We start from the raw sequence: 72,089 nt of genomic DNA on the forward strand, positions 1-72,089 counted from the left end.
TGTCTGAACCCACTCAGCTATAACTCTGTGGCGATTAAATAAGACAGCGAGAGCCTCTCCAGGTTTTCCGTATCTGGAACTGTCTGCTAAGTAATGATAGATAATGGTGAGACTTCAGAAGTTAATCTTGATATAGTGTGTGTGTCAAGATTGTGTGCTAGTGGGTTGGAATAAACTTTTGAACCTGCTTTGTCTTGGTCGAGAGGAGGAGATTCCTTCTATAACCAATGACGTCATATTTTGTATATAAACTGTTGTTCGTGGTTCTATGGCAGCGCGCTCCGAGAATAAATACTATTATCTAATTTTGATAAGACTGGTCTCTGTCTATTTTATGCAAATAAGAATCTTACAAATTCTTATAAATAGACTGAGTGATTTTAATTGAATTAATTAATGAACACATATAGGAATTATGAAATTCCGTTGACAACAGTGTAGCCAGTTTTAGAGTTTGGACTCAGTTTACTCTGGCATAGATCCCATACAGGAATGTAATCCCAGGAGAAAAGCAAGAGTTCAGGTAAGCAGTAATCCAGCCAAGTCATTATCGTGTATTGCGAAGGCATGCAGCCATCTGAAAGGCCTTGTGGTTGAGGACTCCTGATCTCTCTGTTGCTGAGGGGAACCAGGGGGACATGGAGTGTCTGGCGCACGGCTACACCCCGTTGCTTGGTACGCAGGTCCATGGACCTCTGTCCTGGGGTGACCATGTTGTCTCTCACCAGAGCAGCCCACCCAGGCTCACCCTCCGTGTCTGGATGGCCTCTCGCTCCCTGGTCAGCAGCCTCCTAATCTCATGCCGGGTCAGATGGTACAGTGATCCCCCCTAGGGTGGCTGCCATCACACTGTGAGTACGGACATTCACCAATGCACAGTCTGCACACAGGCCCTCAAACATCACCCTTTCCATATAGTGCTGCAAGCTGGGCAACACCATTGCTGTGGGGGGGGGGGGGGGTGTTTTAATTTTGGCCTGAGATAATGAAAGTAGGCACTGTGTAGAATGGTGATCAAGTATGGAGAGAATTGATTATCTACCAAATATGGGTCCATATTGTGAATTCCCTAAAAATGACTTACCTTCTTGGTGGAGGGTGAATGCATCAGTGAAATGGTGCCACTGTGTTAACTGAAGTGGCTCAGCCTTCTGTGATGTCACAAAGGATAACTAATGTCATAATGTCATAATCTCAGTTGATATTCACGTAATAATAAGGAATTTCCCTCAACCACGCCCACACCCACCACGCCCAAATTGGGGAAAATCAGCATTCTTAATTAACCCCCATTGTAAAAGAGACATTGTAAAAGAGACAAACTTAGTTTGTTATACGAAAATAAGAAAACATCCCAAAAAGCTGCTCTGTTGTTCAATGTACATATAGCCAGGACAAAAATCCCGACCTAAGGTTTGCGATACTACCAGGTAAGGAAATAGAGCCTGCAAGAAGAGTCTTGTGGCTTCAGGCTATTCGATGTGGAAAATGTGGAGATGCGGTGTCCAAGTAGGCTACACGTAACTATGTGTGTGGAAAACATTTTATCACAGGTAAAACGTTTAACTTGTTTAGCAAAGTCCGTTTGTAACTCTTATTTGTGTTGCTGGTCTTGGTTTGATTAACGTTCCAGTTGGTAGCTAGCACTCACTCAAGTGTCTGCTACTGTAGCATCATCATGAAAAGGGGCATGAGGGAAGCAATTTGTAAGTTTTGAGAACGCTAGGGAGCAGCACAAAAAAACGAGAATGTTCCTCCCCCTCATTGTGAGCAAGACAAAGGAGATGATCGTGGACTACAGGAAAGGGAGGGCCGAAAAGGCACCCATTAACATTTACAGGGCTGTAGTGGAGCGGGCCAAGAGTTATACGTTCCTTGGTGTCCACATCACCAACGAACTATCATGGTCCAAACACACCAAGACAGTCAGGAGACTGAAAAGATTTGGCATAGGTCCCCAGATCCTCAAAAAGTTCTACAGCTGCATCATTGAGAGCATCCTGACCAGTTGCATCACCGCCTGGTATGGCAACTGCTCGGCATCTGACCGTAAGGTGCTACAGAGGGTAGTGCGTATGGCCCAATACATCACTAGGACCAAGCTTCCTGCCATCCAGGACCTATATACTAGGTGGTGTCAGAGGAAGGCCACTCGCTGTTTATTATCTATGCATAGTCATTTTATCCCCGCACATTGACTCGGTACCGGTACCCCCGTTATGTAATTTTATTGTGTTCGTTTATTTAGTAAATATTTTCTTAACTCTATTTCCTGAACTGCATTGTTGGTTAAGAGCTTGTAAGTAAGCATTTCACTGTTGTATTCAGCGCATGTGACAATTCAAATTTTACATGAATTGATTTGATTTACAACTTGTTTGAATGGAATCTGGCATATTGGCAGTTATTTAGAAAAATGAATGGAACCATTAATCTAAAACTGTCTGGCTAGCTAACTAATAAACATACAGTGCAGATAATCTGCATTGTTTTGTACAATATTTTATCACAGCACTGGCAAACCATGGTTGACCTTACCAAAATGGTAAGAATTTGCACTCAGGCCACTAGATGCATAGTATTAAGAATTAGAATGGACATGAACCTTCTTATGATGGTATAAAAGATCAGAATCTTTTATACCATCATAAGAAGGTTCATGTCCATTCTAATTCTTAATACTATGCATCTAGTGGCCTGAGTGCAAATTCTTCAATTGCTTATAATGCACATACAGGACCCAGTAATGGAAGATCTAATCTCTCAATGTTCTACCTTCTTAATGTTCATCTAGAAGTGCACCAAATTCATGCATTTAGATGTTAATGCCCCCGGATCCCCCTACTGGCTTTGGGCTAAGCCCCATGTCTTCAAATCCAAGATTTGCTCCTGCGAGGAGATGGAACTTGATTACATATTGAGAGAATGAGAAGAATAAATCATTATTCATTCAATCCAGGACATGCTTTTGCTTGATTCAATTCATAATTTATGATCAACCAAAGTATTACAAAATGTTAGTTTCCATCAAAATACCTCACTATTGCTGACAACAAAATTATCCAGTACAGTGCTGACAATTCTTACCCCAAATAGCTCATATCATGCAAAATGTATTTATTTGTGCATCACGACGGCTTTGTATATGGTCTGGAACGCGCTCTAAATTGAATTCATTCTCAGCAGGAGCACACAATAATATGTGATTGTGAACCGAATGTCAGGGCATTCCAACATGTGGGCATTCTTGCATCTGCAAGAACTACCCCCCTCGAGTATTCCATTGGTTCCTGCAGGAATGCCCTCCCTCGAGTATCCCATTGGTTCCTGCAGGAATGCCCTCCCTTGAGCATCCCATTAGTTCCTTCCTCGAGCAAGCAATCTTCATGTTTGTGTGACACCTTTGATATTCTGGATTCCCCCTGATTGTGTATGTGATTAAAATGTTGATCAAAAGCTAAATAGATCTATTGTCAGAATTTTTGGAGTGGTGAAGGACACTGTCTACCGGTGTCCTAGCTAGCTAGCTACCGTGGTCGCCCCCGCCACATGTGTACCGGAGTCCGAGTTAGCTAGCTAGCACAGAGTGTCCTTCACTAATACCTGCTCTCATACGTCGATAACAGAACTGTGGGAAAGCACTGCCCGATAGGCTGTGATGAGAGACACTGTCTACCGGTGTCCTAGCTAGCTAGCACATAGTGTAATTCGCTCCGACCTGCCAAACACCTGCCCTTGCCGTCATTAACAGTGTCTGCCTCTTCTTCGTCTGTGGGGTTTATCGTTGGTTGGCATCCAACCTTATGGTGCATTACTGCCAGCTACTCTAATGGAGTGCACCCGCCTCCTTCCTGTGTACCGGAGTCCTAGCTAAAAATTGGACCAATAGCAGATGCAGGATGCCCACATGCAGGAACGCCCTGAATCGCGGGCCGCTATTACACCCTTCTCAGCACATGAGAAAAGGATAGTGGGAGGGGCCCTTGCGCATCTTGCGACCTGTAGCAGCTGCTATCTAGCAATCAGCTGATCCCAAATACTGCTTACCAGATCAGCAAAGAAAACACACAAGCAAAAGAAAAAGGTTTGAGGCATGATTGACTCAAGGTCTAATCCTAAATAAAGTTTTCAACTCACTGAAAGACCTTATCACTGAAGCTTGCTGGAATATGAGCTCCTCAGCTATCTCACTTCAGAGTATGGACTCATCACTTTTTCCCTGTGCACCTCAACCTGTGTAGCGATGGATTGGGTTGGTAACGTTGTGATCGCACCGTCGCTATGGGAGTTAACTTGTCCAGGTGGGTGAACAAAGTTTGCATTAATTTTCATGAGTCAACATTGATAACTATACATTTATTGGTTTTTGGGACGAGAAGTAAGTAGGCCACATACACACACATACACAGACACACACATTTCCTCAAACACTTGCTGACCAGCACCATGTAGCAAGGTCAAATATTTTCTGAGGAATGACCTAACTTGTAATGTTGTCTGTCTCTGTGTTAGATCAGGAGAAAGTATCTGACTATGTTGATGAACTTGGATGTGGAACAGCTCCGTATTCCAGTGAGCACTCTTTATTCTTTACTCCCAATCAGGTCAGTCCAATTAAGATGTGACCTTTTAAATTTCCATTGATGTACAGTGGGGGAGCTGGTGGTTTGGTAGCTTGAATGATATCCTACTCTCTCTGTAGGAGCAAGAGTACAGTGAGTTCTCCCGGATTTGTAGAGACCTGCCCCAGATCGGGGATGCTGTCATGATCACTTGTGCAAAAGGCAGGGTCCAGTTCTCAGCCAGTGGGGAGTTGGGCACTGGCATCATCAAGCTGTCCCAGACCAACAGTGTGGGCAGTGAAGATGAAGCAGTGAGAGAGGCCTGGAGGACTGACTGCATGCTCACACATACACACACACAAACACACATATAAACATTTTCCCTGACAGTCAAAGCAACAGGCACAGAAGATAATTTATTGTAGCACTTGATATTCCAGAATGGAATGAAGTGGCAATAACATGGTTTCCATAATCATTGTTGGCCTTAAAGACTCAGATCTACATGGAGGCTTTGTTCAACATGTGTAAAACCATCTCAACCTGGTTAGTCTCTCCCTCCAGAGGTGGAGAATAGGATTGCAGACATGGGCCACATCAAGTATTAACTGGCACTTGAGATTGTCGAGGGTGCATCCGAATCCTCAACCTGACTAAGCAAGTCTTAGAACACTTGGACTGAACCCTGAAGAACACTGACGCCCTAGTGAAATGTTACCGTTAAAGAAGTATGGCTGTTCTGCAGGTCCCAACATGTTCCAGATGCCAGTTAAATCCTGTAGGAATGCTGTATACTGTATTATGGTTAAGGCAATATAACTAATTATATTTTTGGGTGATACAAATGTGTTTCCATGCGAGAAACATTTAAGTTGTTTGATGGATACAGTATGTTCGCCACATCTTGTTTATCCTTATCAAACGGCTAATTTATGGGCTTATCAATTTTGCAAGTACATAGTTTTAGACTATGTTGTTTTGATATACTCACATACCTGTACACATCACAAGGCAGTTTGTATTTAGAGCAAGCTTTTTGCATGTTCTCTTGAGATTGTCAGATAATATATTGTCTAACATAGTATGTCCCCACAAATGCATGATGTGAACTTCTGACATGTCTGGGACAGAGGAGGCTGGTGGGAAGACGTATAGGAGGATGTTCTCATTGTAATTTCTGGAATGGAATCAATGGAACGGAGTCATACACGTTTCCATGTGTATGATGTGTTTGGTACCATTCCATTGATTCCATTCCAGCTCAGGAAACTATTTTTATTTTATTTTTACATGTATTTAATTTCTTAGTTTTGGCACTAAACAGTCTCCATATATACTTCAATTAATTTTTTCCACCGGTACCGAGTAACCTTCAGACGAGTCTCGTGGGAGTAAAACAGCAGACATGTACATGTTCGTGAGAGACTCAGCAACCACAGCTAATGAAGTCACTGAAACCCTTAAACAGTCTGTTTTGGAATGGGTGGACAGTAGTAAAAACTGGTCCGGAGCATCTCTAAAACTAAGAGCATTGTAAAGATGGGGAGAGGTCTGTCCATAATAAAGAGATGCTCTGCTTTTTTGAGAACTCACTCCACAAAGCAAGTCCTGCAGGCTCTAGTTTTGTCTTATCGTGACTATTGTCCAGTCATATGGTCAAATGCTGCAAAGAAAGAGCCGCAGCTGGCCCAGAACAGAGTGGCACGTCTTGCTCTTCATTGTAATCAGAGGGCTAATATTAATACTATGCATTCCAGTCTCTATTGCCTAAAGGTTGAGGAAAGACTGACTGCGTCACTTCTTGTTTTTATAAGAAACATTGATGTGTTGGAAATTACAAATTGTTTGCACAGTCAATTTACACACAGCACTGACACACACTTACCCCACCAGACATGCCACCAGGGGTCTTTTCACAGTCCCCAAATGTCAAGGAAATGGAGTCAGCTAATGGGGTCCTAATAAATTAAATTAAATCAAATCCCACCTTCCCACAGTGGGGTCATATTAGCATGTAGCCCAAACTGTTCGGATACTACAGACAGAAGTTGTCAGATCGGCTGTACCGACTTCAGACGAGTCCCAAAACACTTGTGGTAGAGCAAAACGTAGAACATGTTTTTGTGTTCGGGAGAGTCTTGTGTTTCCATAAGGGGGTCATAATAGTTTGTATGACAAACCGTTCAGATGATTTTGTGAAAAGACCGATTTTCGGGATGTCTCATAGTCTGACAAACGCGGCTCTAGCTCTGTCACCTTTCACCGCAGATGCGGAAGTGCGACATCAGCGGATGTGGTGGATTGAGATGCACCCAATGCAAAAAACAGATATCTGTAGCTTAAACTGACAGATTTTTATGGGGATTTTTTTTATGATGCTAATTGGACTCTAGAGGGGACTAAAACAAAATATATTTATCTGAGCAATTGTATTAGTATAAAATTATATAAAGATTATAATTATTTAAAAAGGGTGTCAAAAATTCTGGACCAAACTGTACCTATGGTACCTACAGTATATTTCACATTTCCTTTTCCTTTTCAGTCTAGTTATCAAATAAATGTAAAAAAAATAAAAAATCACATGCAACGAATACAACAACGCTTTACTGTCAAATGTTTTCTTACGTTCCCTTTCCCAACAATGCAGAGTTAAAAAGTATGAAACATTTGCTAAATAAAAAAAGGAAATAGTAACACAATAAAATAACAATAACGAGGCTATGTACAAGGAGTACAGGTACCGAGTGTGGTACATGTAGGTAGGGGTAAAAGTGACTAGGCAATCAGGATATATCATAAACAGAGTAGCAGCGTATCTGAAGTGTGTGTGTGTGTGTGTGTGTGTGTGTGTGTGTGTGTGTGTGTGTGTGTGTGTGTGTGTGTGTGTGTGTGTGTGTGTGTGTGTGTGTCACGACTTCTGCCGAAGTCGAAGCCTCTCCTTGTTCGGGCGGTGCTCGTCAGTCGACGGTACCGGTCTTCTAGCCATCATTGATCCATTTTTCATTTTCTATTGGTTTTGTCTTGTCTTCCTACACACCTTGTTTCAATCCCATTCATTACCTGTTGTGTATTTAATCCTCTGTTTCCCCTCATGTCTTTGTCAGAGATTGTTTATTGTTCAGTTTTGTGTTGTTTGTATTGGTGCGCGATCGGGTCCTCGTACCCATTTTGTTTTCTTTTTATTCATAGTTTTGAAGTTATGTTTTATTTACAACCATTAAACAACTCCATTTCATTAAGTTTGATTCTCCTGCGCCTGACTTCCCTGCCACCTATACAAACGACTCTGATTGTGTGTGTGTGTGTGTGTGTGTGTGTGTGTGTGTGTGTGTGTGTGTGTGTGTGTGTGTGTGTGTGTGTGTGTGTGTGTGTGTGTGTGTGTGTGTGTGTGTGTGTGTGTTTGTGTGTGTGTGTGTGTTTGTGTGTGTGTGTGTGTGTGTGTTGGAGTGTCAGTGTAGTATGTGTGCGCGAGTGCAAGGGAGTCGGTGCAAAAAAAAGGGGGTCAAAGGAGAGACTGAATTGAATCTGCAGGCTGGCATTTCATAGGAGAGGGATGACGGAGAGGAGGTGTGTGGCATGTAAAGAAAGCAAAGAAATTGTGACAGAGAATAGGAGTGAGATTAAAGGGAGGGAATGAGAAACATGACAGAAGGAGTGCAAGAAGTGTGAATGTTAAACAGGCTGAGGAATAAAAGTATAGAGAGGAGAAAGGGATGGATATAGTGGATGAAGTAGCGTGGCATAGACAGAGATGGGTTATTGTGTGTATGAGTGCATGCACAGCAACCTTTGTTGGAGAAGATATGGTGAAAAAGCAAACACACACACATCCTCAATTAGACTCAACATTGGAATGTAATCCACCAGGGACACCAAGCGCTCGCTGGAGCTAGTCGCTAGGCTAAAAATAGACTTAGTGTCGACAGGAATGTGATAGACCGATAGGCAGAAAACCCAGAGGCACACATCGACAGACTCATGGAAATATTTAACCTTTTAAGCTTTTCCCCTGTAATATAAATTACAGTGGAATTTAATACATGTAGTGTAACAAAATGACTCACATGAAAGAGTATAAGCCTATTTAATTGGTAGATCTTTATGTGACACTAATTTATTGGCTCTTAAAACAGAATGACTTCTTACTGTATTATTATTGGATGAATTAGAGAAGACTTTACCCTGGTTGAGTGAAAAAGACACAGACATCCACACCTGCTTATAACTTCACTTGCCCTTAGAGAACATGCGTTTTTGCATAGCTGAGACGGCTGAGAGAATATGTTTGCATTGGTAATTAGAATTTCTATCTAAATCCATATCAATCCTTGACATCATTGAGATGGAGTGTTCACTCAGGCTGTTATCTGCATGCTCTCCATTTCTTTTTCTTTATTCAAATCTTTCTCCTCTTCATTTTTTACACCTCCCCCTTGTGTCTGATTAACCTTTCGCTCCCCTTATGGTCTAAAACACTGCTTAGCAACAGTTTCCACAGCAACAAACTCCTAAAGAAAACTATATCTCTCTCTTCCCTCCCTAACTTGGAGTCTTGTTTATTATAAAGTTGACCGTTTTTGACTGTAATACCCTTACCCCCCAAAAATGGCTTCTGGCAAACTGTTGTGGGAAACCTTTTGGTCAATTTGCCACAATAGCTCAGCTAGTTTTGTGGCAAACTTGCAGCAAATTTGCAGTGACTTGTGAACTTCTGGCAAACAATTCTGGGAAACTTGTGGCGAACATTCTACTCTTTGCTGCAAATTTGCTGCAAACTCAGTATGAATATGTACATTAGATCTGGTTTTTGGTTACTGTGTGTTAACAACATTGAAATGTTGTATCTATTTAAACCAAATCACATACTACTTGCTTATCACAGATAAAACTATACTAAACATACTAAAGGTACTAAATATAATAAACAACATGTATTCAATGTCTTAACAGATACAAATAAATCCCATACAACCTGAAATCATCAGTACGCTAATGAAGAAAATAGCAAAGACTGGATATTTCCCTACCTTTTTATGTAGCTACAGCATTTACAGAGAAATGTGAACACTATGGGAATGTTGACCTTAGGATGTTTAAAGTGGCAACTACAAACGTTATATGAGCCAACTGATAACTGAGTAATAGCTTTCAACCAATGGAAGTTTAAAAGATAATGAACAACATTTAAATAATTAAAACAACCAAAAATGCATCACACCCAGTTCAGAACTATTGCCTTTTTGAGTGAACATTGGAGATGGTGGTCTTTCATCCAAAGCTGGTTGAATTCAGAAAACACAAAATAAAAACAATACCATAACTGAATACCATAACTGAAAAGTTAGACTCAGCAGCTAATGGACGGTTTGTAAAAACGGAGTCAGATGTTACAAGTTGTTATAAGTTGCCTCGATGTTGCTATACTTCTCCCTGAAACTGGCATTCTATATATTTTTCAGCAAGTAAACAATGTTTCTGCCTTGTATAAATGCTATATAAACAAGTGGTGTAGCTAGCATAAACTGGGACTTACTGTAGGCCTACTAAATCTAACTTTAAATCTGTGGCCAACTGTTCCTGGAGAGCCACAATATACAATATTTTTCTCCAGCCAAGATTCAACACAATTGATTAAAACAAATCCTATAATTATGATATTCAATCTACGCTGGGGACTTGAGACAGTTGTCTACTAGTTGTTTCTTCTTCCTGGCTCAGGTGTACAAGGTTTGGGTGGAAGAAAAACAACATTGAAATTGAGTTATGCCTAATATGGATATTCATATTATTTTCCCAAAATAATAGATGCACTACCTACAAGTTTATATCTAATTGTTACAGATAATGAACGTATGGGCTACATTTATGAGAATAATACATTCATTTGCTTACTTTATCAAGCTTGAAGACAATACACTAATTCATCACTCAAAAAACAGGTTTTGAGTGAGTCCCCCACTGTCACGATCGTTATAATGAATGTCGTACCAAGGCGCAGCGTACGTAGAGTTCCATATGTTTCATTCAATTGAAACTCACAAAAACAATAAAGAGCCAAACTAAACGTGAAGTCATGGAGAACTCACAGGCCACAACACACAAACAAGATCCCACAAAACACAGTGGGGGAAATGGCCAACATAGACATACAATAACCTAGATAACCCACCCTAGTCACACCCCGACCTAACCACCATAGAGAATAAAAGGCTCTCTATGGTCAGGGCGTGACAGCCACAAACATCTTCTCAGGGTGTTGATGCATCCTCCTCCCAAAACAGCCTCTTCCAGCACCTTGGGTAGGGGAAGGGTATCCATCTGTAAAAGTGTCTTGCTTTGATGTCAAGTCAGCTCATATTGTTGCTACCTTAGCTGTTGTGCTAGCTAGCTAACATGCTACAGAACAGTGCCACTAGCATATTGACATGCATATTAGTATTAACCTAAAAATATTTAGGCAAATCATTAGTTAGCTAGCCAACTATCACATTAATTGTGCAAAAATAGGATAGCTAACATTAGCTAGCTAGCTATTCACTAGCCTGCTAGCTCAGCGCTAGCCAGTCAGTGACACTGACAGATTGAAACTGGTATCAACAAAATGTGTTTCACTCTATGCCATAAAACATGACATTGCTAACTAGGCATCAATTAGCTAACAATTTTACATTTGAATTAAAAAGTTAGACGCTCACAGGACAACTTAGGTAGGTAGCTAGATAAATAATTTGGTTACCATTTTCCAACTGATTTTTCAAATCCCCCGATTGGTTGTCAACTGTTACTGATCTTGGAACTCATGTGTTCAACAGAAATGACTTCTGGTAAACCGTTTGCCAATAATGGCATTAAATATGGTTGCCACGGGTTTGCCTCAGAATCTTGGAAGAATTGTTTGCCACTAGCGGTAATAAAGCACTCCTCAGGAGAGACCTCTATGATTATTGTTGTGAGTTCTGTTATCTTGATTGAGTTCATGAGTAAATTGACCTCTTAAATGACTGTTAGGAGAAACTGCATGAGAGGTCAAAGAGGGCCAATCTCAAGTTATTCAGCTGTCTATAGAAAAGGAATGGGAAAGGATCTCAGATCACTGCTGAATTAGTGAAAATACAATAGTGAAGGCACATTTTAGAGGCAGAACTGTGTAAACAATAGTGCCATGACAATTCCCATAAAATATATTGCAACGCCATCTGCATTTTAATTCATTTCCAATTGGTACTTCATATGCTTTTATAAAATCTATAAATATACAGTAAAACATACAATCACAGATTCCCAAGGGACATTTTTACCTTGACCTTACCACACATTGATCTTGTGTTCATTCTATCATTACTGATATAAAAATGGATTGTGCTGCTAAGACCTAGCCTGAGTAGCCTCTGAATACAATTCCAAACAGAGAGTGGGGAACTCATGCATCTCTTCACCCCCTCTTCATCTGCTTGGCTTGTGCAATACTTTCGAGCAAAGCCACTGTTATCAGAGCAGTACTGCTGTCAAGTCTTAAACCCTGGTGATGTGTGAAATGTACATGTGCTCAATGGCACACAGCCTAACTACAGTAATTTACATATTTAGGGAACTCAAGCTAAAAAGTATTTTATTCAATGAAATCATTGTTTTATCTGTTAAAGGCTATGTATTTAGTTGTTTAGCCTGCATAACAATCTACAATCTACATGTATCTGTCCTCGTTGCTTATCATCATGATCAGCAAAATGTCCAAAAGCCTACAGAAAAAAACATCAAAGTAAGATATCCCCAACGAGCTCAATATGGCTTTTATCTTGAGTCCTACAAATCCAGCTCCCTGTGTGTGACCAACTTCAATGGGGAACAGATTGTTGGCCAGGTTCCATTTGTGACTGTCTTATATTAGATAGGGAAAGACATATTGCGCACGCGGTAAGAATCTAGACCAGAGAAACCCTACAGTGACTTCAGGACCACGGACAGTGTCTTAAAGAAGGCTTACCGAGAGGGCCAGTCTCTCTCTCTCTCTCTCTCTCTCTCTCTCTCTCTCTCTCTCTCTCTCTCTCTCTCTCTCTCTCTCTCTCTCTCTCTCTCTCTCACTCTCTCTCTCTCTCTTGCGGTGCTTTGAAATGCGCAAGTTTATATCTCACAAGGTTACCACTTACATCAAGATCCTCAGAACAAAAAGTGCGTGCGACTAAAGGAACGCCTCAGAGTGGTTTCCTGTAAGAGCAAGACATCAACACAATAACACCATGCAGGTAAATTGAAAAGATAGCATGTATATTTTGTTGTATTTGTTGTGGGTTTTTTAATTGTTGGAATAGCCAAAACAAATTGCTGCAGAGTTTTGAGTTCAGTACGAGGCAGACCTGCTGAATCCATGCCCACGTCATTCATGGAATAACAGTTAAGGCAGAAAATAATCATTGAGTTATTGCAAAACATGTCATACAGTGGACAAATAAATACATCCAATTAATTGGTATTATACTTTTTATTATTTGAATGTGAGTGTTGTTGAATCAATCAAATGAAAGAGTAACCAACTGCCATTGAAAATATATAATGTCAGCTACTTGGTGTCACTGATATTGTACTCTGACGATGCCTCTATTCTATGCCATTTTGGCTTGGCTAAACTTAATGATAGTAATTTATACTGTCTGCAGTATTGTATGTCACTATCTTAGCAACAACAACAATAATAACAATAATAATTAGGTGGGTGCTTATATTTGTCCTATTTCACTCATGTACATGTGTATTAGTACCAAGGTCTTAGTTTAAAGCGGTAATCAGCAGTTTAATTCATTTTAAAGCATACTCTCCGCCTATTTCGATAACAAACTGAGGGATGGGGCTGGAGAAACTTAACCACTCTCACAGACAGGTCTCTGGATGCAAGGACTGACCATCCATGATATCAAAAATAAAATTTTAACTGTGTTTTGAGGCTATATGGCGTTTGTTTACATTTACTTTGTTTACAAACATTGTAGTAAAACCAGCTTATATTTTGGGTTCTGATGTGGTACAACAGTTGAACTAAGATCATGAGAAATGTATAAGTTACATTCTTCAAGAATCAACGGGTACATATCTGTCACGCCCTGACCTTAGATATCTCTGTTTTCTTTATATTTTGGTTAGGTCAGGGCGTAACTAGGGTGGGTACGCTAGTTTTTGTATTGTCTTGGGTTTTTTGTATGTCTAGGGTTTTCGTAGGTCTAGGGGATTTGTTTGTCTATGATATGGTCCTGATATGTCCTGATATGGTTCCCAATCAGAGGCAGCTGTTTATCGTTGTCTCTGATTGGGGATCATATTTAGGTAGCCATTTCCCTTTGGTGTTTGTGGGATCTTGTCTATGTGTGCCTGTCAGCACTCGTTTGTATAGCTTCACGTTTCGTTTTGTTATTTTGTTAGTTTGATCAGTGTTTTATGCTTTAAAAAAATAAGAATGTACCCATACCATGCTGCGCCTTGGTCCGATCCTTATAACAAACGTGACAGAAGATCCCACCACAAAAAGACCAAGCAGCATGTTCAGGAGGAGTGGGCATCCTGGGCCCGGGAGAAAGATGAGTGGATGACATCCTGGACCTGGGAGGAGATAATGACAGGGGACAAGACCCTGCCATGGAAGCAGGTGGAGATACGAGGGGACACGGTTAGCACGGAAGCCCGAGAGGCAGCTCAAAAAAAGAAATTGGGGGAGGCACACAGGGAGATTAGCAGAGTCAGGGGTTAGACCTGAGCCAACTCCCCGTGCTTACCGTGGGCTTGCGTGTGACTGGTCAGACACCGTGTTACGCAGTGATGCGCATGGTGTCTCCAGTTTGCATTCATAGCCCGGTGCGCTCTATTCCAGCTCCTCGCATTTTCAAGGCTAGAATGGGCATCCAGCCAGGACGGATGGTGCCAGCTCAGCGCTCCTGGTCTTCAGTTCACCTCTTGGGACCAGGAAATCCTGTGCCGGCTCTGCGCACTGTGTCTCCGGTGCGTCTGCACAGCCCAGTGCGTCCTGTGCCAGCGCCCCGCACTTGCCGGGCTCAAGTGAGCATCCAGCCAGGGCGCATTGTGCCAGCTCTACGCTCAGTCCGGAACCTCCTGCGAAGGTCCCCAGTCCGGGGTCTCCGGCAACGGTCCCCAGTCCAGGGTCTCCGGCGACGGTCCCCAGTCCGGGGTCTCCAGCGATGGTCCCCAGTCCGGGGCCTCCGGCGATAATCCGCAGTCCAGAGCCTCCAGCGAAGATCCACGGTCCAGTTCTACAAAGGCGGAGGGATCAGCGTAAAGAGGGGGGCTGCATCTAGAACCGGAGCCACCACCGAGGGTAGATGCCCACCCGGACCCTCCCCTATTGGTTCAGGTTTGCGGCTGGGAGTCCGCACCTTTGGGGGGGGGGGGGTACTGTAACGCCCTGACCTTAGATATCTCTGTTTTCTTTATCTTTTGGTTATGTCAGGGCGTGACTAGGGTGGGTACGCTAGTTGTTGCATTGTCTAGGTTTTTTTGTATGTCTAGGGTTTTCGTAGGTCTAGGGGATTTGTATGTCTATGGTGGCCTGATATGGTTCCCAGTCAGAGGCAGCTGTTTATCGTTGTCGTTTATCCATTTCCCTTTGTTGTTTGTGGGATCTGGTCTATGTGTAGTTGCCTGTCAGCACTCGTTTGTATAGCTTCACGGTTCGTTTTGTTGTATTTTTAGTTTGTTCAGTGTTTCATTCTTTAAATAAATAAGTACGCATACCATGCTGCGCCTTGGTCCGAACCTTATAACGAACATGACAATATCACAATTGATGTAACTGCAGATTGCCCCTTTAACTGTGTTGTAACCATGTATTACTAAATTATGTGTATCAATTTCAGGCAGGCAATTACTATAAATGTTTTAAAGTTAAGCCATTGTCCAAAGGCAAGCATTCAGATATAATGTAATGTATTTAATCAACTAATGGTGTCCATATTGATATATAGAGTGACTGACTGTTCAACCCATTGTAGAGATTGTGCTAGACAGAAGTCTAGAAGCTGCAAAAAGCTTTTTATGAGTGCAATAGTTGAGTGTGTTGAGTGAAGTGCTGAGCTTTCTGTCAGATACAGTAGGTACACATCACTCATTGCTGGAATTTGACCATGTGTTCTGCAGTTGCCTCACTGTTTGGAGTCGTACATTGAGACTTGGCATAAAATGATGTTGGTTAAAACGACACGTTGGAAAAGCTCAATGTGTTACTTGTTGGACTGGAAAATATGTACAAGTATGGAGTTGAAATGTTCTTGTAATGGTTTTCTTTAGGTGAAGGAGAGTCGGACCAAAATGCAGCGTGGTGGTTATTCATGGTTTTTAATGAAGAAAACTATACATGAATAAACTAACAAAACAACAAACGTGAGAAAACCTAAACAGCCTATCTGGTGGGTAAACAAACACTGAGACAGGAACAATCACCCACGAAACACTCAAAGAATATGGCTGCCTAAATATGGTTCCCAATCAGAGACAACGATAAACACCTGCCTCTGATTGAGAACCACTCCAGACAGCCATAGACTATGCTAGAAACCCCTACCATAATACAAACCCAATACCTAACAAAAACCCCAAGACAAAACACACCACACACACAAAACCCATGTCACACCCTGGCCTGACCAAATTAATAAAGAAAACACAAAATACTAAGACCAGGGCGTGACAGTTTTCTTGCTTTGAAAGAAAAAAAAGTGAGGTAGTAGTCCTCCCCACCCCCCACCCCCTTATACAACACACACACACAGCGATGGTAAACCATTTTTTGGCATTCACTCATGTCTTGGGACCGTCCGCCCAACAACAGCAATGAGGGAGCCTTAGGATCTAACCATTTTCAATGTAGTTGTCTCAGTCTGTACTGTAATGTATTTCGACTCTGAGAGACACAGTGCATGTGCGATACAGTGCACAGAGATACAATATACTAATAGTGTTCTGTGATACAGTGTATCCCTCTGTGACAATAATCAGCTGAGTCCCAGCTGTTCCATGCAGCAAGGCATTACAGGCATGATTGAACCCTAGCTCTGTGATTTACCACCCAGCAGCACTGTACCCTAAAACTTCTCAACTGCCAGTCCCTTTCTCAGGAAATAACACAATACCAGAATGGATAGCTACAATTGCTTGAGTTAGGAAATATGGGCTTTTGTAATGTACAAACTATTTCCCCAAAGTCCACACAATACAGTAGTTGAGGAAACCCTGGGGTCTATAGATCCATGCGGTGACCAGGCGGTGACTTTCATACATTGTGATTGCAGACGCAGAGGGCAATTTGATGAGATTGAAATGTAACCACACTGTAACTTAAATGGAATTGTTCATTGAACAATTCATCCAGGCAAATAAAAGAGAGGTCACCCCACACCCCTTTCTCCCCTGTCGTGGAATCTGTTTTATCTGAGGAAGTGCATGCGGGATTACTTAACGATCATGCCAATGGGAGAAGAGAGAGGAAGAGACAACTTGGAGGGGTGTATAGGGACTATGGAGGCAGTTTGAAGTATTTCTATAAGAGAGTGTATTTGCTTGTTCAAGTTGAGCTGAGAGCTAGAGCTGCCCCAATCAACTGTAAGTTCTGTTATTGTGAAGTGCAAACGTCTAGGACAACAACGGCTCAGCCGCAAAGTGGTAGGGCACGCAAGTTCACAGAACGTGACCGCCAAGTGCTGAAGCACATAACACGTAAAAAATAGTCTGTCCTCGGTTCCAAACTGGCTCTGGAAGCAACGTCAGCACAATAACTGTTTGTCGCGAGCTTCACCATGCGCAATGCCAAGCATCGGCTGGAGTGGTATAAAGCTTGCTGTCATTTGACTAAGTGGAAATAGTGGAAACATGTTCTCCGGAGTGATGAATCACACTTCACCATCTGGGTTTTGAGGATGCAAGGAGAATGCTACCTGTCCCATTGCATAATTTTGACTGTAAAGTTTGGTGGAGGAGGAATAATGGTCTGGGGCTGTTTTTCACGGTTCGGGTTAGGCCCCTTTGTTCCAGTGAAGGGAAATGTTAAGGCTACAGCATACAGTACAATGACATTGTACACAATTCTGTGCTTCCAACTTTCTTGCAACAGTTTGGGGAAGGCCCTTTCCTGTTTCAGCATGACAATGCCCCGTGCACAAAGCGAGGTCCGTACAGAAATGGTTTGTCGAGATCGGTGTTTAAGAACTTGACTGGCCTGCACAGAGCTCTGACCTCAACCCCATCAAACACCTATGGGATGAATTGGAACGCCGACTGCATGCCAGGCCTAATTGCCCAACATCAGTGACTGAACTCACTAATGCTCTTGTGGCTGGATGGAATCAAATCGATGGTGCCAACTAAACTGACTTTTTGGGATATAAAGAATCAAATCAAATCACATTTTATTTGTCACATACACATGGTTAGCAGATGTTAATGCGAGTGTAGCGAAATGCTTGTGTTTCTAGTTCCGACAATGCAGTAATAACCAACAAGTAATCTAGCTAACAATTCCAAAACTACTACCTTATAGACACAAGTGTAAGGGGATAAAGAATATGTACATAAAGATATATGAATGAGTGATGGTACAGAGCGGCATAGGCAAGATACAGTAGATGGTATTGAGTGCAGTATATACATATGAGATGAGTATGTAAACAAAGTGGCATAGTTAAAGTGGCTAGTGATACATGTATTACATAAAGATACAGTAGATGATATAGAGTACAGTATATACATATACATATGAGATGAATAATGTAGGGTATGTAAACATTATATTAGGTAGCATTGTTTAAAGTGGCTAGTGATATATTTTACATCATTTCCCATCAATTCCCATTATTAAAGTGGCTGGAGTTGAGTCAGTGTGTTGGCAGCAGCCACTCAATGTTAGTGGTGGCTGTTTAACAGTCTGATGGCCTTGAGATAGAAGCTGTTTTTCAGTCTCTCGGTCCCAGCTTTGATGCACCTGTACTGACCTCTCCTTCTGGATGATAGCGGGGTGAACAGGCAGTGGCTCGGGTGGTTGTTGTCCTTGATGATCTTTATGGCCTTCCTGTGACATCGGGTGGTGTAGGTGTCCTGGAGGGCAGGCAGTTTGCCCCCGGTGATGCGTTGTGCAGACCTCACTACCCTCTGGAGAGCCTTACGGTTGTGGGCGGAGCAGTTACCGTACCAGGCGGTGATACAGCCCGACAGGATGCTCTCGATTGTGCATCTGTAGAAGTTTGTGAGTGCTTTTGGTGACAAGCCAAATTTCTTCAGCCTCCTGAGGTTGAAGAGGCGCTGCTGCGCCTTCTTCACGATGCTGTCTGTGTGAGTGGACCAATTCAGTTTGTCTGTGATGTGTATGCCGAGGAACTTAAAACTTACTACCCTCTCCACTACTGTTCCATCGATGTGGATAGGGAGGTGTTCCCTCTGCTGTTTCCTGAAGTCCACAATCATCTCCTTAGTTTTGTTGACGTTGAGTGTGAGGTTATTTTCCTGACACCACACTCCGAGGGCCCTCATCTCCTCCCTGTAGGCCGTCTCGTCGTTGTTGGTAATCAAGCCTACCACTGTTGTGTCGTCCGCAAACTTGATGATTGAGTTGGAGGCGTGCGTGGCCACGCAGTGTGGGTGAACAGGGAGTACAGGAGAGGGCTCAGAACGCACCCTTGTGGGGCCCCAGTGTTGAGGATCAGCGGGGTGGAGATGTTGTTGCATACCCTCACCACCTGGGGGCGACCCGTCAGGAAGTCCAGTACCCAGTTGCACAGGGCGGAGTCGAGACCCAGGGTCTCGAGCTTGATGACGATCTTGGAGGGCACTATGGTGTTAAATGCCGAGCTGTAGTCGATGAACAGCATTCTCACATAGGTATTCCTCTTGTCCAGATGGGTTAGGGCAGTGTGCAGTGTGGTTGAGATTGCATCGTCTGTGGACCTATTTGGGCGGTAAGCAAATTGGAGTGGGTCTAGGGTGTCAGGTAGGGTGGAGGTGATATGGTCCTTGACTAGTCTCTCAAAGCACTTCATGATGACGGAAGTGAGTGCTTCGGGGCGGTAGTCGTTTAGCTCAGTTACCTTAGCTTTCTTGGGAACAAGAACAATGGTGGCCCTCTTGAAGCATGTGGGAACAACAGACTGGGATAGGGATTGATTGAATATGTCCGTAAACACACCAGCCAGCTGGTCTGCGCATGCTCTGAGGGCGCGGCTGGGGATGCCGTCTGGGCCTGCATGTTTTATCTAACAAAACGACCATGCATGTTGTAGCTGGGACCCTTGGGATTGCAAATCAGAGGAAGAATTACAAAAAGTAAGTGAGTATTTAATCGCTATTTGTGATTTTATGAAGCCTGTGCTGGTTGAAAAATATTTTGATGTGGGGGGCCATCCTCAAACAATCGCATGGCATGCTTTCGCTGTAAAGCCTATTGTAAATCGGACAATGCAGTTAGATTATCAATAATTTAAGCTTTTAACCTGTTATGGCTGCAATCCCCTTATCGGGATAAGTGTCATCAACAACCGCTGAATAGCATAGCGCTACATACAATAAATATTACTATAAATATTTAATATATAAGATTTTTTAATTATGCTTTACAGCGAAAGCAATCCAAGCGTTTGTGTAAGTTTATCAATCGCACGATAAAACATTAAGTACACTTAGCATCAGGTAGCTCGATCACGAAAATCAGAAAAGCAATCAAATTAATCGTTTTCCTTTGATGATCTTCAAATGTTTTCACTCACGAGACTCACAGTTACACAACAAATGTTCTGTTTGTTCCATAAAGATGATTTTTATATCCAAAATACCTCCGTTTGTTTGTCGCGTTATGTTCAGAAATCCACAGGAAAGAGCGGTCACGACAACGCAGACGAAAATTCCAAATAGTTTCCATTATGTCCACAGAAACATGTCAAACGTTTTTTATAATCAATCCTCAGGTTGTTTTTAAAATATATAATCGATAATATATCAACCGCAAATGTCTTTCACAGTAGGATAGGGGAAAACAATGGCTGTCCAAATTCAGCTGCGTAGGCAAAACTCATGTGACCACTTGACGCGATGTTATTGTTCTGGCTCATTTTTCAAAATAAAACCTTAAACTATGTCTGAAGACTGTTGACACCTTGAGGAAGCGATAGGAAAAGGAATCTGGTTCACATCCCTTTAAACCCAGCAAAGGGAGGCTATGGAACATGGAGTTTTCAAAATAGAAGCCACTTCCTGTTTTGATTTTCCTCAGGGTTTCGCCTGCAATATCAGTTCTGTTATACTCACAGACAATATTTTGACAGTTTTGGAAACTTTAGGGTGTTTTCTATCCAATAATACTAATAATATGCATATATTAGCAACTGAGACTGAGGAGCTGGCCGTTTACTATTGGCACCTTTTCATCCAAGCTACTCAATACTGCCCCTGCAGCCATATGAAGTTAACCGATATAAGGCACTTGTATGTACAAAGATGTTTAATATCCATAATTTTTACGATTATTTACGATACTTCCAATTTCACCGGAAGTTGTCGGCAGGTGTCCCACTGGCAGAACGCCTAGCCCAAAGACATTTTTAACATTTTAGTTTTTAACATTTTAACCATCAATATGGAAAAAAATAAAAGTATTGACTGCTGATCGCTATCCATGGTGCTGCAATTGCAACATGTCTATGCGACTGCATGCCTATCGAAACATTGATAGGCTTTCTGTGGTACCAGGGCATGTATAGCTTTGCTTTAGCTAATGGATAAATGTTTATTTATAGGCCTATTTGGTCATAATTTTCTCATGTTAAGCCTAACAATAATTTCACGAAGCTACACACAGTGTCACAACGCTGCCATTTTTAGACTGCTGGCTGGTGGAAATAATGTATGCAATGAAATGCAAACATTGCAGATTGTAAAATAAATGTTCAATGCAACAGCATACTAATCAGCTACCAATTGATTTAGTTGAATATACAACTGTCCTGTATAGGCTACCTGAACCTGCATGACATGAACTGTCCTCGTGCTCTTTCCCAGCTTGGATAGAAAGTTGTTGTGCTTAAAACCAGTCGGTTAATGCCAAGTAATACAGTCAGTCCACCCTCAAAACACTAGCTTACTGAGGATTGTTTCATTATGCAGTGTACTATCTATAACTATGTACCGTATTTAGCTGCTATTTAGAAACTTTTTACAAAATTACATATCAAATAGCCTAACACTGAGGAATAAGTAGTCGGCTTGAGGATAAATTCAGCCACTATTTATTGTTGAACTCAGCAGTTTTGTCTGGCTAATAACCTACACAAACAGGCTGCAATATTCAAGGTAAATTACTGTAAATAAAATCAAATAAAATCTAACTTGAGAGATGCCCTGGTGTCTTGAAGTCTTCCTTTTTTGTAGGTCCGTGTTGCGGACCCGACTGTTTTCAATACTGAATATTGCCAACCCAGACCTTCCTGAGACATTGTGCAATATATGTCCATTTCGCTGCACACAATTTAAGCTAGTCTTGAATGATGCATTCCAAAATATACCAGAGATAAAGGACTGTTGATCTCTCAGTTAATCTCTTTCCGTAATATGTTGTGACTGGCAATAAAGGAGAATGAGAGGCTCAATTAAAGATGTTGCAGAACTGGTGTATTTGAAGTACAACTCCCTTCTGCCCAGTTTCCCTGATGTTGCTACGGCAATCAAGCTGTTTTTACCATCCCTGTAAATGTTGCTTCTACAGAGAGTGTTTTCTCAACTAAAACTCATAAAGAATTACCTAAGAATCATTAGGCTCCCGGTCTGATATGTGCTTTTGAACACCTGACCACCTGTAAGTCATTGCACTGGCACCGTCGTAGACTTGACCACAGCATTTGTACACTCATGTCCCCTTATACTTTCAATCAGTACATTTCTTTCTTCACTTTTTCAGTCACATTCCCGAAGCACTTACCTTTCTAGTACATATGGAGATTAAAAAGGTTTATGAATGACTTTTTGGAGGGTTACTGTCTAAAATGATTTATTAAATGTAAAACAAAATAGACATCGATGACAGCGCATGGGCACCCAGAGTTTGCGGGGGCTGCTGGGGTGTCCAGTATGCCAGTTCATGACCCTCTATCTCCCTCTCCCCACCCTCTCTCTCTCTCTCAGAAGAGGACTGCCCACCCCTCAGAGCCTAGTTCTGTTATGATGAGCGAAGGGGGGAACCCAAGAGCGGACTCAGCAGAAGAAATCGGAATGAATGCACAAACTGTTTATTGAACACAGCAAATGGGGAGTGCAGAACCGGGGCAGCTCAGATGAGTTGCAATAACCAGGAGTGTAGAGAGAGGTTGGAGTTGGCAGCGATGAACAGGGGAATAGGTCCTGGGGGGAATCCAAGGTAATGGTGGTGAGTAATATCCAGAGCAAGGTGGTTGGTGGTGAGATGTGGAACAGGAGACAGAGACAGAGCGGTACTGCAAGGAGGACAAAAATGATGTAAGGCAGGGAAACATGCACAGCAGAGCAAACAGGATCTAGAGCAAAGACAAAAGGCTAGAATCATAACTAACAGATAATAGATTACAATTTGGCAGCGTGGAGATGGCAGGAATGAGGATATGTAGAGGTCTTGATTTATGGGACAATATGCAGCTGGTAGGGATTAGCTCTGACTTCAGCACACCTGTCTCCAACCACAACGAGAGAGAGAGAGAGAATTCAGGGGGAGAACTGAAGGTTAGGACAACACCGGAGGGGCACCAGAGGGCGTAGTGGAAGCAGATGTGACCGTACCCCCCCCCCCCCCTCTACAAACGCTACCTGGCGCACGACCCGGCTTGTCTGGGTGTGAGGTGTAAAAATCCTGTAAAGTGGGAGGGATCCAGAATATGACGACTCTGTCAGGATTTGGCCAGGGTTGTTCCGGTTTTGGCCACTAGATGCCCCCATTGTGCTTTTTGACCCTTTTGTTTTCCCTTGTTTCCAGTTATTATTTGCACCTGTGCCTCGTTTCCCTTGATTGTATTTAAACCCTTAGTTTTCCTCAGTTCTTTGCTCTCTGTTTGAATGTTAGCACCCAGCCCCAGTGATGCTGTGAACATTTGTTGCTCCAGTTGGACTCTCTTGTGGTACTCTGTTTTTGTTCTTGTTTATTTATTTTTGATTAGCTTTTGAGGCTTTTTTCTGCTGTACCTACCACCTTGTGGATTTACCTTTTGACTTGGAGGATTACCTTTGTTCTCTTGGAATTACTTTTGACGTTGTGGATTTATATTTTTGCCTGAAGAACTTTCCTTTTTTACTTCATTAAAACACTGTCTCAAGTACTGCTGTGTCTGCCTCATCTTCTGGGTTCTGCCGACTATTCGTAGCTCAGTTTGCTAAGTGACTGTTTCTCACACCGGAGACCCGGGTTCGTAACCGGATCCTGACAGACGCGGCACCCAGCTACGCTCCTCAGGCCCATTTCCCTCCCAGTCCACCAGATACTGCCACCCGCGGCCCCGACGGCGCACTTCCAACAGCCACCGGACTGTATAGGCAGGATGGTCGTCGATAAGACGAGGGGGTGGAGGAGCAGCTGCAGGAGGGGACAAGGGACAAGGGACAAGACTGGTTTAATTAATGAAACATGGAAGGTGGAGTGAATCTTGAGAGAGTCCGGGAGTTTTAGATGAACAGCAGAAGGGTTTGTGACATGATCAATCTCGAAGGGGCCAATGAGTCGGGGAGCTAGTTTTTCCGAAACCACTTTCAAGCCCTTCACAAGCCCTTCGAAGAAAGCCATACCCTTTGGCCTAGAGTGTAGACTGGAGCTGCAGCACGACGACGGTTAGCCTTGGATTGGGTCCTGGCGGAGGCACGAAGAAGAGCATTCCGGGCCCTCCTCCAAGTGCGATGACAACAGCGCATGTTGTCCTGGACTGAGGGCACTGCTACTTCAACCTCCTGTGCAGGGAACAAGGGAGGTTGGTAACCCAGAGCACACTCAAAAGGAGACATACCTGATGAGGTGTTGATGAGGGTGTTGTGGGCATATTCCACCCAGGGTAGCTGGGCACTCCAGGAGGAAGGGTTAGCTGAAGTAACACAGCGTATAGCAGTTTCCAACTCCTGGTTGGCCCTCTCGGTTTGACCGTTGGTCTGGGGGTGATAACCATACGAAAGGCTGACCTTAATGCCCAGAGCTGTGCAGAAGACTCTCCAAACCTGGGATGTGAACTGGGGACCTCTGTCAGAAACAATGTCACTCGGGATGCCATGCAGTCGCAAAACATGGGATACCAGCAGATCCACAATCTCCCTGGAGGACGGAAAGCTTGGAGAGGGGAATGAAGTGAGCCGCTTTAGAAAATCGGTCAATAATAGTGAGGGTGACTGAGTTACCATTAGATGGGGGAAGCCCAGTGACAAAGTCCAATGCTATGTGTGACCAGGGGCAACTAGGTATGGGAAGAAGACGAAGCAGACCAGATGTAGGTTTGGTGGAGGTTTTATTCTGGGCACAGATTGAGTAGGCTGAGATGAATTCCCTAGTGTCTCTCTCCATGGTGGGCCACCAAAATCGCTGACGTAGGAAGGTGACTGTTCGATTCATGCCAGGGTGACAGGTGAGGTGAGTAGAATGGGCCCATTGAAGAACATCAGATGAACTGAATCTGGCACAAACAGAGCCTTACCAGGACCGTTTCCAGGATCAGGCTGGTTGAGCTGAGCCTGACGAACACGGGCCTTAAACTCGCAGGTGACAGCAGCAACAATGCAGGAGGATGGCATAATGGTCTCAGGCTCGGCACCTTTGTTGTCTGTGGTGAATTGACGAGAGAGGGCATCAGGCTTGGTATTCTTAGATCCGGGGCGATAAGTGCGTGTGAAGTTGAATCTACCAAAAAGCTATGCCCAGAGTTGAGACGTTTGGCGGTCTGAATGTAGGCTAGATTCTTACGATCCGTCCACACAATGAAGGGAAGTGCTGAACCCTCTATCCAGTGACGCCATTCCTCCAGAGCCAGCTTAACAGCCAAGAGTTCCCGGTTGCCTACTTCAAAATTTCTCTCTGGAGATGAGAGCTTGCAGGATAAAAAGACACAAGGATGGAGCTTCTGATCCGCGGGAGAAAGTTGAGACAGGACTGCCCCTACCCCAGTGTCGGAAGCGTCCACCTCGAGGACGAACTGGAGTTCTGGGTCTGCCTGGGTAAGGATAGGAGCAGAAGTGAAGCGCTGCGTTCCCCGGAATGCTGCCTCTGCCTCAGGGGACCAGTGGAATGGAGTGGAGGTTGAGGTGAGAGTGGTGAGAGGAGCTGCCAAACGACTAGCCACGGATGAATCGTCTATGAAAATTGGCAAACCCCAGAAAATGCTGTAACTGCTTCAGATTCGTGGGCGCAAGCAACTCTGTGACTGCCCTAACCTTGGTAGGGTCCATTCGTAGCTGTCCTTGAGCAATAATGTAACCCAAGAAGGACACAGAGGAAACATGAAACTCCCATTTCTCAGCCTTGACAAGCTTTTTCTCCAATATAGCCTTTGGAGAACTTGGGTGACGTGTTGCTTGTGAGCCGCAATGTCCTTCGAAAAAATAATGTCATCCACATATACAAAAACAAAATGCCCAATGACATCCCTCAGGACATTATTCACCAGGCCCTGAAAAACAGCCGGTGTGTTAGTGAGGCCAAATGGCATTACGAGGTACTCAAAATGTCCAAGTGGTGTGTTGAATACAGTTTTCCACTCGTCTCCCTCTCTGATGAGGACAAGGTGGTAGGCATTCCAGAGGTCCAGTTCAGTAAATACAGTTGCACCATGGAGGGGGGCAAAAGCAGAACTAATAAGTGGCAAGGGATACTTATTCCTGATGGTGATACTATTCAACCCATGGAAGTCTATGCATGGCCTCAGTGACCCATCCTTCTTGACTAAGAAAAATCCAGCTCCCACTGGAGAGGAAGAAGGCCTGACGTGTCTGACAACCAGGGAGTCCTGGATGTATTCCTCCATGGCTTCTTGCTTGGGCGAGAGAGGTTATACAACCTGCTACTAGGGAGGGGAGCTCCAGGCTGAAGCTCGATAGCACAGTCGTAAGGCCGATGAGGCGGCAGAGATGGGGTGTGGTGCTTGTTGAATACAGGAGCTAGACCGTGATATTCTGGAGGAACAGAAGACAGGTCTGAGGGTTCTGGAATGGACTGGGGTGCAGACAAGGCAGGAGAAATGGCAGAATGTAGACAATTAGAATGGCAAAATGTACTCCAAGTAGTAACCCTTCCGATAGACCAGTCAATCTGTGGGTTGTGTAGCTTTAACCATGGATGGCCCAGAACCAGAGGTGAGTGAGCACAGTCGATGATATGGAAACTGACCTTTTCCTGGTGATTACCAGAGAGACGCAGGATAACAGGAACCGTTTTCTCCAAAACACGGAAGAGTAGTTTTCCAATGAGAGCGTTGGCTTCCAGAGGTGAATCGAGCAAAACAGTGTCCAGGCCCAACTGTTTAACAACTCCTCAGTCCAGAAAACTCTTGTCGGTGCCTGAATCAATGAGAGCAGGCAGAGGAAAAGCCTGGCTCTGTCACACAAGGTTGACCTCAAGCAGGGGTCTGGGAGATGATGGGCAGGCGATTAGGCTCAACAGTATATCCCCCACTACTGCTGAGCCCTCTCTTTTGCTGGACACCGGGTACAAGTGGAGACCAGGTGACCAACCTGGCCACAATACAGACAGCTCCTAGTACTGATACGCCGCTGCCTCTCCTCTGGAGATAGACGAGTCCTGCCAAGCTGCATGTGTTCAGGTTTGGAACCTGCCTGGTGATGTGATGCAGTTGGAGAAATTGAACAAGGCACCGAAGCAGACGTTATGGGACCTGCAACCCTGCCTCCCCTCTCCTTCCGAAGCTCACGGAGACGATTGTCAATGCGGATAGTGAGAGAAATTAGTTTGTCCAGTCCATCAGGCTCCTCTCTGGATACCAACTCGTCCTTGAGGGTCTCAGTGAGTGCGTTCCGGAATGCTCCCTGAAGGGCCTCGTCATTCCAGCCGCTTTCTGCGGTGAGGGTGCGGAACGCACATGCCATCTCAGCCACACTCTGAGAACCTTGACGAAGGGACAGAAGTCGTTTAGCAGCATCCTTTCCACAGACCGGGTGGTGGAAGACCTTCCTCATCTCCTCTGTGAATCCACTGTAGGAGAATCAAATAGATGACTGTCTCTCCCAAACCGCAGTGGCCCGAAGGCAGCCAATCAAAAAATAAATATTGGCGCGTTCACTGGCATAAGAGTAGGGCTGTTGCTCAAACACTAATGAACATTGTACAAGGAAGGCTCTGCAAAGCCCAAGATTGCCATCATAGCGTTCAGGAGTCGGAACAAAAGGCTCCCGGAGTGGAGAAGAGGAGGTGGAGACTGGTTGTGACATCTGGACGGAGGTTCGGACCTGTAGGTCAGACAGGCTCCGTGAAAACTCCTTAAAGTTCTCCAGCAGGGTTTTTTGTGCTTGGTCATGTTGATCCAGTAGGGTGCCTCGACCAACAAGAATTTGGTGAAGCGTTGAATAGTCTGCTAGGTTCATCTTTGGCCAGATCGTACTGTTACGATGAGCAAATGGGGGGGAACTCAAGAGCGGACTCAGCAGAGGAAACTGGAATGAATGCACAAAATGTTTATTGAACACAGAAAATGAGTAGTGCAGAACCAGGGCAGCTCAGATGAGTTGCAATAACCAGGAGTGTAGAGTAAGGTTGGAGTTGGCAGCATGGAACAGGGGAATAGGTCCTGGGGGAAATCCAAGGTAATGGTGGTGAGTAATATCCATAACAAGGTGGTTGGTGGTGAGATGTGGAACAGGAGACAGGAGACAGAGACAGAGCGGTTCTGCAAGGAGAGGACAAAAATGATGTACGGCAGGGAAACATGCACAGCAGAGCAAACAGGATCTAGAGCAAAGACAAAAGGCTAGAATCATAACTAACAGATAGATTATGATCTGGCAGCGTGGAGATGGCAGGAATGAGTATATGTAGAGGTCTTGATTTATGGGACGATATTAGCTCTGACTCCAGCACATCTGTCTCCATCCACACAATCCCACCAAGGGAGAGAGAGAGAGAGAGAGAGAGAGAGAGAGAGAGAGAGAGAGAGAGAGAGAGAGAGACTATACAGGGAGAGAACTGAAGGTTAGGACAACACCGGATGGACACCAGAGGGCGTAGTGGGAGCAGATGTGACAAGTTCCTCTCCTGTTTTCTTCCTAGGTTCCTGCCTTTGTAGGGAGTTGTTCCTTGCCACAATGCTTCTACATCTGCATTGCTTGCTCTTTTGGGGTCTTAGGCTGGGTTTCTGTATAAGCACTTTGTGACATCTGCGGATGTAAAAAGGGCTTTATAAATACATTTAATTATATGTCCGGGTGTTCAACACATGGCCAGTACTCATCCCACCCTGACGCTGATCCTGTGTTGATGCTGTTTTCTGAATTTCTCAATGCTCTCTGTGCCTTGGCTTCCTTTCATATTCAAATAGGAGAGGAAGAGATGATGAGGGGGCTGGGTATCTCCCCCGATATTTTGCTCCATTCTCTCTTCAAACACTGTAACAAAACAAGAATCCACACCATGCGGCCACACACACACACACACACACACACACACACGGCCCCTGGAATAGACTAAAATGAACAGCTTTGTATGCGTAAAAGAAACATGATAGCTCTATCCTTGTGGCACTGTGGACTAATTCCATGGATAGAGAACAGAAGATTATAGGTTTGAAATTCACTGATGGCTCGTCACAATAAAAAATGATTAATGCCTATCTGTGTCCTATCTGTCCTTGGAGTTGAAACAAAGTTAAGCCAAAATAATCTAGAAGTGTTATTGAAACGTTCAGTAAACATTTTAAGGAAGCTATTAAAAAAACTCCAAATAACTTATTGGTATTTGGTATTTTATTAGGATCCCCATTAGCTGTTGCAAAATCAGCAGCTACGATTCCTGGCATGAAATATGACATAATACAGAACATCAATAGACAAGAACAGCTCAAGAACAGCTCAAAAACTACATAAAAAATGTAAAAGGCACATGTAGCCTACATATCAATGCATACACACAAACTTTCTAGGTCAAATAGGGGATTGTCGTTGTGCCGTGAGGTGTTAATAGAGAATTTCCGTTAATTTCCGTGAATTTCCGTTAATTAAACCTCCCAGGAAAACTTTCAAGGAAACAGAGTTAAATGTTCTCAGAACCTAAAAATAAACAGAACAGGAGAAATTCAAAACATATTAAAAAAAACGTTCACTTTTACCAAATGTATGGCGTCGTTACTATAACCAATGTGAAACCAAAAAAACACGTTTCCACAACTTTCAAGGAACCAAATGTACTACTGAATACATAGTAGGTTTTCCTCCATTCAGTCGGGGTTGATGCTACCTCTTTCCTTCTCTATTATTTTCTTCATCTTACAACCCATCCTCCTCTTATCTTCAGTCACAACATCCTGTATTACCAGCCTCCTGCCTACCTTGTTTTATCACTCTTTCTTCTAACTTCTAATGAGACGTTGTTGCTAGGTAATGCATAGGTGGCAAGTTGAAGGAATTGACAACTTAAGTCTGCTTAGGAATGGCTGATTTTAAGCCTTGTGGGGTTCTTTGCATAATTGTGTTTCTATTTTGAAATCGTGTTCTCTTCCTCACTCTCTGTCCAGCCCATGATTTCTCCTCTGTGTATTCACTAACCCTTCTGTACCAACAACCCTCTCTGAAGTATACTAACACCTCTTTTCTGTCTGTACTAACAGTCCTTTCTGTAGTGTCCTTCCCCCTTTCTCTGTCATCTGTTAACCCAGTTCTCTGTCCGCCAGGCTGATGGGAAGGAGATGGACAGTGGCCTCCTGCCTGATGCCAACGGAACAGAGCCCAGCCCGGGAGGACAGAGGGAGGACAGAGGGAAATGGCAGAAGCCGCGGATCAGTCGTAAATCTCTGATGAAGTGCTGTCTCGTCAAATGGATCATCGACAACACAACACGTGCACAGGGGCCAGGTAGGTATAGGACAGAGCAGAACTAACTACCCAACTAACTACTGTAACTAATATGAGGCTCAGTCATCCCAGCCACAGTGTTGTATGTGTCCTACCCTGTTTGGGATAGCTGGGGTGGAGTGAAGATGAAGGCGGAGTAGAGGGGGAGGGGATGCAGTCTTTCAATCCCCTGGCCTATACTACTGATTACATTATTTCTGATGCATCTACCCTATCTTATAGGACTATATTTACAACTCTATTCTCTCTCTCTCTCTCTGGGATACTGCTGTAAACTCTTCCAATCTCTCCTTTCATAATTATTTTGAATGGTCGTTTTTAAATGTTTTATTGTTGACTATTTATTTTTCTCTCAATTCTTATAAATGGTTTTAGGAGGCATTTATACTTGACAAAAATATAAACACAACATGTAAAGTGTTGATCCTATGTTTCATGAGCTTAAATAAAAGATCCCAGAAATGTTCCAGATGCACAAAAACCTTATTTCTCAAAACATTTTGGCACAAATTTGTTTACATCCCTGTTAGTAAGCATTTATCATTTGCCAAGATAATCTATCCACCTGACAGGTGTGGCATATCAAGAAGCTGATTAAACAGCATGATCATTACACAGGTGCACCTTGTGCTGGGGACAATAAAAGGCCTCTCCAAAATGTGCAGTTTTGTCACACAACATAATGCCACAGATGTCTCAAGTTTTGAGGGAGCGTACAAATGGCATTCTGACTGCAGATATGTCCACCAGAACTGTTGCCAGAGAATTGAATGTTAATTTCTTTACCATAATGTCATTTTAGAGATTTGGCAGTACGTCCAACAGGCTTCACAACCTTTGACCATGTGTAACAGGGCCTCCACATCCGGCTTCTTAACCTGCAGGATCGTCTTAGACCTGCCACCCAGACAGCTGATGAAACTGTAGGTTTGCACAACCAAATCATTTCTGCCCAAACTGTTAGAAACCATCTCAGGGAAGCTCATCTGCGTGCTCGTTGTCCACCTCAGGGTCTTGACCTGACTGCAGTTTGGCATTGTAACCGACTTCAGTGGGCAAATGCTCACCAATGGCATGCTGTAGAAGTGTGCTCTTCACAGATTAACTATATTGGGCAGATGGCGTTGTGTGGGCGAGCTGTTTGCTGATGTCAACAGTGTGAACAGAGTGCCCCATGGTGGCTGTGGGGTTATGGTATGGACAGGTATAAGCTACGAACAACGAACCCAATTGCATTTAATCAATGGCAGTTTGAATGCACAGAGATACCGTGATGAGAACCTGAGGCCCATTGTCATGCCATTCATCTGCCACCACCACCTCGTATTTCAGAATGATAATGCACGGCCCCATGTCACAAGGATCTGTATACAATTCCTGGTAGCTGAAAATGTCCCAGTTCTTCCATGGCCTGCATACTCACCATACATGTCACCAATTGAGCTCTGGATCGACCTGTACGGCAGCGTGTTCCAGTACAGGCCAACACCCAACAACATCGCAGAGGCATTGAAGAGGAGTTGGACAACATTCCACAGGCCACAATCAACAGCCTGATCAACTCTATGCAAAGGAGATGTGTCGTGCTTCATGAGGACAAATGGTGGTCACACCAAATACTGACTGGTTTTCTGATCCACGCCCCTACCTTTCTGACCTAATGTATTTATTTCAGTTGACTGATTTCCTTATATGAACTGTAACTCTGTAAAATCTTTGAAATTATAGCATGTTGCGTTTATATTTTTGTTCAGTGTAGGAAGCTTAAAAATATTACTGAAATAGAAATGCCAGTGTTAAGAGTAATATACAGTGCCTTGCGAAAGTATTCGGCCCCCTTGAACTTTGCGACCTTTTGCCACATTTCAGGCTTCAAACATAAAGATAGAAAACTGTATTTTTTTGTGAAGAATCAACAACAAGTGGGACACAATCATGAAGTGGAACGACATTTATTGGATATTTCGAACTTTTTTAACAAATCAAAAACTGAAAAATTGGGCGTGCAAAATTATTCAGCCCCTTTACTTTCAGTGCAGCAAACTCTCTCCAGAAGTTCAGTGAGGATCTCTGAATGATCCAATGTTGACCTAAATGACTAATGATGATAAATACAATCCACCTGTGTGTAATCAAGTCTCCGTATAAATGCACCTGCACTGTGATAGTCTCAGAGGTCCGTTAAAAGCGCAGAGAGCATCATGAAGAACAAGGAACACACCAGGCAGGTCCGAGATACTGTTGTGAAGAAGTTTAAAGCCGGATTTGGATACAAAAAGATTTCCCAAGCTTTAAACATCCCAAGGAGCACTGTGCAAGCGATAATATTGAAATGGAAGGAGTATCAGACCACTGCAAATCTACCAAGACCTGGCCGTCCCTCTAAACTTTCAGCTCATACAAGGAGAAGACTGATCAGAGATGCAGCCAAGAGGCCCATGATCACTCTGGATGAACTGCAGAGATCTACAGCTGAGGTGGGAGACTCTGTCCATAGGACAACAATCAGTCGTATATTGCACAACTCTGGCCTTTATGGAAGAGTGGCAAGAAGAAAGCCATTTCTTAAAGATATCCATAAAAAGTGTTGTTTAAAGTTTGCCACAAGCCACCTGGGAGACACACCAAACATGTGGAAGAAGGTGCTCTGGTCAGATGAAACCAAAATTGAACTTTTTGGCAACAATGCAAAACGTTATGTTTGGCGTAAAAGCAACACAGCTGAACACACCATCCCCACTGTCAAACATGGTGGTGGCAGCATCATGGTTTGGGCCTGCTTTTCTTCAGCAGGGACAGGGAAGATGGTTAAAATTGATGGGAAGATGGATGGAGCCAAATACAGGACCATTCTGGAAGAAAACCTGATGGAGTCTGCAAAAGATCTGAGACTGGGACGGAGATTTGTCTTCCAACAAGACAATGATCCAAAACATAAAGCAAAATCTACAATGGAATGGTTCAAAAATAAACATATCCAGGTGTTAGAATGGCCAAGTCAAAGTCCAGATCTGAATCCAATCGAGAATCTGTGGAAAGAACTGAAAACTGCTGTTCACAAATGCTCTCCATCCAACCTCACTGAGCTCGAGCTGTTTTGCAAGGAGGAATGGGAAAAAATTTCAGTCTCTCGATGTGCAAAACTGATAGAGACATACCCCAAGTGACTTACAGCTGTAATCGCAGCAAAAGGTGGCGCTACAAAGTATTAACTTAAGGAGGCTGAATAATTTTGCACGCCCAATTTTTCAGTTTTTGATTTGTTAAAAAAGTTTGAAATATCCAATAAATGTCATTCCACTTCATGATCGTGTCCCACTTGTTGTTGATTCTTCACAAAAAAAATACAGTTTTATATCTTTATGTTTGAAGCCTGAAATGTGGCAAAAGGTCGCAAAGTTCAAGGGGGCCGAATACTTTCGCAAGGCACTGTACCTGTCATCTCTCAACAGATAGAGAAGAGGTGCCTCCTGACAGACACTATAGCCAGTCATTTTGTCAATTGATCTTATTCAATTATCGATGATTTTCGATTCAAAGCCTTGGTGGATTATTTAGTTTCAAATCATTTCCATACTCTTACCAAGTACAACACATGCAAATAGAGAGACATCCAAGGCTATGTAAAATATTGTTAAATAAATAGGGGCTGTTGAAGAAAGAATGTTTTTCACTTTTCTATCCAGCACCTGAACTATGGGTTGAAGCATGAGCTGAGTATGGAGGGAATAGTAGAGTCTGTTGCTGCTTATACCCCGTTAGGCCTCATTTTCTCTACCCATCTAAATAATTGACAGTCCCCTTCTTTACGTGCAGACTGGGGTTAACATGTACATGTGCACTCACCGGAGCTAAGAGACCCTTACCCATTCTCTACCCCCAAACCCCCATCCCGCCCCAAATTAACCCCTTCATCGCCCTTCTGCCCTGCCTCAACTCATCCTATTTCAGTAAGGAACCCCAAATACAACCATGTCTAGGGATCTACATCTGCTGGATAGTATCACTCATTACATGACATAGTAGAAGTACTCTCTATGCACACCAGATGGTACACTCACTCTTTCTGGTAGTCTCAGAACTATTCAGAATTGTTTAAGTGATGGAGAGAGAGAGAGAGGAGACTTCATCAAATAAATTGGATATACAGACATTGTCATCCTGTGAATCAGGGAAGAGACTCAGGAGGTATGCTAATTTGGTAGAAAGCAGACCTAACCGACTCTGTTAAATTAGTCAAAACAGGAACATTTTACATCTGGTTAGAAATGATCAGAGAAAAATGTCCTTGTGTGTGCTACCTATATCCCCCCAATATAATTCCCATACTTTAACAATGACAGCTTCTCCATCCTAGAGGGGGTGATCAACAATTTCCAGGACCAGGGACATGTACTAGTCTGTGGCAACCTAAATACCAGAACTGGACAAGAACCTGACACCCTCAGCACACAGGGAGACAAACACCTACCTCAACTCAGTCTCTTAGAGCATTCACAGTCAGTCCACTGACACCCCTATCAGATCACAGCAAAATCACACTCTACTTGAACAGAGCTATGCTCAATCATGAGGCATCAAAGCCAAAGGAACTGAATAATATTAAGAAATGCTATAGATCGAAGGAAGATAGTATGGAAATCTACCAAAAAACAATTACTCAACAACAAATTCAATCCCTTCAAGACAATTTCCTGGACAAAAGGTTTCACTGTAATAGTGAAGGTGAAACTTGGCAGTAGAAATCCTAAAAAGTATCATTTCAAGCAGACAACCTAAGAAAATTTACAAAATTGACAAATGGTTTGATGAAGAATGAAAAAACCCAAGAAAGAAATTGAGAAACATATCCAAACAGCAAAAACATATACATGATCAAATACAAATCTTAGAATCAGCTATTAAAGACTGGAGAATCCAGTGGGTTCTGGTAACTACATAATCGCGTCAACAGCAACCTTGGAAAAATCCTCTGCATGATCATTAACAGCAGACTGATACATTTCCTTAGCAAAAGCAGTGTACTGAGCAAATGTCAAATTGGCTTTTTACCAAATTACCGTATGACAGGCCACGTATTCACCCTACACACCCTAACTGACAAACAAACAAACCAAAACAAAGGCACTTCGACTCTTTTGACTCAATTTGGCATGAGGGCCTGCTATACAAATTGATGGAAAGTGGTGTTGGGGGGGAAAACATACAACATTATAAAATCCATGTACACAAACAGAAAGTGTGTGGTTAAAATTGGCAAAAAACAAATGTATTTCCACAGGACCGGGATGTGAGACACTTTAATGCAAATATTTGTTATTGTGAAACAAACAAAGAAACAGAAAACTTGAGCGTGCATAACTATTCACACACATGGTGTTCTTGGGGGTGTTCTCTTGCACCAGACATAACGTTTTCCTTGTTGGCCAAAAAGCTCAATTTTAGTCTCATCTGACCAGAGTACCTTCTTCCATATATTTGGGGAGTCTCTCACAAGCCTTTTGGCGAACACTAAACGTGTTTGCTTATTTTTTTCTTTAAGCAATGGGTTTTTTCTGGCCACTATCATAAAGCCCAGCTCTGTGGAGTGTACGGCTTTAGTGGTCCTATGGACAGATACTCCAATCTCCACTGAGCTTTGCAGCTCCTTCAAGGCTATATTTGGTCTCTTTGTATCCTCTCTGATTAATGCCCTCCTTGCCTGGTCCGTGAGTTTTGGTGGGCGGTCCTCTCTTGGCAGGTTTGTTGTGGTTGAATGTTTTAATAATGGATTTAATGGTGCTCCGTGGGATGTATAAAGTTTCTGATATTTTTTTATAACCCAACCCTGATCTGTACTTCTCCACAACTTTGTCCCTGACCTGTTTGAGCTGAGCTCTTCATGGTGCCACTTGCTTGGTGGTGCCGCTTGCTTAGTGGTGTTGCAGACTCTGGGGCCTTTCAGAACAGGTGTATATATACTGAGATCATGTGACAGATCATGTGACACTTAGATTGCACACATGTGGACTTTATTTAACTAATTATGTGACTTCTGAAGGTAATTGGTTGCACCAGATCTTATTTGGGGGCTTCATAGCAAAGGGGGTGAATACATATGCACGCACAAGTTATTTTTTTCATTTCACTTCACCAATTTTGGCTATTTTGTCCATTACATGAAATCCAAATAAAAATCCATTTAAATTACAGGTTGTAATGCAACAAAATAGGAAAAACACCATGGGATGAATATTTTGCAAGGCACTGTATAGGCATAATATGACATTTGAAATGTCTTTATTATTTTGGAATTTTTGTGAGTGTAATGTTTACTGTTAATTTTTTTGTTTATTTCACTTTTGTTAATTATCTATTTCCCTTGCTTTATCAATGTAAACATATGTTTCCTATGCCAATAAAGCCCCTAAAATGTACATTAAATTGAGACATAGAGCTGTACTGTAATTGTTTGGGACTATTGGCCTTAATGCTGCTCTCATTGCAGTTGTTAATGTTTGATCCGAAGAGTATGTTAATGCCGATATGCCATCAACATCTGTCTTTAACGTAAGATCGATCAGCACTTTGTACTGCTGTCTTTGTTTCAAGGCCGTGTTTTTTTACGCACACTACGTAGCTGCTGCTCAAACTGCCACTTCCTTTACTTCCTGTCTTTACTCACCCTCCTCTGAACCATGATGATGTAGCCTATGTCTCCTCATATGTTAACCAACACCATCCCATCCCTTCTAACTGTTTTTTCGCTTCTCAATGATCATGCAAGTACGGAAGAGTAGGCTACCAAGCTGTTCCACCTCTGTGCAGCCGAATGTTATAGGCAGCTGAGCATGTATCCCGACAGGTAACCAAAGTCTGCATCACCCGGCACCCTTATGTCGTTTGTCAACTACTGCTTTAGACTGCCTACTATTTGTGATGATAATCTTCATAGTTATGCTGCCATGTTTTAGCGAGAGTTGATGAAAAAAGACCTAGCCAAAGTTTGCAATGAATTTGAGAGACTGCCTGTCTCTTGTCTTGCTTGAAACAGACTACCTTTGTTTTGTGCTTATGTTTGCAATACTGTTACAACACACAACAAAGTTGGTACGGACATGTCGATCATGTCTTTTGTGTACAACATGATAGCTGCATGTAGCCTAACACCCCTCCTGAAAAAATAACATGAAATCGTGCTTGAGGTATAGAATTTATAGTTAGAATATGTCGACCATATCGTTAGTGTAGAGAAGCAGGACAAAAGTAAAACTTTTTAAAGTTTTGTTCCTAATTACTCAGATCGATAGAGCTAGATACAACATATATATATATATATATATATATATACATATATTATATATATTGCCTCTACCATTAGGAATTGTAATTTAATTTCTAGGGTAAATAAGTTGAAAGTAAATAGACAGAACAGAACTACCGCAACATTACTTTTGTACCTGCCGGTGGGTCGGGAATAACACATCCTTGGGATGGAAGAAACAGCTGGCGAGAAGTGCACAATATTTGTCTCATTGCCATGTTTCTGGTTTGTAATGCTTGTTACTTTCAACAAATGTACTATAAGCCATAATTTCATGTTTGTGTCGATTTGAATAATTAATCCTATAGGTTCGAAATGTATGAAAATGAACCATGCATCAACATTGTAATGTTACGCAACCACAATATTTTGCCTTACAATATGAATCAGACTTAAATGGATCACATAATAGCTACATTAACCATCATGTTCTTATCTCACTTTAATTGGAATGTAGTAGGAGATGTTTTTCACCATTTTCAATGATTATTCATGCTTAGCTGCACCAATTATGTGCGCTCTAGATGTCCTTATCACGCGCTCTTGTCTTGAGAAAATAAACGGCTTTATTCTCTTCACAAACAGCAAACTCATCATGCTTATCAAATTTCCTTGGCTTTACATAAGGTATTTGACCTCCAAAATTATAAAAATATTTTGAACCACTAACCTGCATTTAAAAGCTTATGTGAGAAGCTGATCCATCAAGTCAAATGATTAAGGCATAATTCTAATGACGTCATATATCATTTTCAAACATTGTCACTTGTTGATACATTGCTAACATTATAAAAGCAATGTGAACTACCGGAGACAATGGCCTGTGCATAAATGTTTTATTTTATTCCCGGTCATCAGTTTCATTGTTTTGCTGTAATTTCACCCAGGCTAACACCCAAGACTAGCTAGCAAGATACTTGAAACCTATGCTGTCATTTAGTAACTAGATAGGATAAGAACATGACATGTTTGGAACCATAAACAACTAAACACAACTCTACAACCGAAAAACACTTCAGGTCTGTTTTAGCTCAAAACCCCTTTTTGTTGATAACTCGGTGAAACATGGTCGGAATGGGCTGTTGTTTTGCAGGGAGGTCGTCCTCCACATTAGGAATGCACTGACCTGACTGTGCATCATTCTAGCTTCTGTGTTACATGAGCAAATGAGCATTACTTTCGCAACGTGTTGCTTTAATCCCTGCTCTCCCCTACAACATAAAGTTTCCCCCTCCATGTCAATGAGGGAGATGCGGCAGTGGGAGACTGAGCAGAAGTTACGTAGTAAAAGAAAAATCCTGCACATGTGCAGAAATCTCCATATGAATAGCCAAGGCAAGTCGGATTTCAGAAAATCCGTAACCGCAGCCACTCAGTTTTTTAAAATGGTCTATTACATGAGCTAACCTTATACCATATGCATGGATAGAAGGGTCTGCCTGGTACTGTTCTGGCAGTTCACATGGTTATAGAGACATCTGGGGCGGCAGGGTAGCCTAGTGGTTAGAGCGTTGGACTAGTAACCGAAAGGTTGCAAGTTCAAATCCCAAGCTGTCGTTCTGCCCCTGAACAGGCAGTTAACCCACTGTTCCTAGGCCGTCATTGAAAATAAGATTTTGTTCTTAACTTAAAGGTTAAAAAAAATCGGTGCACTAAATATGTTCTGTGATCATTCTGATAGTAGTGGTTTGGTCACCTGTGTTTGCTCCCTGTGGAAATAGAGTTGACAGTGAGGAAACCTCCTAAAAGGCATTTTTTACTCTTAGTATTTCAACTTGTATGTGTTTGCAAAGAAGCACTCGCCCTCCATTTGGCAAATCTGACCATAATTCTATCCTCCTAATTTCGGTTTACAAGCAAAAATGAACGCAAGAAGCACCAGTGACAAAATCAATAAAAAAGTGGTCAGATGAAGCAGATGCTAAGCTACAGGACTGTTTTGCGAGCACAGACTGGAATATGTTCCGGGATTCCTCCAATGGCATTGAGGAGTACATCACATCTGTAATTGGCTTCATCAATAATTGCATCGATGACGTCGTCCCCACAGTGACCGTACGTAGATACCCCAACCAGAAGTCATGGATCCATCCTCACTGAGCTAAAGGCTAGAGCTGCTGCCTTCAAGAAGCAGGACTCTAACCCGGAAGCTTATAAGAAATCCCGCTATGCCCTCCGACGAACCATCAAACAAAGCGTCAATACAGGACTAACATCGAGTCATACTACACCGGCTCTGACGCTCGTCGGATGTGGCAGCGCCTGGACACCATTACAGACTACAAAGGGAAGCACAGCCGAGAGCTGCCCAGTGACACGAACTTACCGGACAAGCTAAACTACTTCTATGCTTGCTTTGAGGCAAATAACACTGAAACCAGTATGAGAGCACCAGCTGTACCGGAAGACTGTGATCACACTCTCCGCAGCCGATGTAAGACCTTAATACAGGTCAACGTTCACAAAGCTGCAGGGCCAGATGGATTACCAGGACGTGTACTGCGAGCATGCGCTGACCAACTAGCAAGCATTTCGCTACACTCGCATTAACATCTGCTAACCATGTGTATGTGACAAATAAAATTTGATTTGATTTGATTTGTGTTTTCACTGACATTTTCAACCTCTCTCTGTCCGAGTCTGTAATACCAACATGTTTTAAGCAGACCACCATAGTGCCTGTGCACAAGACCACTAAGGAAACCTGCCTAAATGACTACTGACCCATAGCACTCACGTCTATAGCCATGAAGTGCTTTGAAAGGCTGATCATGGCTCACATCAATACCATCATCCCAGAAACCCTAGACCCACTCCAATTTGCATACCGCCCCAACAGATCCACAGATGATGCAGTCTCTATTGCAATCCACACTGCCCTTTCCCACCTGGACAGAATGAACACCTATGTGAGAATGCTATTCATTGACTACAGCTCATCGTTCAACACCATAGTGCCCTCAAAGCTCATCAATAAGCTAAGGACCCTGGGACTAAACACCTCCCTCTGCAACAGGATCCTGGACTTCCTGACGGGCCGCCCCCAGGTGGTAAGGGTAGGTAACAACACATCTGCCACGCTGATACTCAACACAGGGGCCCCTTAGGGCCTGCACGGCCAGGCACGACTCCAACACCATCATTAAATTTGCAGATGACACAACCGTAGTAGGCCTGATCACCGACAACAATGAGACAGCCTATAGGGAGGGGACCTGGCCATGTGGTGAGAGGACTACAACCTCTCCCTCAACGTGATCAAGACAAAGGAGGTGATTGTGGACTACAGGAAAAAGAGGACATAGCACGCCCCCATTCTCATCGACGGGGCTGCAGTGGAGCAGGTTGAGAGCTTCAAGTTCCTTGGTGTCCACATCACCAACAAACTAACATGGTCCAAGCACAACATGACAGTCGTGAAGCGGGCATGACAAAATCTATTCCCCCTCAGGAGACTGAAAAGATTTGGCATGGGTCCTCAGATCCTAAAAATATTTTACAGATGCACCATCGAGAGCACTGGTTGCATCACTGCCTGGTACTACAGAGTGTGAACGGCCCAGTACATCACTGGGGCAAAGCTTCCTGCCATCCAGGACCTCTATACCAGGCGGTGTCAGAGGAAGGTCCTGACAATTGTCAAAGACTCCAGCCACACTAGTCAAAGACTGTTCTCTCTAATACCAAACGGTAAGCGGTACTGGAGCGCGAAGTCTACGTCCAAGAGGCTTCTAATCAGCTTCTACCCCCAAGCCATAAGACTCCTGAACATCTAGTCAAATGGCTACCCAGACTATTCACATTGCCCCCCCCCCCCCCCTCCCCTCTCCACACCACTGCCACTCTCTGTTGTCATCTATGCATAGTCACTTTAATTAACTCTACCTACATGTATATACTACCTCAACTAACCGGTGCCCCCACACATTGACTCTGTACCGGTACCCCCTGTATATATTGTTATTTTTTACTGCTCTTCTTTAATTACTTGTTACTTTTATCTCTTATTCTTATCTGTATCTTTTTAAACTGCACTGTCGGTTAGGGGCTCGTAAGTAAGCATTTCACTGTTGTATTCGGGGGATGTGACTAATACAATTTGATTTGATTTGAAATGATGAACACAGGCTCAGTTGTGGGAGGGGCCTCAGACTGTCTTCCCAGTGCAGTGGTCAGTGCTGCTTAAGTGTTTTCCCTATAGTATCCACAAGGTGCAGCACCTTTATGTGCAGCATCTCTGGGCACTTAGAAGAGAGAGTCAAGTGACTAACTCCATCTAAATCTCTCTCTCTCTTTGGTAAAATGCATTTCTGGCCTGTTCCCATTCCAGTCCTAAGACCAGCATTTTGCATCTCAATGATTGATTTATCCCCCCCCCCCCTCTCTCTGCTCCTGCTTAAACTCACTCCATTAAGATGTGCACACTCATCAGTTATGAACTCTACCCATCTTCGTCTCTTCTCTTTGTCTTGTTTACGCCCTCACAGTCATGCACTCTACCACAACTGATATCATGAAAGTGTTGGTGGAGTGTAAATTAATGGAGAGCATTGATGCTAAAACTTGACAGAGACTTAAAGAGGAATAGGATGGGAAAAACCTTAGGGCACTCTGTCTACCGCCCCTCTTCCCCCAATTTAAAGTCCCTTGATATTAGTTTGTTGAATTAGAAACACAATGTGAGGTTTCTTTGTGAATCCATCCAGTGTTATGTTTGATGTGTCTGCCTTTTTGTGCTATATGTGTCAATGGGAGGTAGACACAGGCAGCGCCACACAGGGTAGGGCAGACTCCTTCACTCTAAGTGCTGCTGGTCATATTCCAGCCATCAGCGGATGTGGATCAATGCCTGGTTTACAGCTTTACATCATTCTTAAAATGCCTGGGCAAACAAGGAAACGCTCAGACGGTCAATCAGAAACTATTAGTAAAAAACACACATCATCCCTCCGGACTCGCTGCCCTCCTCCCCCCTCTCTCACTCATCTTTCTCGCTCACTCAAACCGGAGACTGCACTAGAGGGAGAATTCCTGTCTTGATGGACCTGTGGGACGGACTTACCCAAAAAGGGAGACACAGGGGGTTCAGCCCTTAACTGGGACAGAATGTTTACTACAGAGGATACTTCACAAAGGAGATTTGGGAGATGAGGAATTAAGTAGTATACCTTTGTTGTTTTTTTACTCAAAACCATGCACTGGACCTGGATTTAGTGGGACTTTTGGAAGACAAAATATTATCAACAAACTCACCTTTTTGCCTTCGCTGGAGATCAAGGGGTTAAATGAATGGCAGCTGAAACAGAGTGACTGTTACGGGATCTTTACCTTGTTCACCCATGAAGAGCATCGTCACTTGCAGATTTCACCTGCTTTAACAATGTGTGTGGGTGGGAGGATGGGGGGAGTAAAGAGTGACCAATAGCGTTTGCAGCTATTTTTCAGGCATCTTCTTCAATTCTTTGATAGGATGTTTTTTTAGACACACACTTACAGCAGCAAACATTTGTAAAGTTATGGAATACACATCCTATATGTCCAGGGCTGGCCAATAGAAAGCATATAAAGGTTCTTACTCAAATCAGTCAGCCATGGTGCTGGATGGCATGGAACTGATTGCAATTACTGTAGTCATTGGCCTTTTTTTTGTAATGTTCAAGCAGTTTGGTGTCTGGGAGCCCTTGTCATTAGATGGTAAGTAACAGGAACAGACTCCCCAGTCTCTTTTCTGATCAAGGCCATCATATTCCTCGCAAATAGACATAAGCTATTCGTACTGTGTTGTTGATAGTTGACGCTACATGATTTCACTGTTGTCAACTTATGAGAGACAGCTGGCTTCCACTGCATATCAAGACACAATGCCTCAAAACACGAAGGTCTCATGTCTTATCATTGATAGATAGAAATAGAAAAGACAACACTGTGGCCACCTGACTTAACCTGATTGTGTGTTTCTCCCTTTCTCACCTCCTCACTTCCCTATACTTCAATCTCTTCCTCTCCCTTTTCCTCTCTCTGGTTGTTTGTATATCATAGATGGTGAGCACACACACAGTAGTAACTCCATGTATTCTTCATTTCCTTTGTCTTGATTATGTATGTTTTAATCTGTGCCCCACTCTCTCATTATATATATATATATATATATATGTATATATATTTTGTCTCTCTGAGGGTTGCTTGTCTTCCACTCATCATCCTCTCTTACTTTATTATCCACCATCTTTTTGTTTTTAAAAATGTTATTGTACACCATTGTCATCCAATCCCATTTCTGTTACCCACCACACAAATGTCTCTCCCTCCCAACTTCTTTTGATTATCCTCACATCTTCCTCTCTCGATTTCAACCTTTCTCATCCATTCCTGTCCTATTTTTGCCTCTCCCTGAATCCGCATTCTCCTCTCCCTTTCACCTCACCCCTTCTCCCGACTTTCCTTCCTTTCCCTGGGTTGTCCTCCTTTCCCTCTCTCCCTCTCCTCTCTCAAACAGAGAGTAGTGACTGTGAATTGGAGCTTTCTACTGTTCGTCACCAGCCCGAAGGCTTACAACAGCTCCAGGCCCAGACCCAGTTTACCAGGAAAGAGCTGCAGTCGCTCTACAGAGGCTTCAAAAATGTGCGACTGGGACTTGGCTGGGCTTAGAGCACCGAGTGGGAGTGGGGTGCTTAAATCAACATTGTCAGGGACTTGAAGGACTGCAAAGATATCATCTCACAATATGTTTTACATACTTACATAGCTACATACATTTACACAGATATTTACACACACTTCAAGCCTTTTAGACATACAGGTAACTGCCAAAATAATGGAAACACTTGAGTAAAGGAGGGATACAACATATATTGAAAGCAGGTGCTTCCACACCGGTGTGGTTCCTGAGTTAATTGAGCAGTTAACATCCAATCATGCTTAGGGTCCTGTATAAAAATGATGGGCAGGCCATTATTCTGGCAGCCATGGCTATGCCTCCATAGGATAACAATGCCCCCGTCCATAGTGCACGAGTGGTTACTGCGTGATTTGATGAGCATGAAAATGATGTAAACCATATGCCATGGCCATCTCAGTCACCAGTTTTAAACCCCATTGAACACTTATTGGAGATTCTGGAGCGGTGCCTGAGACAGCGTTTTCTACCACCATCAACAAAACACCAAATGATGGCATTTCTCACAGAAGAATGGTGTCACATCCATCCAATAGCGTTCCAGACACTAATAAGAATCTATGTCAAGGTGCATTGAAGCTGTTCTGGCTCATGGAGGACCAACGCCCTATTAAAACACTTTATGTTGGTGTTTCCTTTATTTTGGCAGTTACCTGCATATTAGCCATTTACAAGCCGTTAGACACACCTCTTTTCACAGATATTTAACTACATTCATGCGTACAATACATACAAGTTAAATAAGACAAACGTATTCAAGATATTTTCATGTCTCTCTGAACAGGAGTGTCCTAGCGGGCTGGTGGATGAGGAGACGTTCAAGACCATCTATTCACAGTTCTTCCCCCAGGGAGGTAGGATTCTCTAGGTGTTAGGGTTAGAGGTTAAGGTTAAGGTTAATAGTTATGTTAGCTAACATGCTAAGTAGTTACAAAGTAGCTAAGAAGAAGTAAGTAGTTGCAAAGTTGCTTATTAGCTAAAATGCTAAAGTTGCCCGTGACGCCTTTGGGTTGCTAGAGTTTTGCATTATATGCCCACCCATCCTCCCCGACCAACCTCATTTTTGGCTTAAGTAACAATACCCAATATAACATGTCATACTAATTTGAGTGTCACAGATTTACATTTACTATATTATGTCCTTGAGGACAGGCTGGCTATTTCAATGGACTGTTATTTGATAGAGCATTGTCTTACTGTTTTTGAATGAAAATGTGATTAGTAGATGCAGGATTCTGACAACTCAGAACCTCATCTATTGATATATACAGTGCATTTGGAAAGTATTCAGACCCCTTGACTTTTTCCACATTTTATTACTTTACGGCCTTATTCTAAAATGTATTAAATATGTTTTCCCCTCATCAATCTACAAACAATAACCCATAATGATGAAGTAAAAGCAGGTTTGTAGAAATTTTGGGAAAAACACAGATATCACATTTACATAAGTATAAAGACCATTGACTCAGTACTTTGTTGAAGCACCTTTGGCAGCGATTGCAGCCTCGAGTCTTCTTGGGTATGATGCTACAAGCTTGTTACACCTGTATTTGGGGAATTTTTCCCACTATTCTCTGCAGATCCTCTCAAGCTCTTTCAGGTTGGATGGGGAGCGTCGCTACACAGCTATTTTCAGGTCTCTCCAGAGATGTTAGATCGGGTTCAAGTCCGGGCTCCAGCTAGGCCACTCAAGGACATTAAGATAATTGTCCCAAAGCCACTCCTGTGTTGTTTGGCTATGTGCTTAGGGTCATTGTCCAGTTGGAAGGTAAACATTTGCCCCAGTCTCAGGTCCTGAGCGCTCTGGAGCAGGTTTTCATCAAGGATCTCTATATACCATTCTTCTTCCCCTCAATCCTGACTAGTCTCCCAGTCGGTGCCGCTGAAAAACATCCCCACAGCATGATGCTGCCACCACTATGCTTCACTGTAAGGATGGTCCCAGGTTTCCTCCAGGTGTGACGCTTGGCATTCAGGCTAAAGAGTTCAATCTTGGTGTCATCAGACCAGTGAATCTTGTTTCTCATGGTCTGAGAGCCCTTTAGGTGCCTTTTGGCAAACTCCAAGCAGGCTGTCATGTGCCTTTTACTGAGGAGTGGTTTCCATTTGGCCACTACCATAAAGGCCTGGTGGAGTGCTGCAGAGATGGCTGTCCTTCTGGAAGGTTCTTTCATCTCCACAAAGGAACTCTGGAGCTCTGTCAGAGTGATAGAGTTTGGGTTCTTAGTCACCTCCCTGACCAAGGCCCTTGTCCACCGATTGCTCAGTCTGGCCGGACGGCCAGCTCTAGGAAGAGTCTTGATGGTTCCAAACTTCTTCCATTTAAGAATGATGGAGGCCACTGTGGTATTGGGGACCTTCAATGCTGCAGAAATGTTTTGGTCCCCTTCCCCAGATCTGTGTCTCGACACATTCCTGTCTCCGAGCTCTACGGACAATTCCTTCGACCTCATGGCTTGGTTTTTACTCTGACATACACTGTCAACTGTGGGACCTTATATAGACAGGTGTGCCTTTCCAAATCATGTCCAATCAATTGAATTTACCACAGGTGGACTGTGGTCAAGTTGTAGAAACATGTCAAGGATGATCAATGGAAACAGGATGCACCTGAGCTCAATTTCGAGTCTCATAGCAAAGGATCTGAATGCTTATGTAAACAAGGCATTTCTGTTTTTTATTTGTAATAAATTAGGAAACAATTCTAAAAAAATGTTTTTGCTTTGTCATTATGGGGTGTTAAAAAATATTTCATCAATTTTAGAATTGGGCTGTAACGTAACAAAATTTGGAAAAAGTCAAGGGTTCTGAATTCTTTCCGAATGCCCTGTAGATGCTTTAAAGACTGACCCATTTCACCCTGAGCAACCGTCAAAATGGATGAAAGTGAAAAAAGAATAAATAACCAACTGATGTTAACTACATTATTGGTATCACTACTCAGATGCCACCACATATGCACATTTCCTGTTCAACGCTTTTGACATGGACAGAAATGGCTCTATCCGTTTTGAGGTAAGCAAAGCTCCTTTAAAGTAAGGTAATTTCTTCTCTCGCATAAAACCTTCCTGAACAATCAATCTTAGCCATCCCAATAACCTGCTCAACCTCCCCCCTCCTCTCCCCTCCAGGACTTTGTGATTGGCCTATCTGTACTGCTCAGAGGTTCAGAAACAGAGAAGCTCCAGTGGGCCTTCAATCTGTATGATATCAACAAGGATGGCTGCATCACCAAGGAGGTACAGTGGAAGACCTTGCCTTCAAACTTTCCTGTCTGTTGCATAGAGAGAGTTCTACTGCTAGACGTAACACTGCAAGACATAGCATTGACTCATGACTGTGTGTGTGTGTGTATGTGCAACTGTGTGTTTTTGTGTGTGTATGTGTGTATTGTGTGCACCTGTGTACAGGAAATGTTGGCCATAATGACGTCCATCTATGACATGATGGGCAGGTATACCTCTCCCAGTGTACGAGATGATGACCCATCTGAGCATGTGGACAAGTTCTTTCAGGTACATAAACCCCCCAGCATGTAACCCCCTCCCATGTCTGACATTTTACATGTCGTTTAACACCTTCTGTCCTTCTGTTTGTATTGTTTCTGTCCTAAGGCTTTATTGTTGTTTTTTGTTTGATGAGAACTCTGGTCGGTTTTAATTTTCACAACCATAAAGCTTCACATTGTGTCACTGTGGAGGTTAGTAGTATACGGTATGTAATCATACAAGATCTTTAATGGCCACCTTTTTCAGAAAATGGATCGGAACAGAGACGGGGTGGTGACCATTGATGAGTTCATAGAGACCTGTCAGAAGGTAAACACATTCTTCACAATCTTTACTGGCGAAAATATGTATCTGATATTAAAAATGCCAGGACAAGCCGCTGGCTATTGCATGGTTTTAACCTGCCTGGCTAACATTCCAGGTATTCCTGTAGTTGGTAGATAGCAAGTTCTGTCAGTTTTGTCTTACAGAACCTGCACAACATGTCAGAAGAGCACACAACATATGAAAAGCTAAGAACAGTACTGCCATAAGTAGTGTTCAATTGACATTGTGTCCAAAACAACAAATTCCTTAACTCTTAATTTCTCTCACCAGGATGAAGATATAATGGCCTCCATAAAGCTCTTTGAGAATGTAATCTAGGACTGGACAGAGAACACAGATATATGTCAAGATGACCTTTAATTGATTCCAATAGCAGACCCTACAAGCCCCTACGTACCTTGCCCCTCACCGTTGGATAATAGAAGATTATTGACACACAATAGGGAAATGTGACTCTAAACGTTTGACTCCACTATGTATGGGAAAAAAATCCCTAAAAATGGCCCTGCTGACAGTTCTACTTTCCTTACCTTTTTTTTCTCAAATTTTTACTAACGACATGCCACTGACTTTGAGTAAAGCCAAGAGTGTTTATGTATGCGGATGACTCAACACTGTACACGTCAGCTACCACAGCGACTGAAATGATTGCAACACTTAACAAAGAGCTGCAGTTAGTTTCAGAGCGGGTGGCAAGTAATAAGTTAGCCCTAAATATTTCTAAAAATAAAAGCATTGTATTTGGAGCAAAACACTCACTTGACCCTAAACCTCAACTAAATCTTGTAATAAATAATGTGGAAATTGAGCAAGATGAGATGACTAAACTGCTTGGACTAACCCTAGATTGTAACCTGTCATGGTCAAAACATATTGATACAGTAGTAGCTAAGATGGGGAGAAGTCTGTCTTTAATAAAGCGATGTTCCGCCTTCTTAACAACACTATCAACAAGGCAGGTCGTACAGGCCCTAGTTTTGTCGCACCTTGACTACTGTTCAGTCGTGTGGTCAAGTGCCACAAAATAGAACTTAGAAAAATTGCAATTGGCTCAGAACAGGGCAGCACGGCTGGCCCTTGGATGTACACAGAGAGCTAATATTAATAATATGCATGTCAATCTCTCCTGACTGAAAGTGAAGGAGAGATTGACTTCATCACTTACATACTTTTATTTATGAGAAGTTTTGACATGTTGAACGCACCGAGCTGTCTGTCTACACTACTGGCAAACAGCTCGGACACCCATGCACCCCACAAGACATGCCACAAGAGGTCTCTTCACAGTCCCCTAGTCCAGAACAGACTACGGGGAGGCACACAGTACTACATAGAGCCATGACTACATTGGACTCTTCTGCATCAAGTAACTGACACAAGCAGTAAAATTAGATTTAAAAAACAGATTCAAAAACACCTCATGGAACAGCGGGGACTGTGAAGCAACACAAACATTGGCACAGACATATACCAACACACACATACATACACACACACGATAACATGCGCACTATACGTACATACACATGGATTTAGTACTGTAGATATGTGGTAGTGGTGGAGTAGGGGCCTGAGGGCACACAGTGTGTTGTGAAATCTGTGAATGTATTGTAATGTTTTTAAAATTGTATAAACCGCCTTAATTTTGCTGTACCCCAGGAAGAGTAGCTGCTGCTTTGCCAGCAGCTAATGGGGATCCATAATAAATAAATACAAATATGAATGGCAACATAAGAAGTGAAATGTTAGTACACTGTGCAGTAGCATGTCTACTGCTCATGCCTGAACCGATTATGATCCTTTGCATGTTTGCCTGAGAGTAGTGTAAGTTAATGTTAACACAGTTGAATGTAAGTATGAATTTTGTTATTGAGTAGCCTGAAACAAATATTATTGTATTTGTTTGTGTGTGTGTTGTGGGGGCTCATAGTAATGGGTGGAATGGAATAGATGGAAATGAATCGAGCACATCAAACACGTGTTTTGCTACCATTCCATTCCAGCCATCATTATGAGCCATCCTCCCGTCAGCAGTCTCCTGTGCACACAACAGCTTAGAAATGTACAAGTTTTTTACATTTCTGTACCCTCATGTATAGTGTACCTATAGCTCATCAGCATTATGATAGGAAGGTGGGATTTATTGATGTTGCCATATCATATAGCTACTCGCACCATTACATACAGTACATGCAATCATCTATCATACCGCCATACTCCAAACCACCCCTCTACAGCCTATGTCATAAACTAACTGAATACCTGGAGAGAGAATGTATTTCAAAATGTTGTTGAATATCACTCTAAATAAAAAAGGAACCTGCACATCGCATGATATTTGATATGTAATTGTATATCACTTTCCTAAAAAATAGTTTTCCTGTGGCCTAAAATGTTTATGAATTACCATGTAATTTGTACAGTTGAAGATGACCTGTGCTTTGGCTCATATATAAAGTCAAGGCTGTTTTCTACTAACAAGTTGAGTCAGTGTTTTTGTTCTCAAATGCCGCAACAAAAAAAGTAATGCTCTGCTGCATTATATGGTGCATTGGTGCATATGTGGTGTTTTGGTGCATTATATGGTGCATATGTGGTGTATTGGTGCATTATATGTGCATTGGAATATTGTTTTGTTGCATTTTAGAACAGTAAAGCAGACCTAACTAGCAAGTAGCAAAGACACAGAAAAGCATACTTTTTTGAAATGTGAAAATTCAATTTTAATAAAAAATACTTTGGTGGTTTTCAATGTTGCTTCAAGTCTTTGTCACAAATAAACGTTTGGATTCTTGTTGCTCTTTACTAGTTCATTATTACTTTTTGAATTATAAGCATTTTGCATTTGCATAAATGCTCCATAGGCAATAATGGTACATTTTACGTTCACCACTGCTCTTGAACCACTTAAATGCCCAATACAGTCAAAAGCATGACTTGTATATATTTTCACACTATGAGTTTGGAATAATACTGTAAAATTGTGAACATTATGGTAATGCCCTTTTAATGTAAGAGCTGTTTGAAAAGACTGCCTGAAATTGCTGCCTGTTTTGGAGTTTTGGCCTGCCTGGTGACCAGGCAGTAAATTAGTTTATAGCCCAATAAAAAAGAAAGTTCCAACCCTCTCTGCCAATAACAGGTAGTTTTCAGGAACTTTTCAGCCGATAACAGTTTGTTTTCAGTTTTACCACTCCCCACTCAGACCACTCTTGAGTATAAATATTATTTTTGCTGTCTCTTGGTGTCTTTCCTATATATAACTCTTATTCAATTTTTTATTATAATTTAATGTAATATCTTTTGTTGTTCTTGTCTATTACTGTTCTGTACTTTGTCATGTATTTGTACGTTTTATGTGGACTCCAGAAAGAGTAGCTGCTGCATGTGCAGTAGCGAATGGGGATCCTAAAAACTAAACTCCCAGAGAGTCCGAGCTAAATTATTGTGCGAGAAATTGCTCTTTGCTAAGAACCAAGAACAAAAAATGTTTTACAAATTTAATCGAAAACAATCACACTAAGGTACTTAATTGTTACCCAGAAATGATTTGATATTCGGATAGAAAAGGCTCCAGTGGACCTTTAAGTTACAAACACCATGACCAATATTGACATATGCAGAATGACTTAGCCAGACTGGCCTGACAGCATTCCTGTCAGATACAAACAGAGGGACAACCCACTTAGCAATCTCACTAGGATAAAGACCTCCTCCATTCCTGTCATTATTGAAAGAGATTGTGATACCTCACATCTCAAAATAGGGCTACTTAATGTTAGATCCCTTACTTCAAAGGCAATTATAGTCAGTGAACTAATCACTGATCATAATCTTGATGTGATTGGCCTGACTGAAACAAGGCTTAAGACTGATGAATTTACTGTGTTAAATGAGGCATCACCTCCTGGTTACACTAGTGACCATATCCCCCGTGCATCCCGCAAAGGCGGAGGTGTTGCTAACATTTACGATAGTAATTTTTTTTTTTAAATGACGTCTTCGTCTTTTGAGATTCTAGTCATGAAATCTATGCAGCCTACTCAATCACTTTTTATAGCTACTGTTTTACAGGCCTTCTGGGCCATATACAGCGTTCCACATTGAGTTCCCTGAATCAGACCTTGTAGTCATAGCAGATAATATTCAAATTTTTGTTGACTTTTATATTCACATGGAAAAGTCCACAGACCCAATCCAAAAGGCATTCGGAGCCATCATCGGCTCAGTGGGTTTTGTCCAACATGTCTCTGGACCTACTCACTGTCACAGTCATACTCTGGACCTATTTTTGTCCCATGGAATAAATGTTGTGGATCTTAATGTTTTTCCTCATAATCCTGGACTATCGGACCACCATTTTATTACGTTTGCAATTGCAACAAATAATCTGCTCAGACCGCAATCAAGGAGCATCAAAAGTCGTGCTATAAATTCACAGACAACACAAAGATTCCTTGATGCCCTTCCAGACTCCCTCTGCCTACCCAAGGACGTCAGAGGACAAAAATCAGTTAACCACCTAACTGAGTAACTCAATTTAACCGTGCGCAATACCCTAGATGCAGTTGCACCCCTAAAAACTAAAAACATTTTTCATAAGAAACTAGCTCCTTGGTATACAGAAAATACCCGAGCTCTGAAGCAAGCTTCCAGAAAATTGGAACGGAAATGGCACCACACCAAACTGGAAGTCTTCTGACTAGCTTGGAAAGACAGTACCCTGCAGTATCGAAGAGCCCTTACTGCTGCTCGATCATCCTATTTTTCCAACATAATTGAGGAAAATAAGAACAATCCGACATTTATTTTTGATAATGTTGCAAAGCTAACTAAAAAACAGCATTCCCCAAGGCTTTCACTTCAGCAGTAATAAATTCATGAACTTCTTAGTGGAAAAGATCATGATTATTAGAAAGCAAATTACGGACTCCTCTTTAAATCTGCGTCTGCACAACTCTGCCAGGACCAAGGATCAAGAGAGACACTCAAGTGTTATAGTACTATATCTCTTGACACAATTATGAAAATAATCATGGCCTCTAAACCTTCAAGCTTCATACTGGATCCTATTCCAACTAAACTACTGAAAGATCTGCTTCCTGTGCTTGGCCCTCCTATGTTGAACATAATAAACGGCTCTCTATCCACCGGATGTGTACCAAACTCACTAAAAGTGGCAGTAATAAAGCCTCTCTTCAAAAAGCCAAACCTTGACCCAGAAAATATAAAAAACTATCGTCCTATATCGAATCGTCCATTCCTCTCATAAATGTTAGAAAAGGCTGTTGCGCAGCAACTCACTGCCTTCCTGAAGACAAACAATGTATACGAAATGCTTCAGTCTGGTTTTAGACCCCATCATAGCACTGCGACTGCACTTGTGAAGGTGGTAAATGACCTTTTAATGGCATCAGACCGAGGCTCTGCATCTGTCCTCGTGCTCCTAGCCCTTAGTGCTGCTTTTGATACCATCGATCACCACATTCTTTTGGAGAGATTGGAAACCCAAATTGGTCTACACGGACAAGTTCTGGCCTGGTTTAGATCTTATCTGTCAAAAAGATATCAGTTTGTCTCTGTGAATGGGTTGTCCTCTGACAAATCAACAGTAAATTTCGGTGTTCCTCAAGGTTCCGTTTTAGGACCACTATTGTTTTCACTATATATTTTAACTCTTGGGGATGTCATTCGAAAACATAATGTTAACTTTCACTGCTATGCGGATGACACACAGCTGTACATTTCAATGAAACATGGTGAAGCCCCAAAATTGCCCTCGCTAGAAGCCTGTGTTTCAACCATAAGGAAGTGGATGGCTGCAAACTTTCTACTTTTAAACTCGGACAAGAGAGAGATGTTGGTTCTAGGTCCCAAGAAACAAAGAGATCTTCTGTTGAATCTGACAATTACTCTTAATGGTTGTACAGTCGTCTCAAATAAAACTGTGAAGGACCTTGGCATTACTCAGGACCCTGATCTCTCTTTTGACAAACATATCAAGACTGTTTCAAGGACAGCTTTTTTCCATCTACGTAACATTGCAAAAATCAGAAACTTTCTGTCCAAAAATGATGCAGAAAAATTCATCCATGCTTTAGTTACTTCTAGGTTGGACTACTGCAATGCTACTTTCCGGCTACCCAGATAAAGCATTAAATAAACTTCAGTTCGTGTTAAATACGGCTGCTAGAATCCTGACTAGAACCAAAAAATGTGATCATATTACTCCAGTGCTAGCCTCCCTACACTGGCATTACATGGGCTTGCTCCTACCTATCTCTCTGATTTGATCCTGCCGTACATACAGTGCCTTGCGAAAGTATTCGGCCCCCTTGAACTTTGCGACCTTTTGCCACATTTCAGGCTTCAAACATAAAGATATAAAACTGTAATTTTTTGTGAAGAATCAACAACAAGTGGGACACAATCATGAAGTGGAACGACATTTATTGGATATTTCAAACTTTTTTAACAAATCAAAAACTGAAAAATTGGGCGTGCAAAATTATTCAGCCCCTTTACTTTCAGTGCAGCAAACTCTCTCCAGAAGTTCAGTGAGGATCTCTGAATGATCCAATGTTGACCTAAATGACTAATGATGATAAATACAATCCACCTGTGTGTAATCAAGTCTCCGTATAAATGCACCTGCACTGTGATAGTCTCAGAGGTCCGTTAAAAGCGCAGAGAGCATCATGAAGAACAAGGAACACACCAGGCAGGTCCGAGATACTGTTGTGAAGAAGTTTAAAGCCGGATTTGGATACAAAAAGATTTCCCAAGCTTTAAACATCCCAAGGAGCACTGTGCAAGCGATAATATTGAAATGGAAGGAGTATCAGACCACTGCAAATCTACCAAGACCTGGCCGTCCCTCTAAACTTTCAGCTCATACAAGGAGAAGACTGATCAGAGATGCAGCCAAGAGGCCCATGATCACTCTGGATGAACTGCAGAGATCTACAGCTGAGGTGGGAGACTCTGTCCATAGGACAACAATCAGTCGTATATTGCACAAATCTGGCCTTTATGGAAGAGTGGCAAGAAGAAAGATATCCATAAAAAGTGTCGTTTAAAGTTTGCCACAAGCCACCTGGGAGACACACCAAACATGTGGAAGAAGGTGCTCTGGTCAGATGAAACCAAAATTGAACTTTTTGGCAACAATGCAAAACGTTATGTTTGGCGTAAAAGCAACACAACTGAACACACCATCCCCACTGTCAAACATGGTGGTGGCAGCATCATGGTTTGGGCCTGCTTTTCTTCAGCAGGGACAGGGAAGATGGTTAAAATTGATGGGAAGATGGATGGAGCCAAATACAGGACCATTCTGGAAGAAAACCTGATGGAGTCTGCAAAAGACCTGAGACTGGGACGGAGATTTGTCTTCCAACAAGACAATGATCCAAAACATAAAGCAAAATCTACAATGGAATGGTTCAAAAATAAACATATCCAGGTGTTAGAATGGCCAAGTCAAAGTCCAGACCTGAATCCAATCGAGAATCTGTGGAAAGAACTGAAAACTGCTGTTCACAAATGCTCTCCATCCAACCTCACTGAGCTCGAGCTGTTTTGCAAGGAGGAATGGGAAAAAATGTCAGTCTCTCGATGTGCAAAACTGATAGAGACATACCCCAAGCGACTTACAGCTGTAATCGCAGCAAAAGTTGGCGCTACAAAGTATTCACTTAAGGGGGCTGAATAATTTTGCACGTCCAATTCTTCAGTTTTTGATTTGTTAAAAAAGTTTGAAATATCCAATAAATGTCATTCCACTTCATGATTGTGTCCCACTTGTTGTTGATTCTTCACAAAAAAATACAGTTTTATATCTTTATGTTTGAAGCCTGAAATGTGGCAAAAGTTCAAGGGGGCCGAATACTTTCGCAAGGCATTGTACCTACACGTACGCTACGGTCACAAGACGCAGGCCTCCTAATTTTCCCTAGAATTTCTAAGCAAACAGCTGGAGGCAGGGCTTTCTCCTATAGAGCTCCATTTTTATGGAATGGTCTGCCTACCCATATGAGAGACGCAAACTCGGTCTCAACCTTTAAGTCTTTACTGAAGACTCATCTCTTCAGTGGGTCATATGATTGAGTGTAGTCTGGCCCAGGAGTGTGAAGGTGAACGGAAAGGCTCTGGAGCAACGAACCGCCCTTGCTGTCTCTGCCTGGCCGGTTCCCCTCTTTCCACTGGGATTCTCTGCCTCTAACCCTATTACAGGGGCTGAGTCACGGGTGCTCTTTCATGCCGTCCCTAGGAGGGGTGCGTCACTTGAGTGGGTTGAGTCACTGATGTGATCTTCCTGTCTGGGTTGGCGCCCCCCCTTGGGTTGTGCCGTGGCGGAGATCTTTGTGGGCTATACTCGGCCTTGTCTCAGGATGGTAAGTTGGTGGTTGAAGATATCCCTCTAGTGGTGTGGGGGCTGTGATTTGGCAAAGTGGGTGGAGTTATATCCTTCCTGTTTGGCCCTGTCCGGGGGTATCATCGGATGGGGCCACAGTGTCTCCTGACCCCTCCTGTCTCAGCCTCCAGTATTTATGCTAAATCAAATCAAATCAAATCAAATGTTATTTGTCACATACACATGGTTAGCAGATGTTAATGCGAGTGTAGCGAAATGCTTGTAACTGTAGACAATGCAGTAATAACCAACAAGTAATCTAACTAACAATTCCAAAACTACTGTCTTATACACAGTGTAAGGGGATAAAGAATATGTACATAAGGATATATGAATGAGTGATGGTACAGAGCAGCATAGGCAAGATACAGTAGATGGTATCGAGTACAGTATATACATATGAGATGAGTATGTAAACAAAGTGGCATAGTTAAAGTGGCTAGTGATACATGTATTACATAAGGATGCAGTCGATGATATAGAGTACAGTATATACGTATGCATATGAGATGAATAATGTAGGGTATGTAAACATTATATTAGGTAGCATTGTTTAAAGTGGCTAGTGATATATTTTACATCATTTCCCATCAATTCCATTATTAAAGTGGCTGGAGTTGAGTCAGTGTCAGTGTCAGTGTGTTGGCAGCAGCCACTCAATGTTAGTGGTGGCTGTTTAACAGTCTGATGGCCTTGAGATAGAAGCTGTTTTTCAGTCTCTCGGTCCCAGCTTTGATGCACCTGTACTGACCTCGCCTTCTGGATGATAACGGGGTGAACAGGCAGTGGCTCGGGTGGTTGATGTCCTTGATGATCTTTATGGCCTTCCTGTGACATCGGGTGGTGTAGGTGTCCTGGAGGGCAGGCAGTTTGCCCCCGGTGATGCGTTGTGCAGACCTCACTACCCTCTGGAGAGCCTTACGGTTGTGGGCGGAGCAGTTGCCGTACCAGGCGGTGATACAGCCCGACAGGATGCTCTCGATTGTGCATCTGTAGAAGTTTGTGAGTGCTTTTGGTGACAAGCCGAATTTCTTCAGCCTCCTGAGGTTGAAGAGGCGCTGCTGCGCCTTCTTCACGATGCTGTCTGTGTGAGTGGGCCAATTCAGTTTGTCTGTGATGTGTATGCCGAGGAACTTAAAACTTGCTACCCTCTCCACTACTGTTCCATCGATGTGGATAAGGGGGTGTTCCCTCTGCTGTTTCCTGAAGTCCACAATCATCTCCTTAGTTTTTTTGACGTTGAGTGTGAGGTTATTTTCCTGACACCACACTCCGAGGGCCCTCACCTCCTCCCTGTAGGCCGTCTCGTCGTTGTTGGTAATCAAGCCTACCACTGTTGTGTCGTCCGCAAACTTGATGATTGAGTTGGAGGCGTGCGTGGCCACGCAGTCGTGGGTGAACAGGGAGTACAGGAGAGGGCTCAGAACGCACCCTTGTGGGGCCCCAGTGTTGAGGATCAGCGGGGTGGAGATGTTGTTGCCTACCCTCACCACCTGGGGGCGGCCCGTCAGGAAGTCCAGTACCCAGTTGCACAGGGCGGGGTCGAGACCCAGGGTCTCGAGCTTGATGACGAGCTTGGAGAGTACTATGGTGTTGAATGCCGAGCTGTAGTCGATGAACAGCATTCTCACATAGGTATTCCTCTTGTCCAGATGGGTTAGGGCAGTGTGCAGTGTGGTTGAGATTGCATCGTCTGTGGACCTATTTGGGCGGTAAGCAAATTGGAGTGGGTCTAGGGTGTCGGGTAGGGTTGAGGTGATATGGTCCTTGACTAGTCTCTCAAAGCACTTCATGATGACGGAAGTGAGTGCTACGGGGCGGTAGTCGTTTAGCTCAGTTACCTTAGCTTTCTTGGGAACAGGAACAATGGTGGCCCTCTCGAAGCATGTGGGAACAGCAGACTGGTATAGGGATTGATTGAATATGTCCGTAAACACGCTGGTCTGCGCATGCTCTGAGGGCGCGGCTGGGGATGCCGTCTGGGCCTGCAGCCTTGCGAGGGTTAACACGTTTAAATGTCTTACTCACCTCCGCTGCAGTGAAGGAGAGTCCGCATGTTTTCGTTGCAGGCCGTGTCAGTGGCACTGTATTGTCCTCAAAGCGGGCAAAAAAGTTATTTAGTCTGCCTGGGAGCAGGACATCCTGGTCCGTGACTGGGCTGGATTTCTTCTTGTAGTCCGTGATTGACGGATGCCACATGCCTCTTGTGTCTGAGCTGTTGAATTGAGATTCTACTTTGTCTCTGTACTGACGCTTAGCTTGTTTGATAGCCTTGCGGAGGGAATAGCTGCACTGTTTGTATTCGGTCATGTTACCAGTCACCTTGCCCTGATTAAAAGCAGTGGTTTGCGCTTTCAGTTTCACGCGAATGCTGCCATCAATCCACGGTTTCTGGTTAGGGAATGTTTTAATCGTTGCTATGGGAACGACATCTTCAACGCACGTTCTAATGAACTCGCACACCGAATCAGCGTATTCGTCAATATTGCTATCTGACGCAATACGAAACATGTCCCAGTCCACGTGATGGAAGCAGTCTTGGAGTGTGGAGTCAGCTTGGTCGGACCAGCGTTGGACAGACCTCAGCGTGGGAGCCTCTTGTTTTAGTTTCTGTCTATAGGCAGGGATCAACAAAATGGAGTCGTGGTCAGCTTTTCCGAAAGGAGGGCGGGGCAGGGCCTTATATGCGTCGCGGAAGTTAGAGTAACAATGATCCAAGGTTTTTCCACCCCTGGTTGCGCAATCGACATGCTGATAAAATGTAAAACTTGTTTTCAGATTAGCCTTGTTAAAATCCCCAGCTACAATGAATGCAGCCTCCGGATAAATGGATTCCAGTTTGCAAAGACTCAAATAAAGTTTGTTCAGAGCCATCGATGTGTCTGCTTGGGGGGGGATATATACGGCTGTGATTATAATCGAAGAGAATTCTCTTGGTAGATAATGCGGTCTACATTTGATTGTGAGGAATTCTAAATCAGGTGAACAGAAGGATTTGAGTTCCTGTATGTTTCTTTCATCACACCATGTCTCGTTAGCCATAAGGCATACGCCCCCGCCTCTCTTCTTACCAGAAAGATGTTTGTTTCTGTCGGCGCAATGCGTGGAGAAACCCGCTGGCTGCACCGCCTCCGATAGCGTTCCTCCAGTGAGCCATGTTTCCGTGAAGCAAAGAACGTTACAGTCTCTGATGTCCCTCTGGAATGCTACCCTTGCTCGGATTTCAACAACCTTGTTGTCAAGAGACTGGACATTGGCGAGAAGAATGCTAGGGAGTGGTGCACGATGTGCCCGTCTCCGGAGTCTGACCAGAAGACCGCCTCGTTTCCCTCTTTTTCGGAGTCGTTTTTTTGGGTCGCTGCATGGGATCCATTCCGTTGTCCTGGGTGAAAGGCAGAACACAGGATCCACGTCGCGAAAAACATATTCTTGGTCGTACTGATGGTGAGTTGACGCTGATCTTATATTCAGTAGTTCTTCTCGACTGTATGTAATGAAACCTAAGATGACCTGGGGTACTAATGTAAGAAATAACACGTAAAAAAACAAAACACTGCATAGTTTCCTAGGAACGCGAAGCGAGGCGGCCATCTCTGTCGGCGCCGGAAGTAGTTTATGTGTCGGGGGGCTAGGGTCAGTTTGTTATATCTGGAGTACTTCTCCTGTCTTATCTGGTGTCCTGTGTGAATATAAGTATGCTCTCTCTAATTCTCTCTTTCTCTCTCTCGGAGGACCTGAGCCCTAGGACCATGCCTCAGGACTACCTGGCATGATGACTCCTTGCTGTCCCCAGTCCACCTGGCCGTGCTGCTGCTTCAGTTTCAACTGTTCCGCCTGCGGCTATGGAATCCTGACCTGTTCACCGGACGTGCTACCTGTCCCAGACCTATTATTTGTCCCTGCTGGTCATTTATGAACATTTGAACATCTTGGCCATGTTCTGTTATAATCTCCACCCGGCACACCCAGAAGAGGACTGGCCACCCCTCATAGCCTGGTTCCTCTCTAAGTTTCTTCCTAGGTTTTGGCCTTTCTAGGGAGTTTTTCCTAGCCAACATGCTTCAACACCTGCATTGCTTGCTGTTTGGAGTTTTAGACTGGGTTTCTGTACAGGACTTTGAGATATCAGCTGATGTACGAAGGGCTGTATAAATACATTTGATTTGACGATCTAGTATCATGGGAAACACAGGAGAGTCAATGAGAAAGAGACTGATTCTCTCATCGCGGCCCCCCTGCGTCTCCATGGCCAGGGAGATGGTGGCCTCCCTGATTAGCCCGGACCCTAATGGTTGACTATCCAGAGCGTGAACCGGAAAAGGTCTATTCACAGGAATAATGGGGATCCCTAAACTAAGTGCTAATGCTCTGTCAATAAAATTCCCAACTGCGCCTGAATCGACGAGCGCCTGATGCTGGGAATGCGGGGAGAACTCAGGGAAACTAACAGGTACAAACAGGTGGACAACAGAGGACTCTGGATGAGAGTGGTGCATACTCACCTGGGGTGACGTCAGAGTGCCCTACCTGCTGCCTCGACTCCCAGAGGGACCAATCAGGCACACACCGGCAGTGTTCCCTCTGCGGCCACAGATGGTGCACGTGCCAGCCCCTCCCAACTCCATGGGCACCGGAGCGGGAGTGCTGGGAGATGGAACCGACAGAGCCCGCTCAGGGCGTCCACGGATGACCAGCAGGTTACCCAACCGGATGGACATATCCACCAGTTGGTCAAAGGTGGTGGTGGCATCCCTGCAGGCCAACTCCGGTCGGACGTCCTCACGTATGCTGCATCAATAGTGGTCGATGAGGGCCCTGTCGTTCCATCCTGCTCCGGCGGCCAAGGTCCGGAACTCCAGCGCAAAATCCTGCCCCATCCCCTGCCTCAAATGGATGAGTCGTTCACCCACCGCTCTACCTTCGGACAGATGGTCAAAGGCGGCCCAGAAACGGCGGGTAAACTCCTCGAAGTGGTCCAACGCCGTGTCTTCCTCTCCCCACACGGCGTTTGCCCACTCCAGAGCTCTCCCCAAGAGGCATGAGACGAGGGCAGATAATCTCTCCCTTCCTGAGGGAGCTGGGTGAACAGTGGCCAGGTATAGGTCTAGTTGTAAAAGGAACCCCTGGCACTGTGCGGCCGTCCCATCATACTCCCTGGGAAGGGAGAGACGCATTCCACTGGAGCTGGATCCGGACAGGACGGGTAGAGATAACCCTGGTTGAGCTGTTCGAGGCGCTGGGGAGACTTCCTGTCTCTCCCAGCGGCCCATGGTCTGGACAACGAGTTCCATCATGGCACCGAGATGATGTAGCATAGCCGTGTGTTCCTGGACACGTTCCTCAACTCCTCTGACCAGGGTACCTGCTTCTTCTGACTCCATGGTTGGTGTAGGATTCTGTTAGGAGTGTGTATTGGAGGCGCAGTCAGATGCAGGAGAGCAGAGTGTAGTGAACAGGAGCACTTTTTATTCCAGTCAAAATGACGGCACAAAATAACGTAAAATGTGCCCAAAACACTGAACATAGGCAAAAAGTAATGCGCATAACAATATCCACAATATCAAAATACACGTAACACAAACAATCTTACACAAAGACATGATGGGGAACAGAGGAATAAATACGAAATAAGAATTGATTTGGGAATGAAAACCAGGTGTGCAGGAAACAAGACAAAACAAATGGATACATGAAAAATGGAGCGGCGGTGGCTAGAAAGCCGGTGATGTCGACTGCCGAACGCCCCCCGAACACGGAGAGGATCCAATTTCGGTGGAAGTTGTGACAATTTCATAAGTGTCAAAGGCTTTTATTGACAATTACATGAAGTTGATGCAAAGAGTCAATATTTGCAGCGTTGACCCTTCTTTTTCAAGACCTCTGAAATCGACCCTGGCATGCTGTCAATTAACTTCTGGGCCACATCCTGACTGATGGCAGCCCATTCTTTTGCCAGAATTTGTGGGGTTTTGTTTGTCCACCTGCCTCTTAAGGATTGACCACAAGTTCTCAATGGGATTAAGGTCTGGGGAGTTTCCTGGCCATGGACCCAAAATATCAATGTTTTGTTCCCCGAGACACTTAGTTATCTTATGGCAAGGTGCTCCATCATGCTGGAAAAGGTGTTGTTCGTCACCAAACTGTTCCTGGATGGTTGGGAGAAGTTGTTCTCGGAGGACGTGTTGGTGCCATTCTTTATTCATGGCAGTGTTCTTTGGCAAAATAGTGAGTGAGCCCACTCCCTTGGCTGAGAAGCAACCCCACACATGAATGGTCTCAGGATGCTTTACTGTTGGCATGACACAGGACTGATGGTAGCGCTCACCTCGTCTTCTCCGGACAAGCTTTTTTTCCGGACGCCCCAAACAATCGGAAAGGGGATTCATCAGAGAAAATGACTTTACCCAAGTCCTCAGCAGTCCAATCCCTGTACCTTTTGTACAATATCAGTCTGTCCCTGTTGTTTTTCCTGGAGAGAAGTGGCTTCTTCGCTGCCTTTCTTGACACCAGGCCATCCTCCAAAAGTCTTTGCCTCACTGTGCGTGCAGATGCACTCACACATGCCTGCTGCCATTCCTGAGCAAGCTCTGTACTGGTGGTGCCCCGATCCCGCAGCTGAATCAACTTTAGGAGACGGTCTTGGCTCTTTCTGGACTTTCTTGGGCGCCCTGAAGCCTTCTTCACAACAATTGTACTGTTCTCCTTGAAGTTTTTGATAATCCGATAAATGGTTGATTTAGGTGCAATCTTACTGGCAGCAATATCCTTGCCTGTGAAGCCTTTTTGTGCAAAGCAATGATGACGGCACGTGTTTCCTTGCAGATAACCATGGTTGACAGAGGAAGAATAATGATTCCAAGCACCACCTTCCTTCTGAAGCTTCCAGTCTGTTATTCGAACTCAATCAGCATGACAGAGTGATCTCTAGCCTTGTCCTCATCAACACTCACACCTGTTTTAACGAGATAATCACTGACATGAAGTTACTGGTCCTTTTGTGGCAGGGCTGAAATGCAGTGAAATGTTTATTGGGGATTCAGTTCATTTGCATGGCAGAGAGGGATTTTGCAATTAATTGCAATTCATCTGATCACTCTTCATAACATTCTGGAGTAAATGCAAATTGCCATCATACAAACTGAGGCAGCAGACTTTGTGAAAATTAATATTTGTGTCATTCTCAAAACTTTTGGCCACGACTGTACACAAGAAAAGAACCAATAGAAGCTCTCTTCACAACCTAACAGTTAATCAATCTATCAAATGTATTAATAAAACCCTTTTTGAAAGGTGGGTTAACTTCTTGCCATGGTTCATAAAACAAGAGTAGCTTACGTATTTCTATAATTGTCCCCAGGCTATTAAGTTGTGTGCCTCACCTCGTCCCTAGGTCAACATGACAGTATACTGTGTTTCCATAATTGGATTAGATCTATGAAATAGTGGGTGCTCATATCCTTCAGATACCAAAAATCAAAAATACCAAAAATTGTACAGTATCAACTGAATGAAACTGGCAAACAAATTAAAATCAGTTATGTTTTGAATCAAGAGACCACAAGTAACAGAAAACCAGCAAATCTGTATAAACATTATGCAGTATACTACACATTTAGTTCTGCTCATATAAAGGAGTGGGACTTTCTACTGTGGGGCTGCCCTTCATCATACATAGCTTCAACAATACTGTCCTCATCTGGGCATACATTTAGCTCTTCCACAGCTTCAGAGCCACCCTGCCCACTCTTCTGGGAAGGCTTTCCACTAGATATAAGAAAGACATTTGCGGTTGATATATTATCGATTATATATTTTAAAAACAACCTGAGGATTGATTATAAAAAATGTTTGACATGTTTCTGTGGACATAATGGAAACTATTTGGAATTTTCGTCTGCGTTGTCGTGACCGCTCTTTCCTGAACATAACGCGACAAACAAACAGGTATTTTGGATATAAAAATCATCTTTATGGAACAAACGGAACTTTTGTTGTGTAACTGGGAGTCTCGTGAGTGAAAATATCCGAAGATCATCAAAGGTAAATGATTCATTTGATTTATTTTCTGATTTTCGTAACCGAGCTACCTGATGCTAAGTGTACTTAATGTTTATCGTGCAATCGATAAATTACACAAACACTTGGATTGCTTTCGCTGTAAAGCATAATTTCAAAATCTGACACGACAGGTGGATTAACAAAAGGCTAAACTGTGTTTTCCTATATGGCACTTGTGATTTCATGAATATAAATATTTATAGTAATATTTATTGTATGTAGCGCTATGCTATTCAGCGATTGTTGATGACACTTATCCCGATAGGGGGATTGCAGCCATAACAGGTTATTTTATATTTAACCTTTTTAACTAGGCAATTCAGTTAAAGAACAAATTCTTATTTACAATGACGGCCTACACTGGCCAAACCCGGATGACACTGGGCCAATTGTGAGCAACCCTTCGGGACTCCCAATCACAACCAGTTGAGATACAGCCTGGAATCGAACCAGGGTGTCTGTAGTAATGCCTCAAGCACTGAGATGCAGTGCCTTAGACAGCTACGCCACTTGGGACCACATTAGAGTTACCAGCCTCAGAAATCTGCAATTAACTGCATCTCAGATTGTAGCCCAAATAAATGTTTCACAGAGTGCAAGTAACAGACACATCTCAACATCAACTGTTCAGAGGAGACTGCTTGAGACAGGCCTTCGTGGTTGAATTGCTGCAAAGAAACCACTACTAACGGACACCAGTAAGACGAAGAGACTTGCTTGGGCCAAGAAGCAGGAGCAATGGACATTAGACCGATGGAAATCTGTCCTTTCGTCTGATGAGTCCAAATTGGAGATTTTTGGTTCCAACCGCCATGAGACGCAGAGTAGGTGAACGGATGATCTCCGCACATGTGGTTCCCACCGTGAAGCATGGAGTAGGAGATGTGATGGTGTGGGAGTTATTTGCTGGTGACACTGTGGGTCATTTATTTAGAATTCAAGGCACACTTAACCAGCATGGCAACCACAGAATTCTACAGCGACATGCCATCGCATCTGGTTTGCGCTTAGTGGGACTATCATTTGTTTTTCAACAGTACAATGACCCAAAACACACCTACAGGCTGTGTGAGGGCTATTTGACCAAGAAGGAGAATGATGGAGTGCTGCATTAGATCACCCGACCTCAACCCAATTGAGATGGTTTGGATGAGTTGAACCTCAGAGTGAAGGAAAAGCAGCCAACATGTGCTCAGTATATGTGGGAACGCCTTCAAGACTGTTGAAAAAGCATTCCAGTTGACTACCTCATGAAGCTGGTTGAGAGAATGCCAATAGTGTGCAAATGTGTCAAAAGGGTGGTTACTTTGAGAAACCAGTCAGTGTCTAGTGTGACTATTATTTGCCTCATACAACGCGACACATCTCCTTCACATAGAGTTGATCAGGCTGTTGATTTTGGGCTGTGGAATGTTGTCCCAATGCTCAATGGGTGACATGCTCAATGGGTGACATGTCTGGTGAGTATGCAGGCTATGGAAGAACTGGGACATTTTCAGCTTCCAGGAAATGTGCACAGAGCCTTGCAACGTGGGGCTGTGGTCAGCATTCAACACTATAGTACCCTACAAGCTCATCATTAAGCTTGAGGCCCTGGGTCTCAACCCTGCCTTGTGCAATTGGGTCCTTGACTTTCTGACAGGCCACCCCCAGGTGGTGAAAGTAGGAAACAACATCTCCACTTTGCTGATCCTCTACACTGGGGCCCCACAAGTGTGCGTGCTCAGCCCCCTCCTGTATTCCCTGTTCACCCATGACTGCATGACCATGCACTCAATCATCAAGTTTGCAGACAACACAACAGTAATGGGCTTGATTACCAACAAAGACAAGACAGCCTACAGGGAGGAGGTGAGGGCACTCGGAGTGTGGTGTCAGAAAAACAACCTCTCACTCAACGTCAACAAAACAAAGGAGATGATTGTGGACTTCAGAAAACAGCAGAAGGAGCACCTCCATATCCACATCGACGGGACCGCAGTGGAAAAGGTGGCAAGTTTTAAGTTCCTCGGCATACACATGACCGACAAACTGAAATGGTCCAACCACACAGACAGTGTCTTTGAAGAAGGCTCAACAGGAGGCTGAAGAAGTTTGGTTTGTCACCTAAAATCCTCACAAACTTTTACAGATGCACAATTGAGAGCATCCTGTCGGACTGTATCACTGCCTGGTACGGAAACTGCAACCTCCCACAACCACAAGGCTCTCCAGAGGGTAGTGTGATTTGCACAATGAATCACCAGGGATAAACTACCTGCCCTCCAGCGCCCAATGTCACAGGTAGGCCAAAAAGATCATCAAGGACAACAACCACCCGAGCCACTGCCTGTTCACCCCACTGCCATCCAGAAGGCGAGATCAGTACAGGTGCATCAAAGCTGGGCCCGAGAGACTGAAAAACAGCTTCTATCAGCAGCCATCACTAACACAGAGAGGATTTTGCTTACATACAGACGCGAAATCATTGGCCACTTCAATGAATGGATCACTAGTCACTTTAATAATGTTTGCATATCTTACATTACTCATCTCATATGTATACTGTATTTTATACCATTTATTGCATCTTGCCTATGCTGATCGGTCATCGCTCATCCATGTATTTATATGTACACCACCGTTCAAAAGTTTGGGGCCACTCTAAATGTATTATTTTTTCTTTATTTAACTAGGCAAGTCAATTAAGAACAAATTCTTATTTTCAATGACGGCCTAGGAACAGTGGGTTAACTGCCTGTTCAGGGGCAGAACGACAGATTTGTACCTTGTCAGCTCGGGGGTATGAACTTGCAACCTGCAACTTGCAACTACAGGGTGACTTTTGTAGCTGGAAACGGCTGATTTTTTATGGAATATCTACATAGGAGTACAGAGGCACATTATCAGCAACCATCACTACTGTGTTCCAATGGCACGTTGTGTTAGTTAGTCCAAGTTTATCATTTTAAAAGGCTAATTGATCATTAGAAATTCCATTTGCAATCATGTTGGCACAGCTGAAAAATGTTGTGCTGGACTTCTTTAGACTTGCTGAGTATCTGGAGCATCAGCATTTGTGGGTTTGATTACAGGTTCAAAATGGCCTGAAACAAAGGACTTTCTTCTGAAACTCGTCAGTCTATTCTTGTTCTGAGAAATAAATGCTATTCCATGTGGGAAATTGCCAAGAAACAGAAGATCTCGTACAACGCTGTGTACTACTCCCTTCACAGAACAGCGCAAACTGGCCCTAACCAGAATAGAAAGAGGCGTGGGACGCCCTGGTGCACAACTGAGCAAGAGGACAAGTACATTAGAGTGTCTAGTTTGAGAAACAGATGCCTTACAAGTCCTCAACTGGCAGCATCACTAAATAGCACCCGCAAAACACCCGTCTCAACGTCAACCGTGAAGAGGCAACTCAGGGATGCTGGCCTTCTAGGCAGAGTTGCCAAGAAAAAAACGTATCTCAGACTGGCTAATAAAAAGAAAAGATTAAGATGGGCAAAATAACTCAGACACTGGACAGAGGAACTCTGCCTAGAAGGCCACTCTGCCTAGAAGGACAGTTGCCTCTTCACTCTTGACTGGTGTTTTGCGGGTTTAATGAAGCTGCCAGTTGAGGACTTGTGAGGCACCTGTGTTGATTTCTATTACTATGAAAGATAATATAATAGGAAAGATTTTTCCCCAAAAAATGTTGATATATGTTCAAATTCCAAATACAGAATGTGTGTACAAAAGGTCCCTTACAGTACATATGGATAAATTATTGGGGAGGACAATATCCCCCACAATAGTATACACATTGGTTGAAGTTGTTACATTTTTAATTCAAATCTCCCTACCATCATATCTAAGCCAACATGACACCAACATCGATGAAAATGTGCAAATCAACTTGATTGGGGGTACACAACACTGTCACGTGTGCTCCCTCTCCGGCCTCTAAGTCACCAGGCTGCTCGTTAAGGCGCACACCTGTCACCATCGTTACGTGCATTAGCGCAATAGGACACTTACCCTTTATATGTCACTCCCCTTGGTGTAATTGTTTCTGTTTCAGTTTCATGTCTGTGCATTGTTCGTATTTCTTGTTTTGGATTATGTTGCATTTTTATTTAATTTACATGAAATCACAAGTGCAATATACCAAAACACAGCTTAGCTTGTTGTTAATCCACCTGGTGTGTCAGATTTCAAAAAAGCTTTACGGTGAAAGTAAACCATGCGATTATGTGAGGACAGCTCTCAGCAGACAAAACATTACAAACAGCTAGCAGCAAAGTAGATTGGTCACGAAAGTCAGAAAAGCAATAAAATGAATCGCTTACCTTTGATGATCTTCTTATATTTGCACTCACGAGACTCCCAGTTACACAATAAATGTTTGTTTTGTTCCATAAAGATTATCTTTATATCCAAAAACCTCCATTTGGTAGGCTCGCTTTGTTTAGTAATCCACAGGCTTGTGCAGGTCGCGACGGGCAGACGAAAATTCCAAATAGTATCCGTAAAGTTCGTAGAAACATGTCAAACATTTTTTAGAATTAATTCTCAGGTTGTGTTTACAATAAATAATCGATAATGTTTCAACCGGACAGTAAACTTTTCAATACAAGAGAGAAAGACAAGGTCTCGCTCCAGTGGCGCGCATATGAACAAATCTAAGGACATCTGGCTATCCACTGACGCGATGTGATCATTCTTGCAAATTTTTTCAGAATAAAAGCCTGAAACTATGTCTAAAGACTGCTCACACCATGTGGAAGCCATGGGGAAAGGAATCTGGTTGATATCCCTTTAAATGGAAGATTGCAATGGAACAGAGTAGTTTCAGAAAAACAGCACTTCCTGGTTGGATTTTCCTCAGGTTTTCGCCTACAATATCAGTTCTGTTATACCCACAGACAATATTTTGACAGTTTTGGAAACTTTAGAGTGTTTTCTATCCTAATCTGCCAATTATATGTATATTCTAGCTTCTGGGCCTGAGAAATAGGCAGTTTACTTTGGGAACGCTTTATATTGAAACATCAAAATACTGCCCCCTTGCTTCAAGAGGTTTAACAAACTCACTCCCTGAACTTTCTTCCAGACTCTCATCACACATCGTTACAGAATGACGCCTCACCAAAGGGAAGTATCAAGGATTTGTTTTGTTTTTGTGTTGGAGGTGATGTCGGGTCCGGGTGTCAGGACCAAGGCAACCAAGGAGGTCTCAGTCGGCTCATCAGGCTCTCACTCCTCAGCCGGTTCGTCAGATTTCTGCGCCTCAGCCGAGGCGACCGGTACGCTCCTGATCACCGGGAGCTACTGTCACGTATGCTCTCGCTCCGGCGCTCTAGGTTGCCATGCTCCTGCGCCTCAGCTGGATCGACAGGTTCCTGCGCCTTAGCAGAGGTGTCCGCTCCTGATCCTCGGGATTGTCATCTTGGTCGTCAATCAATGACGATCCCAAGGATCAGGCTGGAGACGCACGTCAGGGAGGGTGTACTGTCACGTGTGCTCCCTCTCCGGCCTCTAGGTCACCAGGCTGCTCGTTAAGGTGCACACCTGTCACCATCGTTACAGGCATTAGCGCAATATGACACTCACCTGGACTCCATCACCTCCTCCACCTCCTTTACCTGCCCTGTATATGTCACTCCCCTTGGTTCCTTCACCAGGCATCATTGTTTCTGTTTTAGTTTCATGTCTGTGCATTGTTCATGTTTCTTGTTTTGGATTATGTTGCCTTTTTTCATTAAGTACCTCACTCCCTGAACTTGCTTTCCGACTCTCAGCGCACATCGTTACAAACACACTCCCCGTCTCTTGTCATGAGCCGTCAGGTTGTTACCGAGAACCACATACCGGATTTTTAACAGGGTCGTTAGCATTAGAAAAAAATACAATTTCTTGCCCAGACGTAGCTCAATATCTAGGCATCGGATAAGAACGAGACTACAGCATAAAGTGACCATTAGACTTGCCACCTTTCGGACTGAATACTTCTGTAGGGGCAACAGTTTTGATTAAATAAAAAACAAATTGCTCTCACATGCTAATTTCTGTCCATTAAGAACCAACAATGTGCTACCTTTTTGTATAATTTCTGACAATGCTAACATCTTTTCAGCCGACTCTAAGAGTTCTAAACAGGACCAAAGCATTTGGGTTGTGCAGCAATAGCACTGGTAGCTAGCTAACACCAGTCGGATGAGAGGCAAGCTACAAGCTAACTATATTTTGCAATGGAAGGTTTTTCACATGGCTGAAGTCATCTGTGTAAACTGTTGGCCTTGACTCTTAAGTGTAATCAGAGCACAAGCAAGTAAGATAGTGAATGTCATTGGCTGCTATAGCCAGCTAGCTACAAACCAACAAGGTTGTAACATTAGCTGTGCGGATAGATCGCGATGCACAACTCAATGTTGACAATATCTCCAGCATTCTTCCACAAAGCACAAAGCAAACTAAGTTCACATTTTGGGAAATGTGTGCTAAATGATTAACACAGTGTCAAGTTACTGCTGTGTACCGGAGTCCTCCTAGCTAGCTATCTAGTGTCCATCACAGTGTCCATCAACCCTGCCTGCTGAACACCTTCCCTCGCCATTGTCATAAGAACTGTGGGAAAGTTGGTTGGTGCAAATGTAACAGTACAAGTTTAGACCGTCCCCTCGCCCATACCCGGGCGCGAACTAGGGACCTTCTGCACACATCAACAGTCACCCTCGAAGCATCGTTACCCATCGCGCCACAAAAGCCGCGGCCCTTGCAGAGCAAGGGGAACTACTACTTCAAGGTCTCAGAGCAAGTGACGTCACTGATTGAAACGCTATTTAGCGCCCACGCTAACTAAGCTAGCCGTTTCACATCCGTTACACTCACCCCCCTTTTGACCTTCCTCCTTTTTCCACAGCAACCAGTAATCCGGGTCAACAGCATCAATGTAACAGTACAAATTTAGACCGTCCCCTCGCCCATACCCGGGCGCGAACTAGGGACCTTCTGCACACATCAACAACTCACCCTCGAAGCATCGTTACCCATCGCTCCACAAAAGCCGCGGCCCTTGCAGAGCAAGGGGAACTACTACTTCAAGGTCTCAGAGCAAGTGACGTCACTGATTGAAAAGCTATTTAGCGCCCACGCTAACTAAGCTAGCCGTTTCACATCCGTTACACAAAGGACAATGTCTACCAGTGGCTATCGTTAGCGAATA

The 72,089-nt window shown here is 43.4% G+C and overlaps 2 protein-coding genes across 2 annotated transcripts; both read left to right on the forward strand.

The window, feature by feature from the left end:
- The first annotated feature begins 638 nt into the window (after positions 1–638).
- Positions 639–5,170, forward strand: LOC110509398 (DNA sliding clamp PCNA-like). Its single transcript, XM_090226243.1, has 6 exons — positions 639–675; positions 729–814; positions 1,443–1,553; positions 4,513–4,572; positions 4,703–4,873; positions 5,114–5,170. Exons 1-6 carry the CDS (start codon positions 639–641, stop codon positions 5,168–5,170), a joined length of 522 nt encoding a protein of 173 aa, XP_090082369.1.
- Positions 5,171–12,451: 7,281 nt separating this feature from the next.
- On the forward strand, positions 12,452–50,760 carry LOC110509914 (calsenilin). The gene is made up of 9 exons (XM_021591131.3): positions 12,452–12,808; positions 30,425–30,605; positions 44,405–44,529; positions 45,369–45,438; positions 47,532–47,602; positions 47,719–47,826; positions 47,998–48,102; positions 48,343–48,405; positions 48,694–50,760. The coding sequence occupies exons 1-9, from the start codon at positions 12,803–12,805 to the stop codon at positions 48,739–48,741; spliced, it is 777 nt and encodes a 258-aa protein (XP_021446806.3). The 5' UTR covers positions 12,452–12,802; the 3' UTR covers positions 48,742–50,760.
- The last annotated feature ends 21,329 nt before the right edge of the window (positions 50,761–72,089 follow it).

This window comes from Oncorhynchus mykiss, chromosome 29 (genome assembly GCF_057628025.1).
Source record: "Oncorhynchus mykiss isolate SJ-2025 chromosome 29, ASM5762802v1, whole genome shotgun sequence".
NCBI lineage: Eukaryota > Metazoa > Chordata > Actinopteri > Salmoniformes > Salmonidae > Oncorhynchus > Oncorhynchus mykiss.

Bases quoted from the DNA above. Each gene is read 5' to 3' on its own strand.
- LOC110509398 (XM_090226243.1), top strand. From the start codon at position 639: ATGGAGTGTCTGGCGCACGGCTACACCCCGTTGCTTG. The intron at 815-1,442 runs GTACAGTGATCC...GTAAGGAAATAG, and splicing joins ATCTCATGCCGGGTCAGATG to AGCCTGCAAGAAGAGTCTTG. The intron at 4,874-5,113 runs GTGAGAGAGGCC...CAACCTGGTTAG, and splicing joins TGGGCAGTGAAGATGAAGCA to TCTCTCCCTCCAGAGGTGGA.
- LOC110509914 (XM_021591131.3), top strand. The intron at 44,530-45,368 runs GTGCGACTGGGA...CTCTCTGAACAG, and splicing joins TCTACAGAGGCTTCAAAAAT to GAGTGTCCTAGCGGGCTGGT. The intron at 48,406-48,693 runs GTAAACACATTC...TTCTCTCACCAG, and splicing joins TCATAGAGACCTGTCAGAAG to GATGAAGATATAATGGCCTC.